Source organism: Cucurbita pepo, chromosome 13, assembly GCF_057944985.1.
Source record: "Cucurbita pepo subsp. pepo isolate OVF chromosome 13, ASM5794498v1, whole genome shotgun sequence".
Lineage (NCBI taxonomy): Eukaryota > Viridiplantae > Streptophyta > Magnoliopsida > Cucurbitales > Cucurbitaceae > Cucurbita > Cucurbita pepo.
Genome location: NC_141810.1, coordinates 9,888,851 through 9,960,939, shown reverse-complemented (window position 1 = coordinate 9,960,939; position 72,089 = coordinate 9,888,851). Strand labels below are relative to the sequence as shown.

General features: G+C 34.9%; 1 protein-coding gene and 3 pseudogenes across 2 annotated transcripts; 3 read left to right on the top strand and 1 right to left on the bottom strand.

Annotated features, from left to right (window-relative positions):
- The first annotated feature begins 16,191 nt into the window (after positions 1-16,191).
- Positions 16,192-18,560, top strand: LOC147789710 (putative polygalacturonase; annotated as a pseudogene).
- A 9,247-nt stretch (positions 18,561-27,807) lies between these two features.
- Positions 27,808-29,482, top strand: LOC147789709 (putative polygalacturonase; annotated as a pseudogene).
- Positions 29,483-52,053: 22,571 nt separating this feature from the next.
- LOC147789708 (putative polygalacturonase pseudogene) lies at positions 52,054-53,373 on the top strand (annotated as a pseudogene). The gene is made up of 3 exons (XR_015411550.1): positions 52,054-52,133; positions 52,516-52,586; positions 52,669-53,373. The product of XR_015411550.1 is annotated as a putative polygalacturonase pseudogene (transcript).
- An 11,851-nt stretch (positions 53,374-65,224) lies between these two features.
- LOC111783864 (zinc finger protein CONSTANS-LIKE 16-like) lies at positions 65,225-66,645 on the bottom strand. Its single transcript, XM_023664697.2, has 2 exons — positions 65,731-66,645; positions 65,225-65,576 (listed from the first exon to the last, which is right to left on the bottom strand). The coding sequence occupies exons 1-2, from the start codon at positions 66,517-66,519 to the stop codon at positions 65,328-65,330; spliced, it is 1,038 nt and encodes a 345-aa protein (XP_023520465.2). The 5' UTR covers positions 66,520-66,645; the 3' UTR covers positions 65,225-65,327.
- Positions 66,646-72,089: the final 5,444 nt, after the last annotated feature.

The window sequence follows — 72,089 nt, the reverse complement described above, 5'->3', positions numbered from 1 at the left end:
ATGCAATGAGACGATGGGACCTATCTTTCATTCCGTTTTTCTATGGTGCTGTCCTAACGGGTAATTTTGGACGTGTACCATATACTCTACACACAGCCCATACGTGCGAGTATGGGCTCACCAGCTAGTTAGCACACCGCTAGACCACTTTTCTTATCCGGTGGGCATACTCTGGGAACCCCTTAGGCCAGACACCCGCTAGAACTAGTAACCGTCATGGCAGCGCTATGCAAAGCATAACGACCGTTGTCCTGCCATTAGATGTACACGTCCATACCCTCGTGATGGGATAGGGGTATCCTCCCAAATGCATGAGCACACATAATGCATAAGGTCCCAAAACTTTTCCATTTTCATTATCCTTTAATACAACCCCGCTAGCATTATGTACATATCACATCATTTTTCATATCGTTTCAGATATCGTTCATCATTCATATCATATCGTTTCTCATTCTTCAGTTCTCAAATCATCTCAAATCATACATAATTCTAACGGGGTTATATTTCATGCCATTTATCGTGATTTCATGTCATTCATATCATGCTGTATACACACAATTTAAGAGACCTAACATAACGTTCTATGCTTTTAACATAACATTTCATCCTATACACATCATATCATGACATATTGCATCACAATGTATCATATTATAAACAAGTCATAACGTAAACACTTCGTAGTCTTATCGTTCTCTAACTTATCATAGACTTAACGTTCTTATACCTATCATAGACATATCATTACGTGAACGTACCTTAGTCATATCATCACAAGAACGTATCCTAACGCTATCGTTCTATCAATCCTAACGCTATCGTTCTATCAATCTATCACAAACCTATCCCTTTCTACCCGTAACCTAACCGTATTCTTCCATCAATCTCTCTTATCCATATCACTATGGTATTTAACCTAACCTCAACGTTTCATGAACGTATTTTACTCCTATCGCTACATTTCGTTTTGTGCATCCTTCTCGTATCCTATCTCAAACATATCCTTGAACACATCATACTGTAATTATTATCATACATTTCACATATTATAACATATACATAACATATAAGAAGCATATCGATCCACAGACAATTCACACATATCAATATATATGACACGTGCAGAACCACGGGGCACGTGTCAACGTCAAATATAACCATGCCGATAGTAAGGTCACTTACCTGGCTAGCTTAAGTCATTGTCACGAATATATCCTTAATGAAAGTTCAATTTCGTCCTTTGAAATTCGAGTCAACCTATATGAGCTCATGATATTAGTTCCAGGTTTGAACTCTACAACATTATTTCTCTAATTTACATTGGTCCATTGTTAAAAGTCTTGAAATGTTATATATCAATAATTATATTTTTATTAAAAATCTTATATTTCATGGTTAATATTGTATAAGAAAGTAGATATAGCTATTTCAAGTTATTCTGGCCTTTACTCCTCTCTGTATTTACCTTCTGTATTTACCTTCTCTCTATGTTTAGTTTGTGGTTTTTAATTCCCTAATTTCTTTTTTGTGGCTTTTAATTCCCTAATTTTTTTTTATCTGTTTCCTTTTAATTCTAATTCTGCTATCATGTATTCCAAATTTCCAGTGGATCCTGTTTCCAAATCTTTCCTTTATCTCAATGTTTCCTATTCAAAAATTTTATTGCTCATTCTATTTTTTAATCTATTCATTTGGCTAGGGATAAAAATTTAATCTAATAACTAATCTGACCTGATTTACTAGAATAGTGTAAATTATTGACATTTAGTTTCTAACTCAAACCTTGACTATTGTAATAATTGAAGGAAAATCTAACTATAATTGGTTGTGATTTCTAAAAAAGATGGATAAAAGAAAATGAAGATTTAATATATACCTTATTGATTAGATATATCTTCAGATAAATCTACTGTGAATCTCATGGGTAAAAGCCATTATTTTTTTTTTCTCAAGTAATTCTAACCATTATTGTTTTTCAGTGTAATACTTTCTAGCCTAAGGATGGGTTGAGTAGATAATTGTGGGAAGGGAGAGAGGTTAGTGGAGTAGGGAAAAAGTTGTTTTTTTGTTTCTTTATTTATTTATTTTTTATTATTATTATTTTTTAACTATTTTTTTATAATTATTTTTATATTTTTATTTCATTATTTATTATTATTATTATTATTATTTTTAGGCTATTACCTTCTAACTATCTAAGGCTTGATATCTCGTATTGTAGCATATATCCTCTAATCCCTACAAATATTTCTCCTAACAAGATTATTTATGTTTCAATTTCATTAATGATTTCGAGATGGAAAATGCATGCAAAATTGGTCTAAAATAAAAAGCTCACCATTTCTTGAGGATCGTTGGAACTCCACCTTCCAGTTCTATTCAACTCCGGACCACTCCACGAAAGTTTTGCAAAATTCTTTCCAGAAGAACATACTCAAATTTCAGGATCTAATTCTACATCAATCTTTTGGATCTAGAGAAAAACCTCAACTAAAAACTCCAAACCTTTACCTCTCAATCTTTCTTTTTTATTTTATTTTTTTTTTTTACGGATTTGTACCGTACAATTTTCCAAACCTAACTTCTACAACATTCTTAGTAGGTTTCATGGAGCATCCACGAGAGTTTCTACGTGATACCTGGGAGGCTAAAATGACCAAAATGTCCCTCGAACGTTGACTTTATTTATTTATTATGAGTTTTTACTATTATCTTTTATATTTTTCTAAGCGTTTTTCTTTTTAAATAATTTTGTAATTCGGCAGGTAAGACTTTCAATAAAATCCTGTCATTTTAAACTTTAAAGGAAAAATTGGGTATCTAATTATTGTGAGACTCTCAGGTGTTACACACTCACTTAAATTTTTAAAAAACAATTAAACTAAAATAGTTCTATCAATTTTTAATTAAATAGTTAATTTTTTATCATAAATTTTCATTAAAATGGCATGGAAAGAAAATAATCAATATATCAACTTATTTAATTATCTCCAAATGAGATTCTAGAGTATGGAAACTTTTTAATTCATAATTTTGATATTGTCATATTAACATTATTCCTTTGTTTTTAAACTCCTTATTCGAATCACTCCAAAAGAGAGCTCGACCAAAACTGCTTGGAAAACTCTAGCATCCGAATCTCAATACAAGAAACGCAAAGGGACGACCTTATGCCTTAAAAAACAGAACATGCAACTTTCATTTTAATATAAAAAATCTTCCTACCAAAGCAAAAATATGCAATTATTTATAGCCTTGAAAAGGTTGTAACTCTCGTGCTCATAAATACGATAATAACTATAAATACGATAATGACTAGTAAGTAACGGTAGCTTAAAACCTTAAAAATAATAATCTAAAATTGAAAAGTACTTGTCGTCCACAATGAAGTTTTTGTAGCATGATTATCACACCTTGTTTCGTATCACTAAATGTGTAATTTTTTTTAGTACAACAATTATATGGTGTAGGATTTGAACCTTCTATCTCAAAAAAGAGTGTACAACAATTAATTTTTTTTTTTTGCAGGTCGAGACCTACACGCTACCAATCAGCATCACCATTCAAGAAATTAACAAGCTTTAGAGATGTGCCAGAGTGCTAATATTCTGGTGTTGTAGTGTAATTTCGATAAATAGTGTGTTGAGAAAGGCATCAATGATTTTCAAGCAATGAACGGGGCCTAAATATTTCTTTTGAATTTGTGAGCTTGCAAAATGTGAGCAAGTCTCTTGGGAAAATTAGGTGCATACTAAAAAGTTGCCCAATATTATATGAATGAGTACATGGCTGACTATAACTCTTTGAGAGTTTTGCTGCAAATTTTTCAGCTATGAAATCAGGCTAGATGAGATTCTAAGCATACTTAAGCAAGTAGTCAGGTTGAGTTCTCTTTAAGCGTTACAGGTGGGTATCTTATGATTTTCTTAGAATTTAAAATATAAATGTAACGCCCCACAATATTGTCCTCTTTGGGCTTTTCCTTTCGGGCTTCCCCTCAAGGCTTTAGCTTTAAAACGCGTCTAGAATTTAAAATATAAATGTAACGCCCCACAATATTGTCCTTTTGGGCTTTTCCTTTCGGGCTTCCCCTCAAGGCTTTAGCTTTAAAACGCGTCTGCTAGGGGAAGGTGAATGTTTTGTTCTCCTCCCCAGATCCTTGTAAATGGTGTTTTGTTCTCCTCCCCAACCAATGTGGGGCATCACAATCCACCCCCCTTCGGGGCCCAGCGTCCTTACTGGCACACCGTCTTGTGTTACCCCCTTCGGGGAATAGCGAGAAGGCAGGCACATTGTCCGATGTCTAGCTCTGATACCATTTGTAACGCCCCAGATTCACCACTAGTAGATATTTTTAGGGGGACGCAATCCTTATAAATGGTGTTTTGTTCTCCTCCCCAACCAATGTGGGGCATCACAATCCACCCCCCTTCGGGGCCCAGCGTCCTTACTGGCACACCGTCTTGTGTTACCCCCTTCGGGGAATAGCGAGAAGGCAGGCACATTGTCCGATGTCTAGCTCTGATACCATTTATAACGCCCCAGATTCACCACTAGTAGATATTTTTAGGGGGCCCAGCGTCCTTACTGGCACACCGTCTTGTGTTACCCCCTTCGGGGAATAGCGAGAAGGCAGGCACATTGTCCGATGTCTAGCTCTGATACCATTTGTAACGCCCCAGATTCACCACTAGTAGATATTTTTCTCTTTGGGCTTTCCCTTTCGAGTTTCCCCTAAAGGCTTTAAAAGGCGTTTGTTAGGGGGAGGTTTCCACACCCTTATAAATGGTGTTTTGTTCTCCTCCCCAACCAATGTGGGACATCACAATAAATGTTATGATAGAACGGAGTATGTTTGAAGACATAGATCATGAGACTAACTTGAGATGATTCTTTGACCATGTTAAGTTTAAATATACCCCAAACATTTTTGATATGCCATATAGGAGCCATTTCGTTCTTTGACCATGTTAAGTTTAAATATACCCCAAACATGTTTGATATGCCATATAGGAGCCATTTCACTACTTCAAAGCATGCAATCACCTTGTTTACTTCATGCTTCATGCTATAGTGAGAATAGGGCTTATATGTAAGGTTATAACTTATGTATCCTTGTTTCATTTACGTCTAGCATTGTTTTACGTTTGAGATTTATGTCCTGAAGTCGTAGTTAGTTATTTAATTTTTAATAATAATTTTGATTATTTTATTTACAATTTGATATTACTCATTGTATGAAAAATTCAAGAACGTGTAGTCTTAAACAATATATGATTGACTTACCGACGGATCTTAATAAATTAAAGAATATTTGTATATATGTATATGGATGTATAGTTGTAGATATATATAATGCATACTTATACATTTTTATAATTTTTATCCTCTTTTTGTTTTTAAGTATGAAAATTTTTACCATATGTTCCCTCCATATTTTTAAATTAAAAAATATATTTGCTATAGGTAATTTCTATATTAAACAATAGACTTAAAGTATGAAATATTAAGTGCTTTTTATAAGTATTTTGTTATAATATGGTTTGATCTTTTATTTTTCATCTTTTAAACCGATACACTTTCTTATTTTTTTTATTTTTTTTGAAAAATAAAACAAATTCACCCTAATTGAACCATAAAATATTTAAGTTAAATTGATTATAAAAATAAAAATGTTATTATAAAAACGTTTAATAATTTATTTTTAAATATAAAATTGATTGATTTGGTTTGATCCCGTTCCTAGAGTGAAACTATTTTAACATCCTAAACTTCTGAAACAATTTTAATAAAAACAAACAAATAACCAAAACATGATCCCTTTTCTATTTTTAATTCTTAAATTATCCTATAAAATCTTTTCTCCTCTTTGATCTAAAAACCATGAACTTTAAAAGAAAATCCATCATGATCATCCTCCAAAAGAGATGTTCCTTGTGGGCGGTACACCAGCCTCATCTTTGGAACTAATCTTACCGATGTGGTTATCACAGGTGATTATTTCTTTTTCTTTACCTTTTTAACATTTATTTTCTTAAAAAAAATGGTTAGCAAAATCATAAAGGAATAAAATTGGATTGTTGACATGGTATAGATAATAACGGCACGATCGACGGGCAGGGGTCTTATTGGTGGGATAAGTTTCACAAAGGGGAGCTCAACGTAACACGACCATACATGATCGAGATCATGTACTCTGATCAAATTCAAATCTCAGATCTCACTTTCATCAACTCTCCTTCTTGGTTCGTCCGTCCAATCTACATCAGATTAGGGTTTTCGTGAGGGTTCGGGCGAAGAAGACGCAGAGTCGGGTTGGGTTTTGGCTCATGAACCGTCCCACAGACGAACGCGGGCCCTATGTGCCTTGGTCTCGGCTCCACATGCGTGCTCTTGGCTCGGCTTACGTGTACGGCGGCTTGGCTCTGTTAAATCCCTCATCTCGGCTTGGCGGCTCGATATCACTATAATATATTATGTTCAAGGTTTTCAGTATGGTTCCTAACCGTCAAAGACAAATTGGGTCGAGAGTTTATTTTGATAAATAGCATGAGATTTAGCTAGGGTATGTTATGAAAGGTTCCTAAGTTTTTATGTGGTTATTATAGGACGTATTTAACCAATTGGATTAGCTTGTTGTGAGTGACTTCGGCCAAGGCCATCGAGGTAAGTGATCTTACTGTTGGAGTTAGCTTACTATGTGTTGTGTGATGGTGCGTGCCCTGTGACCCCTAAATAATGGTGTTAATATAACACATGCGGAAGCAATTTGGATCTTAGGCACTTTTAGAACGTTAATTATAGTAAATAACTAGCATGTTCATAAGTATTAAAACTTAATGAGTTTGAATACTAACCTTTTGTAGTTCAAACTTTTTTTTCCTCACGAGCCGGTTTCGAACCACCACTAGTGTCTTCTCCACTATCCTCCGGCCTTAGAACGGGATTGTTGAATCCGGTGAGTGACTAAACTTGGGAGGGATTTTGTATATATGAAGAGAGTGTTTGTGAGAGGTTTTTCTCAAGGTTTTTCACCAAGAAGAAGAAGACCTTCCATGTACCATGATCACTTTATTTAACGAGTCATATTTGCATGTTCATGCAAATTTGAGATCACCAAATTTTGACACTTAAAATTTCACTCAAATGTTTGGGATTATGTGGCATGTTTGAGTTAACCAAATTTTGACACTCAAAATTCTGACACCTCAAAATTTTAACCAAATTTCACTCAAACTTGTGGGGTTTATTTGGCAAGCATCCAAGTTTAGTTAAACAAAATTTTGACACCTCAAAATTCCACCAACATGCATTTTTCCATTAAATGAAAACATTTTGACTTTCTTCATTTTAATTTAACAATTAATTTGAATAATGAATTTCAAATTAAAGTAAAATTAAATGATTAATTAAACTATTTAATTAATATTTAATATTAATTCAAATGCAAATTCCAATCAATTCGGACACATAATTGATTAAGATATTTAAATCTTATTTAAATATCTCAGATTCTCTCCTTTTGCTTAATTCGTAAATAAAACAAAAATGCGGTTAAATATATCGTATATATGTAGCGCATATTCCCTAATTTGAATTCGAACACTTCGAACTCACTCGTCACACTGTTCTATTGTTTAGTCCGATATGAGCTAGCAGAGGGACCTAATGGACCTATAGATCATGGGCTCCAACGATCCAAGATTAACCGGCTAAAGTCATTAACCTTGTTAACCAACATTCGTTAACTACTAGGACACTCCACTATAGCCTAGTAGTTGCAATCCCCTCACTATAGATATATTTCTGTCCATTTGATATAACCATGATTAGTAAGTCGATCCTTCACAGGTTGTTCGTAACTAGAGCTGGGTCAATTTACCGTTTTACACCTAAAGTTACTTCTTGTTCCTTATGTCTCACTGATCCTCTAATGAAACATTGGTTTGTGGTCCAACTAGTAAACCGAATCCCTCTCAGGCCAATGAGAGGGTGGGGCTCCTTGTTCAAGACCTAGAGTCAGTGCTTAAGGGAACTACCTTTCTTCTATCCTTAAAAGTGGGTAGAAATGAATTCCATCTTGCACCCCACGTACCCAGCCATTCACCCAGTCTTACCCTGAAATGGGAGGCCTATTGAGTCGGCGAACTAGAGTCATTCTCACTCATGCAAATCTAAGGATAATTTCGAATAAACAGGAGTTCATGGTTAGCTCAGGATTAAAATCGGTTACCTAGGTTATCGAATGAAAAGAAAATCAGTCTCAACAGTAAACGACATTATAAAGTGAGAGTGGTTTTCTTCATGGTCCGATCTTATGCAATACTCATTGCATACGACGCCCCCACTCACATGTCTCCACATGTACAATTTAGTGATCACATTGTTTATATCATATACAAAAGTGGGCCGCATCCATAGTGTCCCCAGAATAAGGTACTCAGCCTTATCCTTATACTATAGATCATTTTGACTATATACTTGAACTTGATCCACTCTTATGTCTCTACATATAGTTCAAGTAATCATACTATAGCCAGAGTGTTCTTAGTTTATTGGATTTATATTAATGATCGTAAAGTTCATTTTATTCAATAACAATCTTTACTGAATAAACAACAATAATAACTTTATTGAAAATAGAATATGTTTTTTTTTTACAAACTATGAGTTTTAGGACATAAAACCCAACACTACATGCACCATATTTATGTGATATGACTATGTGATGTATAGATTGTGTTGACTCTCGATTGTTTATGTTATGTGATGTATGAATTATGTTGACTGTTGACTGTTTATGTTATGTGAAGTTATAAATGATATGTTAGTAATATATGCCATGAAAATGTTGATCGATGCCATGTATACACGTAGTATTCTCAGTCATGTCATGAAGTTCTTATGGAACTGGAATGTATTTTCATATTATGTAATATGTCATGTAATCTAGGTCATGTGATATGCCATATAATGTAAGAAATGCATATGTGAGGTCGGCAATGCTTATTTAATGTCATGTTAGATATATTAAGGAACCTCATGCATGTATGTATGTCACTTGTATCGGCATTCTTCCCTTTTATGATACGAAAGAAGGAATTACGATATTTATGTTCGCCATGATATCATGCGGGCCCTTTTCTGTTCTGTGGTGTTCGGCGATGTGTAACACGTGTGCCCGACCAAGTCAGGCCCAGGGGGTATGTATACGAGCCCTCCTGGTGGGTCCATGTACGCATACATGGGCCGTGTGTGAAGGAGTACCACACACCCAACCCTACACAGAATAGAAAAGCGCCCAAGGCTATGTAAAGTTTACGAAAAGTTAGGTCCCCCTCATATGTTGCATGTGTTTGCATTTCTAACCCCAACAGTGGGGTGACTTAATGAGTATTTCATATAATACTCGAGCCATGTGCTATCTACATTTTTAAGGTAAAGGCAAGACGCCAATATACGGTTAACGGCTGAGCTGAAGACACCATAGAAGTTGGATAGGGAATATTTTTAGGAGTTTACGTCTATTTCACTATTTTAGGTTATTGAATATTGTTTTATTTAGATTTATTGTGAATTCAGTTACGGAAGGTTTTATTTTGGGAGATAGGTTTGTTTTTGGATTTGTGAATCTATATGAAAGACTTTGTTGTGTTTTTCGAAGGTTATTTATGATAAGCTTCCGCTTAATGAATTATGTATGCATGGTGACATCAGCCTTGAAAATAGGTCCAAGAGTAACATGTGGTCGATTGAAATGTTGTAACTCTCATCCCCACCAATACTAGGCCAATATCTAATTGCAACTTAAAACCTTAAAATAATAATCGAAAATTAAAAAATTAAGCTTCCTAAATCTAAACATATATATCCCCTCAAGTTTGTTAACGTCCACCAATCTAACTACAAAGCCGCATGTTTCATGCTCACTAAACATGTTTGATATATCACCCACGAGCCATTTCACTACTTCAAAGTATGTAAAAACGTGTTTGACTTCCTACTTTAATTTTGTATGATTCATGATTATAAAAAAAGTCTGTCTAAGCATGATTAGAAGGGCTATATTGAGAATAGACATTATATGTAAAGTTATGAATTTATATATCCTTGTTTCATCCATGTCTAGCCTGGTTTTACTATTAAAATTTGTCATATGTCTAAAATTTCATGAGCAAAAGAATTGAGGTGGTAGGTTTGTGGCTCGTGTGCTTCACCTTAAAATACTTAACTTTAACTTCATCTTTCTCACTTTGTTCAAGACTTGCTTCCTTCCATCAACTAGATCAATATTTAATTCATTTCTTGCATTACATTGTCCTCTGAGTAATAATAATTTGTTTTTATATCAATACTTTAATTTCATATTTACATATTTCATAGTGGCGCAATTTTCTTTCGACACTACCACTTTTAATATCTGTAGCAGACTATATGATATTGTCGTCCATCAAGCTTCCTTGGTCATTTTCATTTTAAACTATTTACTCGTTAATATACATTGGCACATTACTTTCCATCTCTATCATCATAATATTGCGTATTTTAACTATGTTCAAGACGTCTAACTGAAACATCTAACCTTCCATGTCAAAATCATTTTCATGCATATACTAGCATTTAGTAGCTTACTAAACTACAGCTTCTCATTCACAGTACCAACCTTGCTAAATCTAAACATCAACAATACTTCAATTTACATTCACATTCCATGCAAGGTAAATCATAACATATTCTACATTATAATAAACATAGAATTAAGGCAACAATAATTCAGTTAACTATAATACAGTCAATGGTGTCAAAATTCAATTATGAGTCATAGTTTATAATGACTATGCAGTAACAACATATGCAATCAATAATATTTCCTTTTCTTATCTTAAGCATGACATACCTGACGGTGATGGGACATCAGCAGTGGGACCATGGTTCATGCAAAGCCCTACATCGTAAGCTAGTCTACAAAATCTATAACCTAGAGCTCTGATACCAATTGTAACGGCCCTAAATTTTCTACTTAGTCTAAGGTCGCTACTATATACATATCATGAACATAGAATGCATAAATACTTTACAAACTTTTTCATAAAACATAACTTTCATCTTAAAACATTGTCATGGACTTACGTGTTGGAAAACATGTTTAAAATGACACAACGAAATACTAAATGAAATAAATAAACATTAAAATTAAAAACACCCTATTCTAACCTAAGTCTAAGAAAATAAGTACAACTACCTTCTACATGTTTCATGGGCATATACTATATCATAACTTATCATATCTTTGCACGTGTCAATTCACATATCATAACATATCATATATCATAACAGTTACATAACATAACCCGAACATGCCTTCAACATATCACACCATAACATATCGCATCACAATATATCATATCATAAACATATCAATTTAACACATATAGCATAACATTCACGTAACATCTCATTTCATAACAATTTACATATACAAGCATAAGACATGTGAAGCCATGCGAAGCCATGGGCATGTGTCATCAATCAGCACACAATTATGACCAAAAATAGTGGGGCCACATACTTAGTTGGGCTAGGCCAAAGTTACTTCGAATTCTTGATGCTTGATGCTAGAGCTACTTAACGCTGCTCTCAGAAATTTAATTCGGTCTAAAGAGTCCAAAATCATAAATTACAACTACTATAGGGATTCACTCACCTAATTTTGCATAAAATAATTTTAAACTTATTTCTAATTATTTAATTTAGCTAAGCCTAGTTATACCTACAAACTTACCCTAATAATTTAAACTAACTAAACCTAATTTTACATAAATAATTTGAACTCGATGCCAAAAATTTAGGTAGCCAAAAGGTAGTCATACTAACTTTAAATGCTTCCAAAGAATTGAAACTAGGAGGAAAGGGTTCGAGCATATGAGACCCAAGTTAGATCAACCAAAATACTGGCTTTGAGTGATGTGGGACGACTTTTTTTTTTTATTTTCTTTTTTCTAATTTTGTGTTAGTACAAATAATACAATCTTGAACCATATGTACTTCATTTAATGGAGGATCAAGTTCTGAGTAATAATCTAAAGAGTTTGTAGTAAAAGAATAAGGTTGAGTTTATTATATTCGTATCACTATTGATTCGCCGCATTTGTAATCGTTACAAATGATTTGATCCAAATTATTCTTGTGGAGGCATGCGAGTGTGGTTATCTATATGGAGGATCAAGTTCTGAGTAATAATGTAGTAAAAGAATAAGGTTGAGTTTATTATATTTGTATCACTATTGATTCGCCGCATTTTGTAATCGTTACAAATGATTTGATCCAAATTATTCTTGTGGAGGCATGCGAGTGTGGTTATCTATACAATGAATTTGTATAAGACTGGACCACAAAATTTAATTTCTCTTTGTAACTCAATTAATTGAGAAAATTAATATTTTGCATGATGATCATATGTGACTCGATCTTAATCCTCACTTAATTATGAATTCCTATATGTTATGTGTTGTTCATTTCTTTGTATGGGTGAGAATGACTTTTGTATCCAATTCAATATCTTTACCATTTTGAGGACTTGGTCAAATAGGTAGCTCGAAACATAATTTCATGAAATGGAATTCACGTTTTCTCATATAAGGTAAGTAGATGAATAATGTTCTTATGTGCTGATTTCAAGACTTGAAGAATGGATCCCACCTTCTCAACGTCCCAAGAGGGGCTTAATTTATAATTAGATTATAAACAAATTATTCATAAGAGAATTGATGATATTAAGGCAAAAAATATAATTACATGGATAAAATGAACTTTTGATCCCGTTGTAATTATGAACAACTCATGAAGAATTGACTAGCTTGTAATTGTGAATGTTTGCTGAAACCACCGCACTAAATGGTGGTGAGAGTTCTCTTATTTATAATCATTTACCGAACAAAGAAATATAGTAAATTACAAATAATATGAAAAGAACAAGAACAAAAGGAAAAAATAATAAATGAATACAGTATATTTGCCCTTAATAAACGGGCAATACTAGATATTTGCCTTATAATGAATGGTCAACTATCCTTAACACCCCTGCAAGCTAGCGTCTTTGTATCCAATTCAACTATCATTTAAATGTAAGGCAAATAAAAGGGCAAATATTTAATACAAAACACCCTTTTAGAGCCCACGATGTTGGTGTTGGCAGGGCGAGGAACCAAAGTCCAAGTATCATTTTGTTGTAACGCTCGAATTTCTTCATCCATGGCAACAACCCAAGCAGGATTCTTAGCCGCAGATTTGAATACTTTAGGTTCAATGGATGCAAGAAGAGCAGAAAGAAATTCAAATGAGCCAAAAATACCAAGATTTGTTAGATGACGAGTCTTGAATATACTAGCTTTGACTTGTGTGATCGTAGGATGAGTGCCCAAAGAAGAGGAATCAATAGAAGTATCAAGACTCATCCACAAGGTGAGAACAAATATCACACGATGATGAACTGGATTGAGAAATGTGCGATGATGAAGTGGTAGGAGAGATGAATCAATATGATAAAAATGTAGTTCCAAGAAATTTGAAATAGGAAAAAAGGAAAGAGGTTGGGCCTAGGAGCTAGGTATAGCAGAAAAGTGAGTTTCATCAAATTGAGCATGGCGGGTGATATATAGCTTAGTGGTGGCGGGATCAAGACAGCGGAACCCTTTATGAGCAGGACTATAACTAAAAAAAATACAACGAATGCTGCAGGGAGAAAACTTGTTAGGCATATAATCACGCAAGTAAGGATAAACACGACAACCAAAGGGATCATAATGTGGACTGTAGCCATAGAAGAGTTCAAAGGGTGACTTACCTCCAAGAAGTGGAGTAGACAACCGGTTGATAATATAAGCTGCAGTGCTGAAGGCGTCAACCCAAAAACGAGGAGAAAGATGAGAGTGAAAGAGAAGGGCCAAGCTAGTCTCAGTCACATGACGATGTCTTCTCTCAACATGACTATTTTGAGCAGGTGTATATGGACAAGAGAGTTGATGGTGGATGCCAAAATTACGTAAATGAGTTTTGAAACAAGTGCTAATAAATTCGGTACCTCCATCGCTTTGAAATACCTTAATACGAGAAGAATATTGATTTTCCACAAATTTTTGAAATTGAAGAAAAATATCAAAGAAATCATATTTAAATTTTAAAGGGTAAAGCCAAGTGAATCAAGAATAATCATCAATAAAAATAACATAGTAAAGAAAACCCGAATTTGATTTGACGGGGGAAGGACCCCAAAGATCACAATGAATAAGATCTAACACATGAGATGACCTACGTTCATTGCAAGAATAAAGCAATCAATGACTTTTCGCAAGCTGACAAGTATTACATAATGACGGAGAAGGCAATAAAGACTTAAGAGAAAGAGATGACATTTTCTATTTAAAAAAGAAATAACAGAATGATTCACATGACTCAGGCGAGTATGCCATAAAGCATATGAAGCACGTAAAGATTTGTTTCTAAGGACTGAAATAAAAGCAGAGTTGCAGCACTTCAGCACATATAGCCCTCCATCTCTTTTACTGGTGGCCACCACCCTTCCTATTTGACGATTCTGGATAGTAATAAGATTATTAATAAATGTAACGGAGAGAGAAAAATCAGACGTTAATTTACGGATGGAAAGAAGATTTTTAGTGAGATGAGGGACAACCAAGACATCTAATAAGTGAATATTTTGAACAGGAGAAAGAGTACCGGTGTGGGTAATGGGTAGGGATGCACCGTTTCCTACGACCACAGAGTCCTTACCCGTGTAATTTTTAGACTGATCCAAAATAGATGGATCGACAATCATATGGGCCGAAGCCCTAGTGTCCAGAAACCAATCAGCAGCATCGGATCCAGCAATAAAACATGACGTGTTAAAGGCTTCAGCCAGGTGAGCATGAGAAGAATCAGGTCGAACATACCGTTGGTTGCAGCGGTCAGCATAATGGCCCTCTTTGCGGCATATTTGGCAGTGAGGTAGTCGACGACCCTAACCTGAGTGGGTTCATCCTCAATTGGAAGAGTTGTATTTGTGGGAATAAGAACGACCTCGCTGGTTGTTAGAGGAACCAAGGTAGCTTCCATGGGTGTGACCACGATTAGTGGATGTAAATGCTATAGGAGTTGAGTCGGAGGTTTTCTATGTTATGTATTTGTATATAGCACATACCTATACATTTTTTTAATTTTCATTCTTTTTGTTTTTAAATGTAAAAAATTTACCATATATTCATTATATATCTTTTGATATATCTTTTTATTAAGAAGGATTTGCATTAAAATTTCAAATACCTACTTAATAATAATTATTTATTGATAAAAAAAATTAGCTAATTTCTATATTAGATAATGACTCTCTATTAAATAGTTTCTTAATAAATAAAAAAAATATAAAAGAATAGTTTCTTAATAAATAAAAAAAATATAAAAGAAAATTTTAACAAAAATATCAAAAGAATAAATGGAGATTAATATTGAGTTATACTTACCATATTTGAAGAGATTTCCGCCCCGTATTCCAGTCATGTGAATAAATAACTGATTTAATTAGAGGTTAATCAAATCAATATAGAAATATCATTTAAAACTAAACAAACAATTATTTTGAATGGAACATGTTTTAGACCTAATTTAATTTTTTGGATAGTAAACTTTTTCAATCCAATAAATCCTTATCGAATAATAAATTCGCCTAATCAAACCATAAAATATTCGGTTGATTGGAGTTGTTCGAGTAATTTACTAAAAAATTTTTAATAAAAATAAATTACTAATATAGAAAACCTTTGTTAATTTACTTTTTAAATACTGATTTAGTTTACTTGGTTTGATCGTGTTCTTGGAGTAACTATTTTAACACTCTAATACATATAAAATAATTAAAAAAAACAAACAAACAAACAACAAAAACAAGATGCCAAATTTAAAACGATCTCACTTATTATGTTTCTTTACACTTATATTTTTCTAAACAGTTTGTTAAGCTAATATTTTTAATCAATCCAACCATTTCATTTACCACCCAAATTTTCACCCTTAAAAAAAAAGTAATAATAGTAATAGTAATAAATCCCTTTCTTATTTTTTATTCCTAAATTATCCTATAAAATCATTTTTCCCCTTAATCTAAAAATCATAAACTCACCAAGAAAATTAATCATGGAACTTCCTCCAAAACCCACAAATATCAATGTAATTTTTCTTCATCTTTCTCTTTGAATTTCACTTTTTTTTTTCTTTGTTTCATTCTATTGATGGTGTGAGCTTGACTTGTTATTCTACTTTTCATTGGTTTTTCTTTCCGATTACTTAAAATGATTATGAGTTTTTGTTCAAAATCAGGATTGGTTGATTGAAAAACTTTGTTTCTTTCATGTAACCAACACAAAGATGAACTAATAAACCTAACTGCCGTTTTCAACATTATTTTGTCGAGAAACAAAAAGAGATTGAATCATCTGTGATTTTGTTCGGCAGGTTACCGCGGTGAGAATCTCAGCCGTGATTGTATTGGCATTGGTGAGCTTAGCCATAGTGGACGCTATGAATCCACGTCTAAGTTCGAACTCTCTGAAATTTCAGGCCATCAATTGCCGAAAACACTCGGCGTTGCTGACGGAGTTTGGCGGCGTCAGTGACGGAGTAACTTCAAATACTCACGCGTTCCGAAAAGCGATTGAACATCTCAGCACACTCGCGGCAGATGGTGGTGCTCAATTGATCGTGCCACCGGGGAAATGGCTGACTGGAAGTTTTAATCTGACTAGCCATTTCACACTTTTTATCGATAAAGAAGCAAAAATTCTTGCATCCCAGGTTCGACCTATTGAGTATTTTATTTTTATAAAGCTAACTTTGGGAGTGGTGATTTGAGTACTAATCTATAAGTACTTCAATCCAAAATAAATGAGTCAAATTTGTTCCTTTTAAGTGCAGAATGAATCAGAATGGCCACTTGTGGAAGTTCTCCCATCTTATGGAAGAGGAAGAGATGCTCTCGGTGGACGGTATAGCAGCCTCATCTTTGGAACTAATCTCACCGATGTGGTTATCACAGGTGATTATTTTTCTATTACTTTTTCACATTCTATTTTTTTTTTTTAAAATGGTTTGCAAAATTATAATCATTATAGGCTTCTGTGCTATTAGAATTAAATAAAAAAAAATTAAAGTAAATGAAAACATAACAAAAACATTTATATAGAAAATAAAGTTGGGTTGGTCACATGGTGTAGGTAACAACGGTACAATCGACGGGCAGGGATCTCCTTGGTGGGAAAAATTTAAGAAAGGGGAGCTCAAGGTAACACGACCATATGTGATCGAGATCATGTACTCTAATAAAATCCAGATCTCAGATCTCACTTTGATCAACTCACGTTTGTCCATCCGATTTACAGCACATTTCACTATTTCACTTCAATCCCATTATACTTATATTTTAGGATTATGCTTGAAAGAAGAAAAAAAAAAAAGAAAAAAAGAAAAAAAGAAAAAAAAAAGTTAAAACTTTGTAATAATATACCATTCAAATCATTCCAACTAAAATTTTTTATATATATAATATTATTATGATTTATTTTTAATCTAGTTGGGTTTGGTTGGGTGAAAATGCATAAATGTGATTATCGAAGGGCTTACTATCTTGGCTCCCGTTACCGTACCCAACACCGACGGAATCAATCCAGGTTCCCTTCTTCTTCACCTTTAAAACCTTAGGGTTCATTTCTTTGTCAATCCCTCTCCCTAATTCTCTATTCGATTTATCAGATTCTTGTTCCAACACTCGAATCGAAGACTGCTACATTGTCTCCGGTGACGATTGCATTGCCATCAAGAGCGGATGGGACCAATATGGTATCAAGTTCGGAATGCCGACCGAGGACCTTGTCATTCGCCACCTCACTTGCATATCACCAGATTCTGCAGGTATCGCCCTTGGCAGCGAAATGTCTGGCGGAATTCGCAACGTCAGGATCGAAAACGTCACTGCAATCAATACACAGTCTGCTGTCAGAATCAAAACCGCTCGCGGACGAGGTGGTTTCGTCAAGGACATTTTCGTCCGAAGAATGTTTCTATCCACGATGAAATACGTCTTCTGGATGACTGGAGACTACAAATCGCATGCAGATGACAAGTTTGATCCCTCAGCATTGTCGGTGATTAAGAACATTAATTACAGAGACGTGGTGGCTAAGAATGTTAATATGTCGGCGAATTTGGCAGGGATATCGGGAGATCCATTCACGGATATTTGTATTTCGAATGTGAAGATTGGATTGTCGAAGAAGCCTAAAAAGTTGCAGTGGAACTGTACAGAAGTTGAGGGATTTAGTAGTGATGTGGATCCGCCGCCATGTTCTCCACTGGCTAAGGCAGCAAAAAGTGGTGGATGTGACTTTCCTGAAGATAAGCTGCCAATTGAGAATGTTCAGTTGAAGTCGTGCTCTGTTGAAATTCCTGCCTTCTAGTAGAGACTTTGTTTTTTTAAAAATTCTATGGAATAAATGGTAATGAAAAATTTAATGAAGATATAGATCAAATGTCTTTTCCTTTAAAATTTATAAAACAAATAATAATAATAATAATAATTTTGAAAATAAGTTATTTCAACTAGATTTGTAATATTTAGTAACACTCAAACTCAAAATCATCAAGATAATACTCTAAATTTGAAAAAATAAAATGAAACCTCTTAAATCCAAATATGTATGAATCTACCATGAAGTTTTTATGGTATTAGTACGACATTGTATCAAATTCTGTATAATCTTTTTTATGTTTTTAGTACAACAATTATATGGGGTAGGAATTGAATCTTCTATCTTAAAGAAGAGAGTGCATATCAATTACTGTAAAGTAATACCTAAGTTTGAAAGAATTTAGAGAATAAAAGAACACCAAAGTTTGAAAAAATTTAGAGAATAAAAGATAAGAATGAAGAGAAAGGAACCTAAAAAGGAAATTAAGTGATGTTTAAAGAGAAAAAAAAAGAAGAAAATATTTTAGAATCATCAATGAAGAATTAGAAGATTTTATTTTAGTTGTTTTTAGGAAGTGTGGGTCCATATTTTCTCCCATGGGTATTATAGTAAATAAACATCTAATGACCCGCTTAGGATAGTCACCTAAGAGAATACAACTTTTAAATGATAGGTCTCATTCATGATTGCATGTACGAGTATTTGTTAAAATACTCAAGCCACATGCTACTTGCTACTTTTATTTTCTACATTTGCAAAGCATCAATGCACAGTTGACGGCGACATGGCCATTTCATAAACCATGACACATGTATAGAATAGTTGTATTTAATTTCATAGACTATAGGTTAGTATAGGGTATTTATGTTTTATTTTTACGGATGTCTATTTTAATTTTATGTTGTTTTGTTTTAAAGACTTTTTAATAAACATTAAATACATGGCAATGTTTTATGAATACGTCTCAAATGATTATTTCCGCATAAAATGGTTATATTATGTATATGATAACGATCTTAAGTTAGTACTTGAAAGCCCGTAAAACGGTGAAATTCCAACAAGTTTACAAGGAGTTTGAATGGAAGATGTGATGTGATCAAGCCTGATTTGGTTTTCCTTCTTGGCTTGATGTGCTCTCAGTCCTTGAATATCGAGACCTACACACTACCAACACCATTCAAGAAATGAACAAGCTCTAGAGATGTGTCAAAGTACTAATAATTTTATGTTGTAGTGTAGTTTTGATATGTAGTGTGTTGAAGCAATGAACCGGGCTTCGACATTTCTTTGGAATTCATGACCTTGCAAAATGTGAGCTCTCATGGGAAATTAGGTGCTCTACTAAAAAGTTCTCATATGGTATATGAGTGAGTGTAACGACCCTATATTTCTACTAACCTAAAGTCGTTACCTTCATCATAACATACTTTCTTGTGCAGAAATAAACATTTAAAACTTCATCATAAAACATTTTCATGGACTTACATACTCGAAAACATCTTTAAAATAACATAATGAAATATAAAATAAAAAAATAAACATTAAAAGTAAAAACACCCTACATTAAATCAATTAATTGAGCAAATTAATATTTCACATGATGATCCGATCCTATTCCTCGTTGAGTTATGAATTTCGACTCTAAAGGGTTGTCTTTTGAATTGCATGGGTGATAATTACTTTTGTAGCCAATTCAAGATGGACTTTGGGGACCTATGCCTTTCCATTTTGGAGACCTGGCTAAATATGGAATGGAAAGCATAATTTCACGAAATGGAGTTCACTTTTTTCCAATATAAGGTAAGTAGTTGAATAGTTCCCTTGATGTTGATTTCGGAACTTGAAAAATGGGATCCCATTTCTCAATGTTTCGAGAGGGGCGTAGTTTCTAATTAGATAATAAATAAGTTATTTATAAGAGAATCGATGGTACTTCAGGCAAAAAATGTAATTACATGGGTAAAATAAACTTTAACCCAATTATAATTATGAACAACTCACAAAGAATTGACTAGCCTTGATAATTATATTAATGGAAACAAAGAGTTTAATTTCTAATAATAATTTTGGTTATTTGATTTATACCTTAATATTACCTATTGTATGAAAAATTCAAGATTATTAGTATAATCTTGAACAATATGTACTTCACTTATTGGAGTATCACGTTCAAGTAATAATCTAAACAGTTTATAGTAAATAGATAATGTTGAGTGTCTTATCCTCGTAATACTAATGATACCCTCACATTGTAATTATTAAAAATGATTTGATCCAAATTATTCACGTGGGGACATGCGAGTGGGGTATCCTATACAATGAGTTTGTATAAGACTCAACCACATATATTTAATTTCTCTTTTTAAATCAATTAATTGAAAAAATTAATATTTCGCATGATGATCCAACGCGACTCGATCTTAATCCTCACTGAGTTATGAATTTATGCCTGTTAAGGGTTGTCTTTTGATTTTGTATGTGGTGATAATGGTGTTTTGTATCCAATACAATGTGCCTACAATTTTGGGGTCCTAACCAAATAGGGAGGTGGAAATATAATCACAAAATGGATCCCATATAAAGTAAGTTGATGAATAGTTCCCTTAAGTGTTGATTTTGAAACTTCTCAATGTCTCAAGAGGGCCTTATTTTGTAATTGCATGGATAAAATAAACTTTTGATCTAGTTGTAATGATAAACAACTCAGGAAAAATTCACTAGTTTGTAATGATGATATTAATGGACACAACTTGTCATATATAGTACATAAAAGTGTAACTCTAGATTTATAATAGGGTATCCTATGGTTAATGAATGAAAATTAATTAATTAAAGATTTTAATTAATCAACTTTTATCTTGCCAACTCATAAGACTTAATTTGAAGTGCTTAAATTAATATTTAGTTATAGGGCTCCTACTAGACTCAATTAAAACACATTGACATGATAGAGTTGAGGTTGTCAAATTCGATACCATGTACCCTATAAGCACCGGCCATCATAGATGAGGCACATTCTTATGCCAAAGAGATAGATTCAGATTAGTCTCACTACGATTAAACCTTACTTAGAACTCAATCTGTTTCGAGTATATGGTATCATGTGTGAAAATAAAGTAGAGGCTCTTATCAAGATTTCTGTTTCATAAACCAACTTTAAATGGATTAGGGACAACATGAATACACTATGAAATAGCATACTTGAGGATCCCTCCCTCCCAAATTATGACATGATATTACGATCCGACTTTAGTCATCACCTATTCCATAGTATGTATGCATCCGGTCACAATTATAGAACCATAATATCCCTAGACCATATATCATGTGCGAAAATGATTTTGTGCTTCAACAAGACCTTTGTTTTGAAACTAGTCCTTGGGTGGACCAGATACCATATGGATATATTATGAGATGGGAGAAACGAGTGTATGGCATGATGTTATGGTCCTACTTTAGAATTGTAACGCCCCCTTAGGTTTAATAAAGAAATGGTTTAATATATATATATTAAAATATAAATAACAAAACAAAAAAAAAACTGACCACCTCTCCTTTAATCTCTCAGTCCCTCCCTAAAATACCTCCCTCATTCAGTAAACAAAACAGAAACTGGAAGAAAATATTTTCTGGAGGAAAAAAAAATGCATACAATGGAGAGGTCGTTAGGCAATAATGATAATAATGATGGAGATGGTTAGACAATAATGGAGAGATCTAGGAGAAGACCGATAATGAGATCGTAGACAAATAAAGGAAGAGAGATGTCATTTGAAAAGGTTAGTAGTCAGATTTACTTTCTACGAATAATATTAGCGATTATTTAGATTTAGGTTAGAAATTTAGAAATTATCTGTTTCAATGATCTGTATTAGAAATTATCTATCCTATCAAGAGTCCATTAAAATTTGTCAGAAAAAAAAAAAGACAAATAGATAAGAAAGAGAGGAAGATAGGGAAAAGGAAGATGGGAAAACAATTTCAAATAAAAAAAAACTAAGATTTGGAAAACAAGATGAAAAGAGGGAAAAAAAATGAAAGAAAGGCTGAGAAAGAGAGAAAATAATAAAAAAAAAAACAATACATGGAGAGAAAGGAAGATTAGATTTGGAAATAAGCCAAAAAAAATCTGGGAATAGAATTAAACCGATGAATGAACAGAATTAAACGATTTAAAGAATTAAACAATTTAAAGAATTAAACAATTTAGATATGAGAGTAGAATTAAACGGCTGTGAAGAAACTGCTTTAAACAATTATAGAATTAAACTCCCCAGAGAAACTGATTAAAAGAATTGCATTTAAATTGCTTAAAATAATTAGATATGAAAGAAGAATTGAACTGCTTAAAAGAAAGGAAAAAAAAAACGGGAAGGAAAATGGAATGTTCAGACGACAAGTACGGTAAACAAAATTAAAATATACAGAGAAGAGAAATAAAGTGAGGGAAGGAAAATGGAAGATATAAGAAATTGTTATATTTGTATCTATAGGATATAATATTAAAGGTTAATTATTCAAGTCGCTTAAAATATTAATAATATTGAGATATCTTTAATTTAAGTTTTAAGTTTTATTATCCTATATAATTGAAAAACAATGAAAACATAGAATTCGATTTTAAATTGAGGTGGTTTAGAGCTGTATTTCACAATGTTAGTTGGATTATTAATTAAAATGTGAAATACTAATAAAAGGTGACGAACGATGTGATAGGAAGCAAACCTTGGCAACATTTGGTGTAGTTCTCGAGGAACGGGAGCTTACGTTAAAAAAATTAGAGAATACTTCGGCTAAGGCCAACCAGGTAAGTGGCTCACCCGTCGTAGGTTACACGTTATTTGCTGTATGTTGGCACGTGCCCGTGGATATGCACGTGTCATTAAATTGTATGCTAGTTTAAGGTGCTTAAGTACGAAATCATGTATGTTATGTATGCTGCTTAGTTGACGTGATATGTTATGCATGTGATGATGTGTGGCTCTTGAACGATTATGGCTTGTTTGTATGAATATTTGAATGTAACTGCATGAATTGTATGACACGAAATACGGTAGATTGCATGAAACATAACCCCGCTAAGAATATGTATGATATGTAAAGAAATGAGAATGAGATTGACATGTAAGCATGAAAACGTGACAGGGGGTTATGTTAATTAATGATAACTGTAGGACTAGTGGGACCTCATGCATATTGTGTGTTCATGCATTTGGGGGGATACCTCTATCCCATCACGAGGGTACGAACGCGTACATCCAATGGCAGGACAACGATCGTTATGCTTTGCATAGCGCTGCCGTGATGGTTCTAGTTTTAACGGGTCCCGGTATAAGGGGCTCCCTGAGTATGCCCACCGGCTAGGGACAGTGGCCCAGCGGTGTGCGAACTAGCTGGTGAGCCCATACTCGCACGTATGGGCTACGTGTAGAGTATATGGTACACGTCCACGATTACCTGTTAGGATTACACCGTAGGGAAAACGAAACGAAACGAAACGAACGAAAGATAGGTCCCATCATTTCATTGCATGTGATTTTTGCATAACCTCGATAGGGGGTCACTTACTGAGTATTCTAGAAATACTCAAGTCTCGTGCTACTTTACTTTTTCAGGTTAAGGCGAGGCACTCCTATACGGCTGACGATGACATCGCAACTCGAGACTATGGCGCATGCATAGGGTAGTGGTATTTATTTTCTTAGTCTTAGGCTAGAATAGGATGTTTTTTAAACTTAAACTCTTATTCATTTTATTTAGTCTTTTGTTGTGTCGTTTTAAAGATGTTTTCGAAACACGTAAGTCCATGCCTGTGTTTTAAGATAAAGGTTATGTTTTATGGAATTTAAATGAAGTCTTCCGCATTTAATGTTTATGGTATGTATACATTAGCGACCTTAAATCAAGTAAAAAATTTTGGGTCGTTACAAGAATTGTCATTTATTAGTTAGGATGTATGCACACAGATATTATCAAAATCATAATGTCCACAAGCCATTAGTGCCACTCAAACAGAGGTCGTGCATCACCATGACATGCATGGATCACTATATGGTCGTGCCTCACCATGGCATGCATGGATCACTATATAGTCTGCCTCACCCTGTGCATATATATGTATGTATCACACAGCACACGCGCGCATTTATAATAGATACATATCTACATGCATAAATACATACATACATATACATATATACACATCACACATATATAACATGTATGTACTTATATATTTTTATAATTTTCATCTTTTTTTTATAATTTTAATATATTTTGTTTTAAATGTGCAAAATGTTACCATATATTTCCTCTATATTCTTTTTATTAAAAAAATATTTTTCAAATAATTGTAAAATTTGGAAGATTTCTATATTAGATAATAATTAATAGTCTAATTATTATAAATACTTTATTATAATTTTATTGGATAACAAATGATATACTTTTTTTTATTTTTTCTTTTTGAAAAATAAAATTATAGGTCATAATCAATTCGGTTTAAACATAATTTAAGAAAATTTCTTAAAAAAGAAAAAAATATAAAAGAAAACTTTTAACAAAAATATCAATGGGAATTAATTTTGAGTTATTCTCTTCCGTATTCAACTCATTAAATTTTAATCAAATCAATATAGAAATATCACAAAACTAAACAAATAAAATATTTTTGGTTGAATATGTTCCTAATTTAATTATTTGGATGGTAAAATTTTTCAATCAAATAATGAATTCGGCTTAAACTAATCATAAAATATCCATGTTAGGTTGATTCGAGTTATTGGAATAATTTATTAAAAAAAATTAATATAAATAAAATGTTAATATGGAAATGATTTTATAATTTGTTTTTAAATACGAATTTAGTTGACTTGGTTGATCCTGTTCTTTGAATAACTATTTTAACACCCTAATACTCATAAAACAATGTTTAAAAAACAAACAAAAATAAGATGACAAATTTAAAACGCTCTCACTCTTTTATAATAAGATGACAAATTTAAAACGCTCTCACTCTTTTATGTTTTCTTACCTGTTATATTATTCTAAACATATCATGAGACTAATATTCTAGGTAAATCCCACCATTCCACCTTTTATGCAATAATGTAATAGCAATAATAAATTCATTTCCTAATTTTAAGCAATAATGTAATAATAGTAATTAATTTTTATTTGCAAGTCGAGACGTACACGCTACCAAATGAGCAACACCATTCAAGAAATTAACAAGCTCTAGAGATATGCCAGAGTGCTAATATTTTGGTGTTGTAGTGTAGTTTCAATAAGTAGTGTGTTGAGTAAGACAACAATGATTCTTAAGCAATGAACAAGTTCTCGACATTTGATAAGATAAGGAATCAACTACAAGGGGAATAAGATTTGGATTACCTTGTTGATCGAATATCTCAAGACAAGAACATTGTTTGAGATTCGAATCACTCCACAAGCAAGATCGATCATGTCTAGCTTGAATGACTCTTGTTGATCAAATATCTCAAACACTTGTTTGAGATTCGAATCACTCCACAAGCAAGATTGATCATGTCGAGCTTGAATGATTCTACATGCAATCTAAACTACATAGAATTGCAAAGAAACTTAGTCATTGGCTAAAGAAAAGCACAAATGCTTCTTTCTATATTTTCCAAGTCTGCTTACAAATACAACATGGCTTTATATAGCCTCAAAATAAAACTATTAAAGGCATACCAAAAGTTGTAACATTCATACTTAATGACCATAATTAGCCATTATGCAAATGTAACCTAAATTAAATAAAAAGTCTTAAAATACAATAACTCTAAATTATTCTAAATTGTAACCCACCCAAAATTTGCAACAATCAAACTTCATTTCTTCTTCAATGTAGCATGAATTGAAACATCTTTTGATAATTTTGACAACCTTTTCTTCACATCTTCATTGAAGTATATTGTATGATTGATGTCTCTTGGTTCATATCAACATTTCTTTTGGATACATGGCCTTGCAAAATGTGAGCAAGACTCAAACGAAAATTAGGTGTCATGCTAAAAAGTTGCCATGTAGTCAATGGCTAGAACTCCGTGAGAGTTTTGATGCAAATTGGAGCTATGAAATGATGCTAGATGAGGTTCTAAGTATGCTTAAACAAGTAGCCATGTTGAGTTCTCTTTAAACATTACTTGTGGGTATCGTCATGGTTTGCTTAGAATTTAAATATACATGTTATGATAGAACTAAGCATGTTTTTAATAATAATTTTGATTATTTTATTTACAATTTGGTATTATTCATTGTATGAAAAATTTAAGAACGTGTAGTCTTGAACAATATGTGGTTGACTTATTGAATGATCTTGATAAACTAAAGAATCTATAGTATATATGTTTATATGTATGTATACGTGTAGTCTTGAACAATAGTGTATATGTATGTATGTACATGTGTAGATATATACAACGCCTACTTGTACATTTATACATTAAATGAAAAATAATTCATCTAATTAAATGTAAATCAAATCTGTAAAGAAATGGGATTGTAAACTTTTTGAATCCAATGAAGTCTTGTCAAATAACAAATTTAGCCTAATCTAATGCGAAAATATTTAAGTTAAATTGATTCAAGTGGTTCGATTAATTTATTCAAAAATTTTGTTTTTCAAATAAATAAAATGTTAATATTGAAAACGTTTAATAATTTATTTTTAAATATAAATTTAATTGACTTGGTTTGTTGTCCGAGTAACTATTTTAACATCCTAATGAAACAATTTTAAAAAAATTAATAAAGAACCAAAATAAGATGCCAAATTTAAAAACCTTTCGCTCTTTGTATTGTCTCTCTTTACACGTTGTATTGTCCTTAATTTGACTATTATTCACTATTCCATTTACCCCCAAATTTGCCTCTAAATAATAATAACGAATAATAATAATAAAGAATAAAATAAATTATTTTCCTATTTTTAAGTCTTAAATTATCCTATAAAATACTTTGTAGTCTTGATCTAAATGTTGGATGATGGAAGTCCCACATCGGCGCACTTTGTTCGAGGGGAGGTGTTGGATGATGGAAGTCCCACATCGACTAATTTAGAGAATGATCATGAGTTTATAAGTGAGGAATACTAACTTCATTGTTATGACGCCTTTTAGGGAAGCCCAAAGCAAAACCATAAAAGCTTATACTCAAATTGGACAATATCATACCATTGTGGAGAGTCGTGTTCGTCTAACACTAAAAACCATAAATTCAAGAAGAAATTTCGTTTGAATTTCCGGTTGATGCCCTAAATCCGCGTATGAGTTCAAACTCTTTAAAATTTCAAACGATCAATTGCCGAAAACACTCGACGTTGTTGACAGAGTTTGGCGGCATCGGCGATGGAGTAACTTCAAATACTCAATTGATTGTGCCGCCGGGAAAATGACTGACAGGAAGTTTTAATCTGACCCGTCATTTCACACTTTTTATTAATAAAGAAGCTAAAATTCTTGCATAAGAGGTTCGACCTATAAGTATATTATTTTTATAAAGCGAACAACTTTGGGAGTGATGATTTGAATTTCAATCTTTAAATCGAAGTTAAATTAGTTACATTTATTTCTCATAATCTAACCGTGCAGAATGAATTGGAATGGCCACTTGTGAAAGTTCTCCCATCTTATGGGAGGGGAAGAGATGCTCGTGGTGGACCGTAGCAGCTACATCTTTGGAACTAATCTTGCCGATATGGTTATCACAGGTGATTATTTGTTTTTCTTTACCTTTTAACATTTCTTTTCTTAAAAAAATGGTTAGCAAAATCATAGAGGAATAAAATTGGATTGTTGACATGGTATAGGTAACACGGCACCATTGGCGGGCAAGGGTCTTATTGGTGGGATAAGTTTCACAAAGGGGAGCTCAACGTAACACGACCATACATGATCGAGATCATGTACTCTAATCAAATTCAAATCTCATATCTCACTTTGATCAACTCTCCTTCTTGGTTCGTCCATCCAATCTATAGCAGGTTTGACTCTTTCACTTTCTCACACCATTGTTAAAACTTGAATAGTATTTGATTCAAATGTTTACTCTATATTTTAAATTATAATATATATATATTTTAATTTGTTTCGGTAAAAAGCAGGAATGTGATTATCCAAGGGCTCACCATCTTGGCTCCAGTCACCGTACTCAACACCGATGGAATCGATCCAGGTTCCCTACTTCTTCACCTTCAAAATCTTAGAGCTTCTTTTTGTTTTCATCATCCCTCTACCTAATTCTCCATTCAATTTCACAGATTCATGTTCCAACACTCAAATCGAAGACTGTTACATCGTTTCCGGTGACGATTGCAATGCCATCAAGAGTGGATGGGACGAATACGGTATCAAATTCAGAATGCCGACCGAGGACCTCGTCATTCACCGCCTCACTTGCATCTCACCAAATTCCACAAGTATCGCCCTTAGTAGTGAAATGTCCGGCGGAATCTGCAACGTTAGGATTGCAAACGTCACTGCAATCAACACAGAGTCTGCCGTTAGAATCAAAACTACTCGCGGATGAGGCGGCTTCATCAAGGACATTTTCGTCCGAAGAATGTTTCTATCCACGATAAAATACATCTTCTGGATTGCTGGAGACTACAAAGATCATGCAGATGATAAGTTCGATCCCTCGACATTGCCAGCGATTAAGAACATTAATTACAGAGATGTGGTGGTCGAGAATGTTACAATGTCGGTAAATTTGGCAGGGATTTCGGGAGATTCGTTCACGGATATATGTGTTTCGAATGTGAGGATTAGATTGTCGAATAAGCCTAAAAAGTTGTAGTGGAACTACACAGAAATTGAGGGATGTAGTAGTGACGTGGATCCACACCCATGTGCTTGCTGACTAAGGCTCCAAAAAGCAGTGGATGTAACTTTCCTCAGGATCATCTACCAATTCAGACCGTTCAAATGAAGTCATGCTAAGTTGAAATTCCTACTTTCTAGTAAAGTTTTTTTTTTTCTTTAATTGTATGGAATAAATGGTAATGAAAATTTTAATGAAAATATGGATAAAATTTCTATCCCTTAAAATTTTATAAGACAAAAAAAAAAAAAAAAAAAAAAAAAAAAAGAAGAGTAAATTTTGAAAGTAGGTTATTTCAATAAGATTTGTAATATTTAGCAAGTATGAAAAAATGAGTACAAAAATATAATTAAAATACTCTTACATCGTCCCTCTCAAATCTATCGACCTTTACTTCCATCATAGTTGACGGGGACAAGCACTACTCATCATTGGCCACGGCTGATGGTCGACGTGCAATGATCACCGAGGAGGTAAAATGAATGAATTATTCACTCGCGCATCAGAAACATTTGATTTTATTAAGAATTAAAAAAAAACATGTAAATTAAATACTAACCATACCTTTGTAGAAATCGTGGAAGACAATTCTCTTGAATGTGTTGTGACGATATCGAACTTCCTCCTCAAGACCTTCACACCAAAGCAACAACGTGGATGACTATTTATAGCCTTGAAAATAGGCCCAAGAGTAACCTGTGGTTAATTGAAATGTTGTAACTCTCATCCTAGCAAACTAGGTCAATATCTAATTGCAACTTAAAACCTTAAAAATAATACTCTAAAATTAAAAAATGAAACTTCCTAAATCTAAACATATACGGATCACTTGAAGTGAAGTTTTTATGATATGATTAAAACACCTTATTTTGTATCACTAAATATTTAATTTTTATTTTATTAGTACAACAATATGAAGTAGGATTTGAACTCTTATTTGAAATAAGAGAATGTATATAAATTACTGGAAAATTATAGTCATGTGAGTGGCATTTTTAAATTAAAACACCTAAATTAGAAATAATTACTGTGAAACTAGGAGATTGCAAGTTCTTGCAACCTCAAGTTTGTCAACCTCCACCAATCTAACTACAAACCCGCATGTTTCATGATCACCCTAAACATGTTTGATATATCACCTACCAGCCATTTCACTACTTGAAAGTGGGTAAAAACCTGTTTGACTTCCTACTTTAATTTGGTATGATTCATGATTATTAAAAAAGTCTGTCTAAACATGATTAGAACGACTATATTGAGAATAGGCGTTTTATGTAAAATTATGAATTTATATATCCTTGTTTCATCCATGTCTAGCATGGTTTTATTGTTGAAATTTATGTCATATGTCTAAAATTTCATGAACAAAAGAATTCATGTAATAGGTTTGTGGCTCAGTTGCTTCACCTTAAAAAACTTAACTCAACCTTCATTTCAACTTTCTCTTAAAGACTTGCTTCCTTCCATCAACTAGATCAATATTTAATCAATTTCTTACATTACATGGTCCACATAGTAATAATAATTTGTTTTTATACCAATACTTTAATTTCATATTTACATACTTCATAGTCACGCAATTTTCTTTCAACACTACCACTTTTAATATCTATAGCAGGCTATATGATATTGTCGTCCATCAAGCTTCTTTGGTCATTTTCATTTGAAACTACTTACTCGTTAATATACATTGGTATATTACTTTCCATCTCTATTGTCATAATATTGTGTATTTAACTATGTTCGAGACGTCTAACTGAAACATCTAACCTTCCATAGCAAAATCATTTTCATGCATATACTAGCATTTAGTACCTTACTAAACAATAGCTTCCCATTTACCGTACCAACTTTGCTAAACCTAAACATCATCTATACTTCAATTTACATTCACATTCCATGTAAATCATAACATAAGGTAACAATAATTCAGTTAACTATAATACAGTAAATGGTGTCAAAATTCAATTATGAGTCATATGTTATAATGACTAAGCAGTAACAACATACGCAATCAATAATGTTTCCTTTTCTTATCTTAAGCATGACATACCTGACGGTGATGGGACATCAGCAGTGGGACCATGGAACATGCAAAGCCCTACATCATAAACTAGTATACAAAATCTGTAACCTAGAGCTCTGATACCAATTGTAACAACCCTAAATTTTCTACTTAATCTAAGGTCGCTACTATATACATATCATGAACATAGAATGCAGAAATACTTTATAAACTTTTTCATAAAACATAACTTTCATCTTAAAACACTGTCATGGACTTACGTGTTCGAGAACATGTTTAAAATGACACAACAAAATACTAAATGAAATAAATAAACATTAAAATTAAAAATACCCTATTCTAACCTAAGTCTAAGAAAATAAGTACAACTACCTTATACATACATGTGTCATGGTCATACACTCTTCCATAACTTATCATATCTTTTTATGTAATAGCCCAATATATATATATATATATATATATATATATATATATATATATATATATATATATATATATATAATATAAACAAATAAAAAATTATTAAAAATATATATATATACACATGTCAAAATAATAGTTATAATAATAATTCATAAATAAATAACTAAAAAAAGGATTACATAAAAAATAAAAATAAAAATAAGATAAAATAAAACTTACCCACCTCTCTCCACTATCCTCTCATCCCAATTTCATCCTCTCTCCTCAATCCACTACACAATATCAAAGTTTGTCAAAAAAGAATATATATATATATATATATATCTTGGAGAAAAAAATAAAATGACTTTCACCAGAAGCAGATTGCAGATTTAGAGATTTTGGTCTGTTATTACAGTAAAATCCTATCTCATATTTAGTTTTCCTTTATATTTATGGTTATAAGAAATTAATTTAGGATAGATCTTCTTTTCCACTATTAGATATTTTTCCAGATCCTGTAATAATCAAATCTCATTTTCACGTATCCAATTAATTAGATTTTTGTTGGCAATTCTATAAATCTGTAAGATTAGACAAACAATCGATTAAAATTGGCCAATAATATCTCTATAGAAAATAAATACCCGAGGAATGTCGGTTTAGAGAATAAAAATCTATTTATACAATTAGAAGTGAGGAAGGAAGATTGAGGAAAGATTTGGTGAACATAATTTAAAAATAGAAGGGAAATGACAAGAAACTCCATTAAATTTTATCTGGTAACAGTATATTCCCTACAACAGAAATAATAAAAATTAAGACAGTGAAAATAGCATTGTCAAAACTTTTAACAATGGACCAAGGTAGATCAGAGATAATGTTATAGAGTTCAAACTTGAAACCGATGTCATGGGCTCACATAGGTTGACTCAGATTTCAAAGGACAGAATCAAACTTTCATTAAAGATATATTCGTGACAACGACTTAAGCTAATCAGGTAAGTGGCCTTACTATCGGCATGGTTATATTTGATGTTGACACATGACTGTGGTTCTGCACGTGTCATATATACTGATATGTGTGAATTATCTATGAATCGGTATGTTTATATTATGTTTATGTTATGTTATAATATGTGGATTGTATGATAATAATTATGGTACGATGTGTTCAAGGATATGTTTGAGATAGGATACGAGAAGGATGCACAAAATGAAATGTAACGATACGAGTAAGATATATTCATGAAACATTAAGGTTAGGTTACATATCGGAGTGCTATGGATAGGGGAGATTGATGAAAGAATATGGTTAGGATATGGGTAGAAAGAGATCGATTTGTGATAGATTGATAGAACGATAGCGTTAGGATACGTTTCTGTGATGATATGACTAGACTGTGATAGGTATAAGAACGTTAAGGCTATGATAAGTTAGGGAATGATATGACCACGAAGTGTTTACGATATAACATGTTTATGATACGACATATTGTGATGTGATATGTTATTTTTAGATTGTTTTGTGTGATCATTAAGGTAATTGTTGTATGAATTGCACGTTATGAAACGACATGTTAAAAGCATGGAGCGTTATGTTATGTTTTCTAAATTATATGTATACAGCATGTTATGAATGATATGATATCATTGTAACGACCCGGGAAAGAAAGAAAAAAAATATATATGTATACATAATAATAAATAAATAAATAAAGGAAAACGAGAAAACGAAAAAAAAAAAAAAAAAAAACTCAGTCGCCGGAAAACCCGCGAATTTTCCGGCGACCGCCGAGTTTCGCGGAACCCACGCGAAACGACGGTCACAGCACGCCCACCCTCAGCCCACAACACCCAGCATCTTCAGAACACCTGCAAAGGGAGAAAAGAGAGAAAATTTCGAGAGAGAGAGAGAGATTTCGGACAAACGTCGGCGAGTGTCCAATTTCTCCGACAAGCCCTCAAACCACCCTCAAACCGACACCAAACGACCTGTTACCACCATAAGAGGGATCCCTAACGAAAGCACAATAACTCAGGGTGCGTTTTGTGTTATTTCATAAGCGTCGTCGTCAGTAACCGAGGTCGAAAAATTAAGTTTCTTAATCGATTCTTAGATCTGTGGCTTTTAGGAGCTTTTAGGCCGCAAAACTCCCAAAAAGGAAAGAAGGACGACGAAAAAAGAGGAAAAGGGAAAGAAGAGGACTGAATCGGCAACGAAAACGCCGTGGGAAGGAGAGAGAAAGCTCGCCGGAAAATCGGCCGAAGTCGGGTAAGGAAGACGAGATCCACAGATCCGGGTCAACCCGAACCCAGAACCCGGGAGAGCCAGCCCGTTCCTCCCTTGGCCTTTGCCTTCGGCCCAGCCCAACTACAGCGGCCCAAACCTCAAACCGGCCCAGAAGCTACGGTTCAGTTGAACCAACCCAGACTAGACCCACAGTCCAATTGAGGCGGCCTGCAAACCGAACACTTGCGGCCCAACCCAGTAAGCCGAGGCCCAACGATTAGTCTTGGCCCAGTAGCCTTCCACAGCCCGCGACCCGAACCACGACCCAAACTGGACTGCGACCCACGCTTCGACCTGACACTACCGCTCGACGTGGCTCTCTCTGCTGCCGCCACGTGTCACACAGCGGCGTAGGCAGTCCCTCGGCTCGGCTCGGCGCAAACGGCTCGGCTCCCTCCGGTGACGCTCCGGCGGCTCCTCCGGCGGCTGTTCGGCTCAGCTCTCCTGTTTTCAGCCCGGTTTCCACTGTTTCGACCCTCTCGGATCTGTTTTCGGCCTCGATTAAGGTATCCGAGGCCGTTTTAGAGCTGTATTTCACATTTATTAAATTATATGTAAATTAATTGTGAAATACTAACGGAAAGTGGTGAACGGTGTGAAAGGAAACAAACCCCGGTGACGTAGGAAGCAGCTCTCACGAAACGGGAGCTTACGTTTAGCTATTTAGGGAGTACTTCGGCCAAGGCCAACCAAGTAAGTGGCCTTACTATAGGATAGGCTAAATAATTGTATGAGTTATGATGATGTGTGGATTATGATGCTTGATGATATGTGCAGTATATACATATTTTGTTGAGTGACGCTTGATATGTTTGACGCACGTTGTGGCATTATGATGAGCATGATGATTGCATGATTTTTACCTTAATATGATGATGTTTTCCATATTGAGCATGCTAGATGATGATGAGTGCCATATTGCATCATGTCGTTAGATCGACGTAGGACACAACCCTAAGAGCATGAAAATGATATTAATATAAATATCCACGAGTATGCGTTACCTAGAGTAACAAAGAGATGAGACTAGAGGGTTGTGTCAGAAGAGACATTACGATGGATTTAGAGGGACCTCATGCATTTTGTATGTTCATAAGCATAGGGCTACTTCCCCTAGAGATGATGAGTGCGGACGCGCACCTTATGATGAGCGCGAATGCGCACAGGTGCGAAAGCACACAGATGAGGGTGTTCATGAGGCGCATGACACTATGGGGTTCCGCTGACTTCCGGACGTCGCTACAGATTAGCTTGACCAGAGTGTCTAGGGGGTGTGCGAGCGCCCTGGGGACTCACACTCGCACGTGTGAGTCGTGTGTAGGGAAGTACTACACATCCAATTTGTCCGAGACTAGAGGCCACCCCTAAGATGATTAGAGATAGGTCCCTAAATCATGATTGCATGTGTTTGCATTTGCATGGCCCCTATAGCGGGGCCACTTACTGAGTATTCTTTGAAATACTCAGGCCGTGTGCCACATCATTTTTCAGGTAAAGGCAAGGCGCACTTGTACGAAGGACGGCGACATCGCGAGCAGAGACTGTGGCACGTGCATAGGGTAGATTCATATTTAAATTTCTAGTCTTAAGTTAGAATATGTTGTTTTGCATTTCATTGTTTTAAATTATTTTGTATTTGTTTTTTTGTTTTCTCTAAATTTCAGTATTTCATATTTAAACACGTAAGACCATGGCTGTGTTTTCCAGAGAAGAAGTTGTTTTAAACGTTTTTTTTGAAGTTTACCTTATCAACTATGTTCATGTAAGAGTTATATTTCCACATTATAGATGAGCATGAGACGTTAGTAGCGACTCTGAGTATGTGGAAATTTAGGGTCGTTACAGTTGGTATCAGAGCTCTAGGTTTTAGATTCTGTAGACTAGCCTACAATGTAGGCTTGGCACGTTCCATGGTCCCAACATCGATGCCTCGTCACTGTCAGGTACGCCTTGCACAAGATAAGAAAAGAGAAACGTTTTCAAACTGAAATTGTTAATGTTACTGAATTTTTATGTTAATGTTACTGAAATTATTGTGATATTTCACGTATTTATTTAAGAGCATGATGTGATGTGTTGCATGCTGAGTGATTTTGTTTGCAATATGATGTGAACTTAGTAGATGTGATGCATAGCATAATTTCATAGGTAATGAGCCTTAGACTTAAGAGATGCTATCTTGGTTTCTAGAACCATGCTGCCTAGACCATGCGAAAGAGTAAGACGAGGAAGGGGACGACCTCCTATTAGAGATAGAGGACGAGGTGAGGCTGAAGAGAGCCCACCTCGAGAGGGATCAAAGACAGGGTTTGAATTAGAACCCTTATTGTATGTATGGTCGGAAAGCAGCCCCTGAGAGGGTAGATGTAGTAACTAAGGATAGAGTAAAGAATGATCAAACTCTAAGCGTAGTCCTAATAGTAGTAAAGATGACCGACTTCAACGTAGAACTAGACATGAATTGACTAGTTGCAAACCATGCTATTATAGAATGTCGCAAAAAAAAAAAAAAAAAAAAAAAGGTGATATTCTGACCATCGGTGAGACCTAGCTTTAAATTTAAAGGCACAAATACCGGGGCTACCCCCAAAGGTAGTCTCGATGATGAAAGCAAAGAGATTAGTCCAACAAGGCGGTTGGACTATATTAGCATGTGCCGTAGATGTAAGAGGAAAAGAAAAAACCCTAGAAAACGTGTCAATCGTAAACGAGTTTTCAGATGTGTATTCGGATGACCTACCTGGAATACCCCCTTCCCGAGCGGTCGACTTCATCATCAAACTCGAGCTGGGAACTGGGCCTATTTCTAAAGCACCCTATTCATGGTGCTAGCAGAGTTGAAGGAAGTCAAGGCGCAATTACAAGACTTATGGGATAAATGGTTCATTCGACCTAGCATAATCCCCTAGGTTGCGCCAGTGTTTGTTCAGAAGAAAGATGGATCGATGCGTTTGTGCATCGATTACAGAGAGTTAAATAAGAGAACCATAAAGAACAAATACCCTCTACCTAGAATAGAAGACTTATTCGATCAACTAAGAGAAGCAACAATATTTTCTAAGATAGACCTGCGGTCAGGTTATCATTAAATAAAGAGTAAAGAAAAAGACGCACCAAAGACAGCATTTAGGACAAGGTATGATCGCTATAAGTTCGTGGTATGTCATTTAGTCTCACCAATGCTTCAGCTGTGCTAATGGAGTTAATGAACCGAGTGTTCAAGGACTGTCTAGACACTTTTGTGATCGTGCTCACTGATGACATCCTAGTGTACTAAAAAAACAGACTTGGAATACCAGGAACACCTCTAAAAAGTCCTAGCCACCCTAAGAGAGAACAAATTGTATGTCAAGTTCTCAAAGTGTGAATTTTGGTTACGATAAGTCTCTTTCTTAGGATACGTGGCGACAAAGGGTGGAGTATCCGTAGATCCTACTAAGGTCAAAGCGGTCACGAAGTAGGAACGCCCAACTTCGGTAACATCAGTACAGAGTTTCTTGGGACTAGCGAGATATAATCGAAGTTTCGTGTAGGACTTCGCTAGAATAGCCTCGCCTTTGACACAGCTAACGAGAAAAGGGGTACCATTTATATGAAATGATGCTTGTGAGGCAAGCTTCCAAAACCTAAAATAGAGATTGGAAACCGTCTCGGTATTCACGGTTCCCAAGATCTCAGAAGAGTACGTAATCTATAGTGATGCCTTCAAAGAACGGACTAGGATGTTAATGCAACACGTTAAAGTTGTTGCATACGTGTCCCGTCAACTAAAAGAATACGAAGATAATTACCCTACCCACGATCTGGAGTTGGCCGCTGTAGTGTTCGCGCTGAAAATTTGGTGACACTATCTGTATGGAGAGAAAATTCAAAGTTTAACCGACCACAAGATTTTAAATATTTCTTCACCCAGAAAGAGTTAAATATGAGACAGAGAAGGTGGTTAGAATTGGTGAAGGACTACGATGTAGATATCCAGTACCACCCTGGAAAAGCAAATGTGGTCGCAGACGCTTTGAGTAGAAATGTGGCCCACTCTTCGGCCTTCATTACGAGGGAAGTAAGGGTACAAAGAAAATTTGATGGAGCCATCATAGTTGCAGCGACCGAGAGAGTCATGGCACAACTGGCCCGACTTACAGTGCAACCTACACTTAGGCAAAGAATGGTTACCTCCCAACGAGAGGATCCAAACCTACAGAAAGTCTTATATCAGCTAGCTGAGAGTCTTGTAATGGATTCTCAAAGACCTCAGATGAAGGGCTATTGTATCAGGGATGCCTATATGTCTCGACAATAGAGGAGCTAAGGAAAGAAATACTAACGAAGGTCACAACTCGCCATTTGTCATGCACCTTGGAGATACAAAGATGAATTTAAAGCAACACTTTCGATGGAAGAGCATGAAGAGGGATGTGGCTGAGTTTGTGAGCAAGTGCTTAGTTTGTCAACAAGTGAAAGCTCCTAGACAAAAGGCAGCGGGGTTGTTGCAGCCCCTAAGCATACTAGAGTGGAAGTGGGAAAACATAGCAATGGACTTCATAGTAGGATTACCCAAAACGCTTAAAGGCTATACAATAATCGGGTAGTTGTCGATAGGTTGACCAAGTCAGCACACTTCCTACGTGGGAAAGCTACATATACAGTTGACAATTGGTCAAAGCTGTATGTGAAAGAAAGAGTAAGACTACATGGAGTCCCAGTATCTATAGTGTCGGATCGGGACCCACGCTTTATGTCAGCGTTCTAGCTCAGACTTTAAAAAGTGCTGGGTACCCGCCTCGACTTTAGTACTGCCTTTAACCCCCAAACAGATGGACAAATGGAGCGTTTAAACCAAATTCTAGAGGACATGCTACGCGCTTGCATACTAGATTTTAAGGAAAGTTGGGATTCCAAACTCCACTTAATGGAATTCTCGTATAACAACAGTTTCCAAGCAACTATTGGAATGGCACCGTTTGAGGCCCTGTACGGGAAACGGTGTAGGTCCCCACTATGTTGGGACGAGGTATGAGAAGAGAATTAGTAGGACCCGAGTTGGTTCGACTCACCAATGAGGCTGTCCAGAAAATTCGAGCGAGGATGCGTACCGCTCAAAGTAGACAGAAAAGCTACGCCGATGTAAGGCGTAAAAGCCTGGAGTTTGAGGTGGGGGACCCAGTATTCCTCAAGGTGGCACCTATGAAAGGTGTGTTAAGATTCGGACATAAGGGCAAGTTAAGTCCTAAATTCATTGGACCATTCGAGGTCCTAGAGCAAGTTGGTCCGGTAGCGTATAAGTTAGCCTTACCTCCAGCCCTCTCAGGAGTACATGATGTATTTTATGTGTCGATGCCGAGGAAGTACATTACGGATCCTATCCACGTAATAGACTACGAACCACTCCAACTCAATGAAGATCTGGGCTACGAGGAAAAACCAGTAAAAATCTTAGCTAGAGAAGTAAAAACCTTACGCAACAGGAGTATTGCGTTCGTTAAGGTACTGTGATGGAATCACCACAGTGAGGAAGCCACGTGGGAGCGTGAGGACGAGATAAGAGAGAAATACCCCGAGTTGGTACAAGAGTTTGAGACTTTCGAGGACGAAAGTTCTTTTTAGGGGTAGATAATGTAACGACCCAGGAAAGAAAGAAAAAAAATATATATGTATACATAATAATAAATAAATAAATAAAGGAAAACGAGAAAACGAAAAAAAAAAAAAAAAAAAAAAAACTCAGTCGCCGGAAAACCCGCGAGTTTTTCGGCGACCGCCGAGTTTCGCGGAACCCACGTGAAACGACGGTCACAGCATGCCCACCCTCAGCCCACGACACCCAGCATCTTTAGAACACCTGCAAAGGGAGAAAAGAGAGAAAATTTCGAGAGAGAGAGATTTCGGACAAACGTCAGCGAGTGTCCAGTTTCTCCGACGAGCCCTCAAACCGACACCGAACGACCTGTTACCACCATAAGAGGGATCCCTAACGAAAGCACAATAACTCAGGGTGCGTTTTGTGTTATTTCGTAAGCGTCGTCGTCGGTAACCGAGGTCGAAAAATTAAGTTTCTTAATCGATTCTTAGATCTGTGGCTTTTAGGAGCTTTTAGGCCGCAAAACTCCGAGAAAGGAAAGAAGGACGACGAACAAAGAGGAAAAGGGAAGGAAGAGGACCGAAATCAGCAACGGAAATGCCGCGGGAAGGAGAGAGAAAGCTCACCAAAAAATCGACCGAAGTCGGGTAAGGAAGACGAGATCCACGGATCCGGGTCAACCCGAACCCAGAACCCAGGAGAGCCAGCCCGTTCCTCCCTTGGCCTTTGCCTTCGGCCCAGCCCAACTACAGCAGCCCAAACCTCAAACCGGCCCAGAAGCTACGGTTCAGTTGAACCAACCTAGACTAGACCCAAGAAATTCGTTCATAAGATAGATAAGATAAGAGTAGGATGATTTTTCTCTGAATTGTTCAATTGATATTCAAGAGAGAGCTATCGGCCGATCGATGCCCTCTTTACATTGATGAAGTCCCTTTATAGACTTCGAGTTTAATCGTAAATTTGAAAAACGTCAACTAAGAGATAAGATCGAATCTAAGAGGACAGGACCCCTGCAAGATCTGTTTTCCTATAAGACATAAAGTAAACTAATAATTTAAAAGACTAATAATTTACCGACATTAGTAATTGGCATGTGAGCTTTTACTGTGTGGCTGACAAGTTGTCAATCTTTGTTTTGTCTCTGGTAAAGTTGTCAGGTTGTGGATAAGATTTTCTTCAGAATTTTTCATATGACTAAGCACCCAAGCTTGCCAACGGACTTACTGCGCTTCCCGCGTCTTACCACCTGGAACACAAGGGCTATTCGCTCAGCTATCACATACTCCAAATTCTTCTGAATTTTCATATCTTCCTCCTGGTTTCTGTGTCATCGCTCCTAAAGATCGAGTAACTCCTCTTCCCTCACGAATAGATGGCTCTGATACCATTTACAAATGCTCTACCGATGAAGAAGAAAGTTCAAATGAACATCGAAGGGGAGAAAATCTCACAATCTCAAATACTGTCAATCAAGAATACCAGATTGCTAGAATCGAAGATCAACTCAAAAATTGGACTATTCCAAAGGTAGATCCTAAAACTATCTACCAAATTTCAACCTTCAATTTTACTCAAAGATCATGCATCAAATTCTCAGAGAAGAACATCCCAATTCATAGCAATAGGGAATCTCTAAATCTTTTTTCAAGATCTCTTATACTCCAACATCGTGAAGAGTTTAACTATCTCCATGTCGGTCTTGTCCAAGTCGCGGTAAAACCATTGTTCAAACTTGGATTAGATATCTCAATCCTTATCTCCTTACGAGATAAGAGACATGAAGATTTCTCAAATTCTTTATTGGGAATGGTTCGATCCAATTTAGAGAATGGACCAGTCTATTTCAATTGTTATCCAAACTTTACTCTGTCTCTCCACGACCCACACATATTATCAGCTCTCATGCTAGATTTACAGTCAAAAAATTTAAACATCAAGGCTGAAACCCATTCTTCAGTCGTTATATTCAGGGTTTATTATAAGCTCATGAATACAAACATTTCTCCAAGAGCATTAAGATCCTCACCAAAAGGATCGACTATGCTCATAGAAGCAAATATTGGAAAATCATCAGTGACTGTCCCAAAAACACTCTCTTGGGATCAAATAACCAGAAGCACTCTCTGGAAAATAGAAGATGCAAATCTTCCAAAGAGGAAAGAATCTCAGAACCCAGTCCAAATTATCGAACATGACGATGGAAGCGTTGAAATAAAATTCAGCGAAGAACCTTCGTCAGAGTCAAAAGTAAAAGAATTCCTGAGTTCTAGACCAAGTACTTCAGGAATATCAAGATCAATGTATGACCCCTTAAAGGTAAAGAGGTCAGTTATGATCAAAAAAGGGCGTCAATCCACTATGAAGATGGCTCAAGGTCTCCAACCCATACGGATATGGATACTCAATCCGTCTACGAAAGCCAGCTAAATGTCATTACAACTGATTTCCAGATAGACAAAGAATTTTTGAAAGCAGATTTTATGTCAACTACCAACTCTTCAAAAAGAAATGCCTTCTTCCAAACCTACAAAGAGGCTGAGCGAAATGAATTAAGAGCTCAGTGGTATTCTCATATGGAAGCCATCAAAGAAAATATACCATTCTTAGAATGGTTTGAAGAAAATATTCTGCAGGTATGCACCTTGACCCAGAGGAGTTGGAAGACTACCAAAAGAGGCGAGGTATATTCGAAACATCCTCCGTTAGAAGAAGTCGAATTCGACAACTACTACGGAGAAAAGGTCAAAGCTAGCCCTTTCAAACATATTCCGGAAGGACTAGAAAAGGGTAATCCGACCCTAAAGGATATCAAGAATATCCAGCATCAAAACAATTATTCAAATAAGATTTTATCCACGATCGCTACTCAACTTGAAAGTATCGAGGGAAAAATCTCAAAGAAATCAGGTACTCAGCAAGAACAGGCAAGCAGCTCTATACCAAAGGTTGATGAGTCAATACCAATACTCAGACCGGCAAATCTCGAAATATTTACAAAAAGGATTTCAAAAGAAGAGGCTGCAATGGCCAAGATAGAGGAAAAGTTAGACAGGATATTAAATCCCGCCATGACGCCTCAAGATTCATCTGTCAATGTCGTTAACAATGACGACGAGAACCAAGAATTCGAAGACAAGATTGCAAACGAGAGAGAAGAACCTTTCTACAATCGAATTGAAAGGATCTCTAGAAGAAGTCAAAATAATGCCAGTAATCAGAAAAACTGGTATCTTCAACCGTCTTTTCCGGATATCCAGTTCGAAGAAAAGACACTACAAACTCAAGCTCATTACGATGGTTTAGCAATCTATGAATGGAATATCGATGGATTGTCTGACTATCTGATAATGAATGTTGTAAATGAAATGATGATGGCCGCAGGCGCGTATAAATTACAAGGCCATAAATCCGACCATCAGATAGCTCAAGTTTTGGTAACCGGATTTACCGGGCAACTCAAGGATTGGTGGGACAAATATCTCGACGAAACAACCCGCCAACAGATATTAAACCACTATGTCATTAGACCAACTACTCAAATTATCAAAGAAGAAGGTCCATCAACTAGGACCGAGGTACAACATGAAAGGGTAGAGGATGCTGTCAACACCCTCATATATACCCTCGTAGAATTCTTCGTCGGTGACCCTCTAAAATACCAGGAGAGATCCGCCGAGATACTCATGAATCTGAAATGCCCTACCTTAGGTGATTTCAGGTGGTACAAAGACATGTACTTCAGCAAAGTTCTTATTAGAACAGATAGTTCGTTGGAATTCTGGAAAGAGAATTTCGTTAATGGACTACCAAAATACTTCTCAAGGAGGATCAAAGATGGTCTTAAGACAAAGTACAATGGAACAATTCCATGACAAACTTTGTCATACGGATCCATAGCATCCTTCATCATAGAAGAAGGACTCAGACTTTGTAATGAGTCAAAGATTCAAAACAAGCTCAATTCTTCGATATCAAATAGAAAAGAGCTTGGTAGATTTTGCAATCAATATGGATGCAAGGGAATAGAAGCTCCCTCAACCTCCAGACGAAAGAAGGTTAAGACGCATCCAAAACCTTATCATTCATACAGGCCTAGAGAAACATATCGGAGTAAACCAGTGCAGTCTCAGAAGCCAACATACTCAAGAAGGAAGTATATTCCTACAAAAACCCATAGAGGAAAGAAAAAGCAAACTTGCTTCAAATGTCGTGAAGAAGGACACTATGCTAACAAGTGTCCAATCAGAGGAAAGATCAATGAGTTGGATATAGATCAAGAGCTGAAAAATCAGCTATTACGACTGACCCTAACCGACTCAGAGCAATCAAGCGAGGGAGAAATCCTCGAACTCCAAGAAGAATCTGATTCATATTCTAGCACAGAATACGAATCAAAACAAGAAGGAAAAAGGACGTGCGAAGGATGCATAAATGTCCTTACCAAGGATCAAGAAATTCTACTCGAAGTAGTAGAAAAAGTTCAAGACCCAGAAATTCAACAGAAGATTGCTCAACGACTTAGGGATGCCATGACAACCTCTAAGCCAACTGAAAGGGAAGAAAGAAATCCCTACAGACTCCAATCTATTCTCCAAAGGTTTGAAAAACCGAGGGAACTCACTACTCAAGATTTACAAAGAGAGATTAATAATCTCAAACAAGAGGTACAGGCGTTAAGATCTGAAACCAGGTCAGAATCTTATACGCTTCGTCAAGAAATTCTCAATCTTCAGGAAAGGCTGCCAGTACAAAAGGAAACGGCGCAACCGAACCTGGATGAAGAAGATTTTCAAAGTTCCTTCGTTGGAGCCATCACCACTTCTCAATTTCAAAAATGGTACGCTCTCGTTACCTTAAAAATTTATGATTTCAAAATCACACTAAAGGCTCTCATAGATACTGGAGCCGATCAAAATTGCATTCAAGAAGGCCTAATACCTACAAAGTATTTTGAAAAAACTACTGAGGGCCTTAGAGGTGCTAACAACAACAAACTCAAAATTAATTACAAACTATCAAAAGTTCATGTTTGCAATGATGGAATTTGCTTCGTAAATTCCTTCCTTCTAGTAAAAGACTTAGGACAAGAACTAATCCTAGGTACTCCTTTCATTACTCAATTATATCCTTTTAGAATAACTGAAAAAGGGTTAGAACCAAAAGCCTTAGGAAAGAAGATAAAATTTAACTTTCTTCATTACTCAATTATATCCTTTTATAATAACTGAAAAACGGCTAGAATCAAAAGCCTTAGGAAAGAAGATAAAATTTAACTTTCTTTCCCCAGGATTAGCGAAATAAATAACCTTCAAAAGAATACAATTATTCAATCAATAAATGTATTAAATTATAAAGAAAAACAAATTTCTTTTTTGAAAAAGAAATTTCATTCAAAAGGATAGAAGAACAAATTCAAAACAAAACTGTCCAGTTTAAAATCAAAACTTTACAAACTCAATTAGAAAAAGAAGTTTGTTCAAATATCCCAAATGCCTTTTGGAATAGGAAACAACATATAGTTGATCTTCCTTATATCAAAGCTTTCGAGGAGAAAAATATTCCTACGAAAGCCCGACCTATTCAAATGAATAAAGAATTACTAACATTCTGCAAAGCAGAAGTTAATGATCTTTTGCAGAAAGGCCTTATTAGACCATCAAAGACCCCCTGGTCATGTGCGGCTTTTTACGTCAACAACCAAGCAGAAAAGGAACGTGGAGTCCCGCGACTGGTAATTAACTACAAACCCTTAAATAAGGTTTTGGAATGGATTAGATATCCAATTCCAAATAAATCAGATTTATTGCAAAGAATTTCAAATGCAAAAATATTTTCAAAATTTGACATGAAATCAGGATTTTGGCAAATCCAGATTTCAGAAAAAGACAAGTACAAAACGGCTTTTAATGTCCCTTTTGGACAATACGAATGGAACGTTATGCCATTTGGGCTAAAAAACGCTCCATTCGAATTTCAAAAGATTATGAATGATATTTTCAATCCTTTTCAAGACTTTTCAATTGTTTATATTGACGATGTTCTAATTTTTTCTCAACACATCGATCAACACTTTAAGCATCTTCAAACATTTTTTACGACAGTCAAAAGAAACGGTTTAGTTGTGTCTAAACCCAAAATTAAACTTTTTCAAACAAAAATCCGTTTTCTCGGATTTGAAATTCATTTGGGTCTAATAAAACCCATTCAAAGGTCCATTGAGTTTGCCTCAAACTTTCCAGATCAAATTACAGATAAGACCCAACTACAAAGATTTTTGGGATGTCTCAATTATGTGTCTGATTTCCTTCAAAATATCAAACCTATCTGCAAGCCGCTTTTTGAGAGACTCAAAAAGAATCCAAAGCCCTGGACTGAAGAACATACAAAAACAGTCCAAAAAATAAAATCTCTTGTCAAGTCAATTCCGTGTTTATCGCTGATAAACCCAAGGGCTAGTTTAATAGTGGAGACCGACGCATCCGATATTAGATATGGAGGAATCCTAAAACAGTCCCTTGACAAGAAAGAATCCATTGTCCGTTTCCATTCGGGAATATAGAATTCTACTCAAAAAAATTATTCAACAGTAAAGAAAGAAATACTTTCAATAGTACTTTGTGTACAAAAATTTCAAAGTGATTTGATTAACAAAAGTTTTGTTATCAAAACCGACTCAAGGGCATCTAAATTTGTTTTAGAAAAAGATGTCAAGAATCTTGTGTCTAAACAAATTTTTGCTAGATTGCAAGCCATTTTATCTTGCTTCGACTTTTAGATTTTGCCAATAAAAGGGATCGAAAACCCCTTGGCAGTCATCAACCTTTGGTACAGAGCTGCTTGCCTGTTCTTGCTGAGTACCTGATTTCTTTGAGATTTTTCCCTCGATACTTTCAAGATGAGTAGCGATCGTAGATAAAATCTTATTTGAATAATTGTTTTGATGCTGGATATTCTTGATATCCTTTAGGGTCGGATTACCCTTTTCACGTCCAAATTACTCGTTAGGACAGTACCGTAGGGAAATAGATTGAAAGGATAGGTTCTGTCATTGCATTTCACATATTCTTGCATTTAACCCCAAATAGTGGGATCACTTGCTGAGTATTTCTTTAAATACTCAAGCCATGTGCTACTACATTTTTCAGGATAAGCAAGACATTCCTGTACGACTGACGACGACATCACAACTCGAGACCATGGCACATGCATAGGATAGTAGTATTTATCTTTTTAGACTTAGGCTAGAATAAGATTTTTAACTTAAACACTTATTTTTTTTATTTCGGGTCTTTTGTTGTGTCGTTTTATAGATGTTTTCAAAACACGTAAGTCCATGGCTGTGTTTTAAGATAAAGGATATGTTTTATGGAATTTAAATAAAGTCTTCTGCATCCAATATTTAGGATATGTAGACAGTAGCGACCTTAAATTAAGTAGAAAATATCAGGTCGTTACATGCACGTGTCAATTCACATGTCATAACATATCATGTGTCATAACAGTCACATAACATAAACTAGCACGCCTTCAACATATCACACCATAACATATCGCATCACAATATATTATATCATAAACAAATCAATTTAACACACAGACATTCGCGTAACATCTCATTTCATAAATATTTACATATACAAGCATAAGACATGGGAAGCCATGGCCATGTGTCATCAATCAGCACACAATTATAACGAAACAACAATGGGGCCACTTACTTAGTTGGCCTAGGCCAAACCTACTACGAATCTTTGATGCTTGATGCTAGAGCTACTTAACACGGCTCTCACAAATTTAATTCTGCCTAAAGAGTCCAAAATCATAAATTAGAACTGCTAGAGGGATTCACTCACCTAATTTGGCATAAAATAATTTTAAACTTATTTCTAATTATTTAATTTAGCTAAGCCTATTATACATAAAAACTTACCCCTAATAATTTAAACTAACTAAACCTAATTATGCATAAATAATTTGAACTCGATTCCAAAAATTTAGGTAGCCAAAAGGTAGTCATACTAACCTTAAACGCTTCCAAAGAATTGATACTAAGAAGAAAGGGTTCGAGCGTATGAGACCCAAGTTAGATCAGCCAAAATACTGGCCTTGAGGGAAAGTGTATTCTTCGAATGGATTCGAACCGTTCAAACGAGATGCTAAAATGAAGTGAGGGATCTCCCTTTTATAGTGTTAAATCAGCCAAAATACTGGCCTTGAGCGAAAGTGTATTCTTTGAATGGATTCGAACCGTTAAAACGAGATGTTAAAATGAAGTGAGGGACCTTCCTTTGATAGTAGAAGCAAACCCTTCATTTCTAAGTTTTAAGCGATGTGGGACGACTTTTTTTTTTCTTTTTCTTTTTCTAATTTTTGGTTAGTACAATTAATACATTCTTGAACAATATGTACTTCATTTACTGGAGGATCACGTTCGAGTAATAATCTAAAGAGTTTGTATAAAAGAATAAGGTTGAGTTTATTATGTGTTACACTATTGATTCGCGGCATTTTGTAATCGTTACAAATGATTTGATCTAAATTATTCATGTGGAGGCATGCGAATATGGTTATCCTATACAATGAGTTTGTATAAGACTGGACCACAAAATATTTAATTTCTCTTTGTAAAACAATTAATTGAGAAAATTAATATTTTGCATGATGATCATATGTGACTCGATCTTAATCCTCACTCAATTATGAATTCCTACCTGTTATGTGTTGTTCTCTGATTTGTATGGGTGAGAAGGACTTTTGTATCCAATTCAATATGTCTATCATTTTGGAGACTTGGTCAAATAGGTAGCTCTAAACATAATTTCATGAAATGGAATTCACACTTCCCATATAAGGTAATATAAGGTAAGTAGATGTAATGTCCTTAAGTGCTGATTTCAAGACTTGAAGACTGGGATCCCACCTTCTCAATGTTCCAAGAAGGGCTTAGTTTATAATTAGATTATAAACAAATTATTCACTAGAGAAGGGACGATACCTAAGAATGTAACTCTAAGTCTATAATATAGTGTCCTAGAGTTAATGAATGAAAATTAATTAAAGAGTTTAATTAATTTTTATTAATTAATTTTTGTATATTATTAGAGTTAGTTGTCCCCTTACTAACTCATAAGATTTAATATAGAGCTTATTTAACATATTAAATATATTAAAATAATTATATATATATATATATATATATATATATATATTTAATTTAAAATATTCAAATTACTATTCAATCATATAATAAATATAAAGGAAGAATAATATTTAATTTAAAATATTCAAATTAACCTTTAATATATAAAATATATTAAAACTACAAAAGAAAAGAATATTGTATTTGATATATTAAATATTAAAATAATTAACGTATCTCGTATACATTAAATTAAATAATTATATATATGTATATATATATATATATATATATATATATATTCTCGTTCTTGGTGCAACAATTTTATATAAAACTCTTATTCTCTCATCTCTCAATTTTCTTGAGTAGAGGTTCCATAGGCCTTGTGTTCAAGTCATAGTTCCCAAGAAACTTCAACCTTGTTGAACTACAAAAGGCAGAGGTTTTACTTTCATATTAAATGTTTTCTTTAGCTTTTAATAAAATTAAATTGATTTCCAATGCTTCCGCTACCGGGATGAAAAAATGCATTCCCTTTATTTCTAGATAGCATCTAATTTTAGGTGACTAAATTTGATACCACGTACCCTGTAATCACTAGTGATCATAGACGAGGTATATTCTTAGACCAATGAAGTAGATTCATATCCAATATTTGTCATCACCTATTCCTTAGTAGGTATGCATCTAGTTGAAATTATAGAACCAAAATATCCCTAGACCATATATGGTATCATGTGCGGAAATGATTCAGTGTTTTAACAAGACCTTTGTTTCATAAACTAGTCTTTGGAATACAATATGAGATGAGAGAAAGGAGTATGACATGATGTTATGGTCCTACTTTAGAATTGTCTATCTATTCTTTGGTATATATGCACCCATATAGGATCAAAATCATAGCGTCTACAGGCCATCAATGTCACTCAAACGTGGGTCGTGCCTCACCATGACATGCATGGATCACAATATCGTTGTGCCTCACCATGTGCACATATATGTATGTATCACACAACACACACATATACATGCATAAACATGCATAAATACATACATATACATACATATATATACATATACAGATACTAGCATGCATTTTTTTAATTTTCATCATTTTTGTTTTTAAATGTGAAAAAATTTACCATATATTCCTTCTATATTCTTTTATTAAAAAAGATTTGTCCTCCACTTAATAATATTTATTTATTGATAAAAAGAATAGCTAATTTCTATATTAGATAATAGACTCCCTATCAAATAGTTTCTTAATAAAGAAAAAAATATAAATAAATAATTTAACAAAAATATCCAAACAATAAATGGGGATTAATATTGAATTATCTTTACCATATTTGAAGAGATTTCCGCCCACATTCAACTAAGGTAAGTTGAAAAAATAACTGATTTAATTAAAGGTTAATCAAATCAATATAGGAATATGATTTAATATTAAACAAACAATTATTTTGGATAGGTCTGATTTAATATTAAACAAACAATTATTTTGGACATGTTTTAGACCTAATTTAATTTTTTAGACAGTAAACTTTTTCAATCCAATAAATCTTTATCAAATAATGAATTCGCCTAATCTAACCATAAAATAGTTACGTTAGGTTGATTCGAGTAATTTACTAAAAAAGATTTAATAAAAATAAATTGCTAATATAGAAAACCTTATTTAATAAAAATAAATTGCTAATATAGAAAACATTTGTTAATTTGTTTTTAAATACTCATTTAGTTTACTTGGTTTGATCATGTTCTTGGAGTAACTATTTTAACACTCTAATAAACATAAAAATAATTAGAAAGAAACAAAAAAAAAAAAAACAAGTTGCCAAATTTAAAACGATCTCACTCTTTATGTTTCTTTACCGTTATATTTTCCTAAATAGTCTGGTTGAGGTAATATTTTAAGTAAATCCAACCATTTCATTTACTACCAAAATTTTCCCCCTTAAAAAAAAAGTAATAATAGTAATAGTAATAAATCCCTTTCCTATTTTTTATTCTTAAATTATCTTATAAATTCATTTTTTCCCCTAATCTAAAAATCATAAACTCACCAAAGAAAATTAATCATGGAACTTTCTCTCAAACCCACAAAAATCAATGTAATTTTTCTTCTTCTCTCTTGGAATTTCATTTTTTTTTCTTTGTTTCATTCTATTGATGGTGTGGGCTTGACTTGTTATTCTACTTTTCATTGGTTTTTCTTTCCGATTACTTAAAATGATTATGAGTTTTTGTTCAAAATCGGGATTGGTTGATTGAAAAACTTTGTTTCTTTCATGTAACCAACACAAAGATGAACTAATAAACCTAACTGTCGTTTTCAACATTATTTTATCGAGAAACAAAAAGAGATTGAATCATCTGTGATTTTGTTCGGCAGGTTACCGCGGTGAGAATCTCAGCCGTGATTGTACTGGCATTGGTGAGCTTAGCCACAGTGGACGCTATGAATCCACGTCTAAGTTCGAACTCTCTAAAATTTCAGGCCATCAATTGTCGAAAACACTCGGCGTTGTTGACGGAGTTTGGCGGCGTCGGCGACGGAGTAACTTCAAATACTCATGCGTTCCGAAAAGCGATTGAACATCTCAGCACACTCGCAGCGGATGGTGGTGCTCAATTGATCGTGCCGCCAGGGAAATGGCTGACCGGAAGTTTTAATCTAACTAGCCATTTCACACTTTTTATCGATAAAGAAGCAAAAATTCTTGCATCCCAGGTTCGACCCATCGAGTATTTTATTTTTATAAAGCTAACAACTTTTGGGAGTGGTGATTTGAATTAATCTTTAATCGAAAATAAATGAGCTGAATTTGTTCTTCATAATTTAATGGTGCAGAATGAATCAGAATGGCCACTTGTGGAAGTTCTCCCATCTTATGGGAGGGGAAGAGATGCTCCGGGTGGACGGTACAGCAGCCTCATCTTTGGAACTAATCTCACGGATGTGGTTATCACAGGTGATTATTTTTCTATTGCCTTTTAACATTCTAATTTTTTTAAATGGTTTAGAAAATTGTAATCTTTGTAAGCTTCGGTGCTATCAGAATTAAATAAAAAAAAATTAAGGTAAATGGAAACATAAAAAAAAAACATTTATAGAAAATAAAGTTGGGTTGGTGACATGGTGTAGGTAACAACGGTACAATCGACGGGCAGGGATCTTCTTGGTGGGAAAAATTTAAGAAAGGGGAGCTCAAGGTAACACGACCATATGTGATCGAGATCATGTACTCTGATCAAATCCAGATCTCAGATCTCACTTTGATCAACTCACCTTCTTGGTTTGTCCATCCCATTTATAGCAGGTTTCACTATTTCACCTCAATCCCATTATACTTGTATTCTAGGATTATGCTACCCTTCAAATCATTCCCGACTTAAAACAAATTTGATTTATATATATATATACATATGTGTGTGTGTGTATATATATATATATATATATATATGTATATATATGTATGTATGTGTATATATATATATATATGTATGTGTATATATATATATATGTGTATGTATGTGTATATATATATATTTGTATGTGTATATATATATATTTGTATGTATGTATATATATATATATATATATATATATATATGTATGTATATATGTATGTGTGTATATATATATATATATTATGATTTTTTTTTTTTTAATTAGTTTGGTTTGGTTGGGTGAAAATGCAGAAATGTGATTATCCAAGGGCTTACTATCTTGGCTCCCGTTACCGTACCCAACACCGACGGAATTAATCCAGGTTCCCTTCTTCTTCACCTTTAAAACCTTAGGGTTCTTTTCTTTGTCAATCCCTCTCTCTAATTCTCTATTCGATTTATCAGATTCTTGTTCCAACACTCGAATCGAAGACTGCTACATTGTCTCCGGTGACGATTGCATTGCCATCAAGAGCGGATGGGACCAATATGGTATCAAGTTCGGAATGCCGACCGAGGACCTTGTCATTCGTCGCCTCACTTGCATCTCACCAGATTCTGCAGGTATTGCCCTTGGCAGCGAAATGTCTGGCGGAATTCGCAACGTCAGGATCGAAAACGTCATTGCAATCAATACACAATCTGCTGTCAGAATCAAAACCGCTCGCGGACGAGGTGGTTTCGTCAAGGACATTTTTGTCCGAAGAATGTTTCTATCCACGATGAAATATGTCTTCTGGATGACTGGAGACTACAAATCGCATGCAGATGACAAGTTTGATCCCTCAGCGTTGCCGGTGATTAAGAACATTAATTACAGAGATGTGGTGGCTGAGAATGTTAATATGTCGGCGAATTTGGCAGGGATATCGGGAGATCCATTCACGGATATTTGTATTTCGAATGTGAAGATTGGATTGTCGAAGAAGCCTAAAAAGTTGCAGTGGAACTGTACGGAAGTTGAGGGATTTAGTAGCGATGTGGATCCGCCACCATGTGCTCCATTGGCTAAGGCATCGAAAAGTGGTGGATGTGACTTTCCTGAAGATAAGCTGCTAATTGAGAATGTTCAGTTGAAGTCGTGCTCGGTTGAAATTCGTGCCTTCTAGTAGAGACTTTGTTTTTTTTAAATTCTATGGAATAAAAGTTTTTAATTTTGAAAATGAGTTCTTTCAACTAGATTTGTAATATTTAGTGTTCTTTAGTAACGCTAAAACTCAAAATCATCAAAATAATACTCTAAAATTGAAAGAATAAAATGTAACCTCTTAAATCTAAATATGTATAAATCCACCCTGAAGTTTTTATGGTACTATTAATACACCTTATTTTGTATCAAATTTTGTGTAATCTTTTTTAGGTTTTTAGTACAATAACTATATGGTGTAGGAATTGAATCTTATGTCTTAAAGAAGTGAGTGCATATCAATTATCGTGAAACTTTGGTCATTGGTGGCTAAAGGTAAGACCTGAGTTAGAAAGAATTTGGAGAGAATAAAAGATAAGAATGAAGAAAAAGGAACCTAAAAAGGAAATTAAGTGATGTTTAAAGAGAAAAAAAAGAGGATGGAAATTTTTTAAATTATGGATGAAGAATTAGGAGCTTTTACTTTAGTTGTTTTTAGGAAGTGTGGGTCCATATTTGCTCGTATGGGCCATGTGTAGAATAGTAAATAAACATTCAATGACCCGCTTAGTGTTAGGATCGCACAACAACGCACACATTCGATCTAGATGAGCACAAAGAATAGGATATAGAAAATGCAAGGAGAACTCTGGCTAAAGGATTTATATTGATGACTCCAAGTATGTACAGCAGGAGAATATAGAGAATACAGAAAATACCTCTTCAAAGGTTCGCCCGAGGGATATATATATGGTTTAGCTTACTATATCTAGCTTTACTAGATATAACCATCTACTATATATAACTATTTACCATATATAGCTTTACCCGATATAGTTTTACCCGATATAGCTTTTTACTATACATAGCTATTTACTATTTATGACAATTTACTTTATATGTCATTTACCAAATATAGCTTTACTATGCATAACTGTTGACTCAGCTATAAATAAGCAGCAGGCTCCATAACCTAACAATTCTCCCACGTGGAGACTGATCTAGTCAACCAAGAATTTCATTCTCAAACGATCATGAATATCTTCACTACACCATACCAATTGAGGTTTTGCACAACCTCAATATTCCAACATCAACACATTTTGTCAACATGTTTGCTAGATTCTTTGCACCCTCTATCTTCTCAAAACACATCACCATCTTCCACTAACCTGCAAGTGAAATGGTATCGCCTTCCGTGTTTTATCTTTAAATGATAGGCCGGGTTCTTCATCAACTGTATGACACTCTAACTATCTCTATAAAGAATCTTTTTGTGCTGCTTCTTGCCCAATTCTTCCAGATCGTCAATCATCCATATCGTCTTCTTTCCAACTTCAGCTATTGCCACTTACTCAGCCTCAGTACAACGCATTTTTGAAGCCTAGACGTCCCATAATCCATGGCTTGCTCCCACTTGGTTGTATCCTCCAACTGTAGGGCCTCCTCAAAGGGTTGTGGTTTCCTTTCATGAGCAACAGATAGTGTAATGAAGGTACATACATATCTGGTACACTGATAATACTGGATGATCTTCTTAACACCAGCTCAGGTGTCACTTGCTCCACTGTTGATTCCTCTGCAGTAGTCTTAGGAGTTTCATGAGTATCTGCTACAACATCACTAGGTGAGTTTTCTTGCAACTCAAGCTTAACTCCCACTTGCTTCATGGTCTTGGAACCTTGCTCCACATCTGGTTCCTCAGCAGTAGTCTCAGGAGTTTCATGAGTATCTGCTACAACATCATTAGGTGAGTTTTCTTGCAACTCAAGCTCAACTCCCACTTGCTTCGTGGTTTTGGAACCTTGCTCCACATCTGGTTCCTCAGCAGTAGTCTCAGGAGTTTCATGAGTATCTGCTACAACATCACTAGGTGAGTTTTCCTGCAAGTCAAGCTCAACTCCCACTTGCTTCGTCGAACCTTGCTCCACATATGGTTCCATTTCCAACCGCACTTTCTTCAATTCTCTGGCGGTCCTTGTGAAGCTAACTCGTTTCTGCTTGCTCATAACGTAGTTCTCACAACGACCCACCTCAAAAGATTTCAGACCTTCTAGAACTTCTTTCGCGACCAGCGTCTTCATTCCTTTCACGCTCATATGTCCAAGTCTATTGTACCATAGACTTGAATTTGAAGCACTCTCAGTAACAGCAGCTATGTTCATACACCCTGTAGTGGTGTATAAGGTTCCAGATTTGGAGTCACGTGCTACCACCGTAGCACCCTTCATAATCTTCCATGAACTCTTCCCTAACTTTGTTGCATAATCTGTGCTGTCCAACTGACCCATAGAGATCAGGTTCTTTTTTAGACCAGGAATATACCTGACATTCTTTAATGTCCACTAATTTCCTCTCGGAGTTTTTATGCAGACATCTTCTTTTCCTTTAATCTCCAAATCTTTGTTGTCGGCAAGATACACCTTCTCGAAATTTCCAGACTTGAAATTTCGGAACAACTCTTTATTTAGAGATGAATGAAAAGACGCACCTGAATCTAAAATCCAAGATTCAATTGAACTGTCCACACTGAGAATTAGAGCATCTCCAATGTCTTCTGCTGAATTTATAGAATCATCATCATCTCTAGATTTGTGATTCTGCTTCCTCTTTGGTTTTGTACAACCTGTCCGAAAGTGACCTTTTTCTCCACAATTGAAACACGTTACGTTTGGTCTATTTGGAGATTTTTCTCGGTTCTTTGATTTTGATCGCCCTTTGTTTGGGCCCTTCGGTTTACTTCTTCCCTGTTGGTCAACACTGAGAGCACTACCAGAGGAATTTCCAATTTCTCGTTTGCGAGTACTTTTGCTGAGAACTACATCTCGAATTTTATCAAACTCAGTTTATCAAATCCTCGGGAACTGTTGATTGCAGCAACAACAGTATCCCACGACTTGGGTAAAGATGACATCAAAATCAATGCTTTAATTTCATCTTCGAAATTAATTTCCACCGAACTCAGTTGACTTATGATAACTCTCTAAAAGGTAGAGTTATATCAAGTCTTTTTGTAGTTAATATTGCACTCTTATTCACCATTTTCTCATTTATTACCCCATTTATTCTACTTAGTGAGCATGAAATCGTTTATTACGGTCTAACATGAAAAAAAAAATATGATTTGGCATAAAAAGATCTTAATTGAGTTATATGTAAAATTTCAGACATCTTAATTGAGTTATATGTAAAATTTCAGACATTTATGCTAAATCATGCCGAAGTAGCAAATTTGGAAACAGATGGGGGATGACATGGAAATTCTAAACCCACATCATCAGTCCAGTGGGTCATTGACTACCCAATGAGGAACATCCTATGTGAACTACTTATTCATTTTCAACCCTAAAGGGGAACCCAGACTCAATATAAAAGGAAAAGGAAGACCAAGAGGAGAGGAGCCACATTTTGGGGAGAAAATCGAATTACACAACAGCAGCCTCTGCTGCAGTGAACTGCTGTGAAACCAGAGAAGAAGAAGAAAATCCTGATCCAGCAGCTGTTGACAGCAGAAGGAAAAGGAGATCAACAAGGATTGATTAGGGTAAAGAGGTGGACGTGAAAGCTCAAGAGAAGGGAACTTCCATTGATGAACGGCAACAAACCGGGATAACTCTCTATTTCTTTATTCTCTTTCCTTATTCCATCAATTTTACATGATGAAGATGCGGATTTCTCTGTTTAATTCAGTTTGTATGGAGAGCTAAACTTAATAGGGGAGGCGAGAGAGTTTTATATAGTTTAAGTATGTTGACAGTATGATTTTAGTTTATTAAAGAGTTGTTGTTAATGATTTACATGTATGTTTATTTAGCTACTTTATATACATAGTTGTTCTCTTATTCGGGAGAAGAGAGGGAGCAATGAAATCCACTTTAATACTCTAGTTCTATAGCAAGGAGACTTGAAGGGTAATAGAAAGGTTAAGAATAATTCTTCTCCTAGAGCCTTGTTAATAGAAATTACAACGATTATGGAAATAATCACCATTCATGACCCTCGGAAGTGGGCTTGAGAATCTATTAAAAGAAACTTAAATCTATCACAAAACTCAACAACTTATCTATTTAATCTCTCTTAGCCGAACCTTCCTCATTATAGTTGATTTTCTCATCATTTTCTGTTTTTCGACAGCAGTGGCACTCTGTTTTAGTTTTGTTTAAATAGTTAAAATCTTCAACACGCATTTGAATGTTACCCAAAAACTCACTTAATTTCCAGCGATAAAATTAACCAAAAAGATAGGTTCCCTGTGGAATCGATAATTTACTTATTACTTGCTACTTGCAATAGTGTATACTTGCACTTATTCTTGTGAATTTTACATCATTTTATTATATACATCCACAAGCGATCAACTTACGATCATATTGAATTCATTTATATGATCCACAACAGATCCACCTTAAGACATCTGTAGTTTGAACAATCTCCGCATCAAATACACCTTGTTCCTAGCCAATGGTTTTTCGTACATATTCGGTAGCGCCTTCATCAAATCTGACGTTGTCTTCTCCTTGATGATGTTAAACGCCACGTTTCTTGATAGCGTCAACCGGATCATCCCTAAGGCTTTTCGATCCTTGAGCTTCCACTGCTCCGTGGTCATGGTATCCGGCATCACTCCCAACAGGGGTTCGTGAAGATTTTTCTAGTACAGATAATCTTCAATCTGCATCTTCCAAAAACTGAAATCGGATCCATCGAACTTCTCAATTCCAATCTTTGAACTTTCCATCTTCACAGATCGTGGTGACTTCCGCCTAGCTCTGATACTAGTTGTTAAGATCGCACAACAACGCACACACTCGATCTAGATGAACACAAAGAACAGGATAGAGAAAATGCAAGGAGAACTCTAGCTAAAGGATTTATATTGATGACTCCAAGTATGTACCGTAAGAGAGAATACAAAGAATACAGAAAGTAGTTTTCAAACGTCTGCCTGATGGGATATATATATGGTTTAACTTACTATATTTAGCTTTACCAGATATAACCATCTACTATATATAACTATTTACCATACATAGTTTTACCCGATATAGCTTTTTACTATACATAGCTATTTACTATTTATGACAATTTACTTTATATCATTTACCAAATATAGCTTTACTATGTATAACCGTTGACTCAGCTATAAATAAGCATCAGTCTCCATAACCTAATACTTAGTATAGTCACCTAAGAGAATACAACTTTTAAATGATAAGTCTCATTCATGATTGCATGTACTGAGTATTTGTTAAAATATTCAAGCCACATGTTACTTTTATTTTCTACATTTGCAAAGCATCATTGCACAGTTGACGGTGACATCGTAACTTTATAAACCATGACACATGAATAGAATAGTTGTATTTAATTTCATAGACTATAGGTTAGTATAGGGTATTTATGTTTTAGTTTTACTAATGTCTATTTTAATTTTAAGTTGTTTTGTTTTAAAGACTTTTTATTAAACATTAAATCCATGGCAATGTTTTACGAATACGTCTCAAATGATTATTTCCGCATAAAATTGTTACATTATGTATATGATAACGATTTTAAGTTAGTACTTGAAAGCCCGTAAAACGGTGAAATTCCAACAAGTTTACAAGGAGTTTGAATGGAAGATGTGAGTGATCAAGCCTGATTTGGTTTTCCTTCTTGGCTTGATGTACTGCCAGTCCTTGAATGTCGAGACCTACACACTACCAACACCATTCGAGAAATGAACAAGCTCTAGAGATGTACCAAAGTGCTAATATTTTTGTGTTGTAGTGTAGTTTCGATAAGTAGTATGTTGAGTAAGGCATCAATCATTTTTAAGCAATGAACAAGGCCTCGATATTTCTTTAGAATTCATGACCTTGCAAAATGTGAGTTCTCGTGGGAAAGTTAGGTGCCCTACTAAAAAGTTTTCCTATGGTATATGAGTGAGTGTAACGACCCTATATTTCTAGTAACCTAAAGTCGTTACCTTCATCATAACATACTCTCTTCTGCGGAAATAAACATTTAAAACTTCATCATAAAACATTTTCATGGACTTACATGCTCAAGTAATAATCTAAACAGTTTATAGTAAATAGATAATGTTGAGTGTCTTATCCTCGTAATATTATTGATACCCCCACATCGTAATTATTAAAAATGATTTGATCCAAATTATTCACGTGGGAATATGCGAGTGGGTTATCCTATACAATGAGTTTGTATAAGACTCACCACATATATTTAATTTTTCTTTTTAAATTAATTAATTGAAAATACTAATATTTCGCATGATGATCCAACCTGACTTGATCTTAATCCTCATTGATTTATGAATTTATGCATGTGAAGGGTTGTCTTTTGATTTTGCATGGGTTATAATGGCTTTTTGTATCCAATACAATGTGCCTACAATTTTGGGGTCGTGGCCAAATAGGGAGCCATAAACATAATTTCACAAAATGGATCCCATATAAAGTAAGTTGATGAATAATTCCCTTAAGTGCTGATTTCGGAACTTGAAAAAAATGGGATCTCACCTCTCAATTTCTCATGAGGGGCTTATTTTGTAATGGCATAGATAAAATAAACTTTTGACTTCGTTGTAATTATGAACAACTCAAGAAAAATTAACTAGTTTGTAACGATGTTATTAATGGACACAACTTGTCATATAATACATAAAAGTGTAACCCTAGACCTATAATAGGGTATCCTATGGTTAATGAACGAAAATTAATTAATTAAAGAGTTTAATTAATTTTTAATTAATCAACTTTTATATTATTGGAGCTACGCGTCCCCTTACCAACTCATAAGACTTAATTTAAAGTGTTTAAATTAATATTTAATTATAGGGCCCCTAAGCACTGGCCATCTATGATGAGGCACATTCTTATGCTGAGGTAGATTGAGATTAGTCTCACTATGATTAAACCTTACCGTGATAACAAAAAAAATATAAATAATAATAATAATAATAATAAATAAATAAATAAGTAACAAACTTTCCAGACTTTTGTCCACTAACCTCTCATTCCTTCCCACAATTATCTCTCCTCAACAGAAAGTAACACTTACTAAAAGCAGAAAAACAATAATGGTTAGATTTACTTGAGAAGGAAGAGAGAATGACTTTTACCTAGTTAGATTCACTAGAGATTGGTCAGATTTACTTGAGAAAGAAGAGAGAATGACTTTTACCTAGTTAGATTCACTAGAGATTTAGGTGAAAATAGAACTGATCAATAACGTATATATTAAATTTCATTTTCTTTTATCCCGTCTCGTTTTAGAAATCATACCCAATATAGTGAGATCTTCATTCAATTATTACAATGGTTTAGTTTTGACTTACAAACTAAATGTCAATCATTTGTACTAATTCTAGTAAATCACCTCAGATTAAATTTATATCAGTAACCAAATGAATAGATTAAAAATAGAATGGTGAACAAAATTTGAATAGATTAAAAATAGAATGGTGAACAAAATTTGTGACCAGTAAACCTGAAATAAGGAAAGATTTAGAGACAGGGATCTATTCGATTAAATTTATATCAGTAGCCAAATGCTTCAGTTAGACATTTCGAATATAGATAAATTACTTAGTGTGATGACCACAGATATGGAAAGGAATGCACCAATGTATACTAACGTGTAAGTAATTTAAAATAAAATGAAAATGACCAGGGAGCTTGATAAATGACAATATCTTATAGTATGCCATAGATGATAAATGACAATATCTTATAGTATGCCATAGATATTAAGGGTGGTAGTGTTTGAAATAAAATTTTATAACTTTGAAGTAGGTAAAAATGAAATTAAAGTATCAGTAAGGAAAAAAAATTAAGTTAAAAGACCATAAAAGTTTAAAACATGTATACTTAAATTGATGGGGGAATGACATAAGTGTCTTTAATGGAAGCTGAGCTTTGTAAGTATTGAGATGTAGAAAACTTTCCTACCTTAATACGAGTTAAAAATTAAAAAAATAATAATAATAATACAACCACAATTATGGAAGTTGTGAGGTGATTTAAAAGTATCGAGCAACAGTTTGGATGAGGCATTACGATCATGGTCAAAATTTTAAAGGTATATGGGAAGGGACTACGATATGAAATTGTCAATATACCTTAAATTTAAGAAACTATGATTTAAGATGAACTTGGGTGGGGGATACACGAGGATTATAGTGGGACATTGTCTCTAAATCAACTAGAAGTTTTGTGGTTATCCTCCTTGGGGTACACGAATGCACTCAGGAAGCTCAACATAAACAAATTGTTGTAGAAAATTACCGATCAATTTTTCCTAGCAATGTCAACTTGGTTAGAAGGTATTACCATAGTTAAAGTTTCAAGACATTTTAAGTATGATTTTCAAGTATCCCAAGTTTTATGGCATCTGAGGATATCTCCATGTTATATAATACCAATTTTTAGAAGAAAAATTTATTAAGCTCATTCTTGATATTACAAATGTGTTGAAAGGGTTGTGATGCCTTTCGGTTATAGTCATAGGAACATTATTTTTGGGCTATACTAGATAAGGTATACCAAGAGAAAAACCTATTTGACAGTGTTTCCAATGAAAGTTACCAAATTCTCAAATTCTAGCTTGACCACAAATCAAATACGGTAAGTCGTTCGTAGATCCATGTGATTTACCAGTGCATTCAATTTGCATTGGATTAGGGTGGAGTTTTTAACCGGTTTCATGTCATGATTTTGACTTCAAAAATTTACTAGAATTGGGGTAGGTAGCCGAAAGAGAAGAAGTATTACAAATTTATTGATTTTGTATGGAAAAATAAGCAAATTTGTATATGGAATTCATCTACAAAGATGAGACATTAATGATGAACCAAATCAAGTGGACACTTACAAACAATACAAATACAAACAATAATGAGGAAAGGAAAACAATTCTTTTTTTCTTTTTAATTATTAAAAATATAGAGAACGAACAATTTTAATTGGAAACATTAATCTAATGAATTTCCTGGGAACTTCTATAGTAAATGGACTATACAGAATTGTGATCAGTCAAATATTGCAAAGCCCCGGTATCTATTACCGGTCAGAATTGGACTATAACGAAATTTCGGTCTATACTAGCACTGTAATATCTTATTGGGGAGGAAGATTAGAATTAGAGATTAATCGAGAAGCAAAGATATGAGCGTGGTAAATCATAACATATTCTACATTATAATAAACATAGAATTAAGGCAACAATAATTTAGTTAACTATAATACAGTTAATGGTGTCAAAATTCAATTATGAGTCATAGTTTATAATAACCAAATGGTAACAACATACGCAATCAATAATGTTTCCTTTTCTTATCTTACGCATGACATACCTGACAGTGATGGGACATCAGCGGTGGGATCATGGAACATGCAAAGCCTACATCGTAAGCTAGTTTACATGATCCATAACCTAGAGCTCTGATACCAATTGTAACGACCTTTAATTTTTTACTTAATCTAAGGTCGCTACTATAAACATATCATGAACATAGAATGCAGAAATACTTCATATAAACTTCTTCATAAAACATAACCTTCATCTTAAAACACTGTCATGGACTTACGTGTTCAAAAACATGTTTAAAACGACACAACGAATGAATAATTTTTCTCTTAGAGCCTTATAATAGAAATTACAAGACGATTATAAAAGTAATCACTATGCATGACCCTCGAGATAGGGCTTGAGAATTTGTTAAAAGCACCTAAACTTTACAAAAAAGTTAGAGTTAGAACAAGTGTCACACAATTGTTGTCCCGTTGCCACAAGAGTGCAATTGTGACACCCTACACCATGTTTCATGAACAAGATGTCATGATGAGCCTCATGTTTTCTTCACCTAGTTGAGATGGCCTATGTAATGTATTATTAATAGAATGTCATGATCATGCTTTACAACAATCATGTGAAAATGTCGGTCTTTTATGGGGAGTGATCTAAGGGCCACTTTAGGGGTAGCTTTTGGGTCGATCACATGTTACGAACCAAGTTAAGCTATATGTATTAGGTCCCTGGATACTCAAAAAGTTATAGTACCCTAGCTTAAAGACATAAGTATGAGTTTACAAGTAGGTTACTTACCGAATCTTCATACTCACTCCATATTTCTCAAATTTTTTAGATAATTAAGAACGGGTTGGGAATGGGAGCATACTTTAGAGTGAGAGACAACTCAACCATGCAGCTTCCAACTTTACTTTCTTTTAGAATATTTTTTAGTCTTCTCTTTATTTTGTGTTTAAAATCTGTTTGTATGAACTATACTTTAATGTAATATAAATATATATAAGTACTTACGTTTGAACGTCTTATTTTTCTTTTGTGAAAAAATTGACCATATTTTTACGAATCATTATTCGTGCTTTGGAGGCCTCGAAAATTGAGTCGTGACAACATGGGACTTGACAAATGATATCAAAGTGATACCTTTTTCAGTAAGATATTGGTCCGTGGACAAACATAGATAGAATCTAGTGGGGATGTGACACCCAAGTAAAGGAGGAGTACAAGAATGAACGAAGACCACATTCGAACTAGAGCAATCTTGAGGAAAGGATGACTAAGAAAAGTTTTTAAAAAAATAAAAATTACTACATATACCAATAATGTATATCTTCCTTTTCGATTACTTAATTATAAGAACTCCGAAGTTAAGTGTTTTTGCTTCGAGAAATCCAAGGTGATCTCTAGCAAGTATGTGAGTGAGAGGACAAAATATGCTGAAAAAACTCGTATTAATCTAGTTTCACTCTTAGAAATAAGTAACATAACCAAGTTGCAGTGAATACAAAGGAATGTTGAGACCATCGACTTGTATTTATCTGTGAGGATAGTCCCATCATCTCGTATTGGTTGGTAAGGATAGTCTTCACTCTTAAAAGCAATAACCATGTTGCAATGAATATAAAGAAATGTTGAGACCATCAATTCGTATTAGTCTGTGATGATAGTCTTCACTTTTAGAAACAAGAAGTAAGTAACATAACCATGTTGCAGTGAATCCAAAGCAATGTTGAGACCATCAATTATTGAATATAAATTTTCAATCCTAAGCATGGGATGTGCCCGATCATGAGGTTGACCCCTAAGAGGGAGACCAATATGAGAGAGACAACGAGGGTTCGAGAGAGATAGAGAGTTCGACATGTGCAAGGTGAAGGAAGTTGATTGAGAGGCACTGGGAGCTAAGAGCGAGCAACCGAGAAAGAAGCTAGGTGACCTCGAGCTAGGTGTGGCTTAAATAGGCAACAAATTAAAGGCCTAAACTTACTTACACAAGAGAAAGAATAGGAAAATAGATAATGGAGATTATACAAACTTCAAATTTTAATTAAATTATATTTAGTAGTTCTAGAATATTTTAGAAAAAGAAATCTCTAAGTTAACTATAGAAAATAAGTCTCTATTATCGATTACAATCCAAGTTAAACACTCATGCTTTGGAAAAAAGGCATTTTGCTTTGCATAATTCTAGTGCTTACTCATGAATTCATCTACAATAATAATGCACATCAATTCATCCAAACGTGTCATATATTAAAAGAGTTTGGTTTTAAACGTCTACACCTCAAGTCAATACAGTTTATCCTTATCATCTCTAACTTTTAAAGAGTTTATCCTTATCATTTGACATTTCAAATTTGTTTTGCTTGATTTTTTCGGCTTGGGAGGAATGAATGAATGGATGAAGCATCTATTTAAATCAATTTTAAGAATGGTTCTTATACGAAACTCGGATTCGAAATTTAGATTTGTATACTCTCTTAATCTCTAAATACAACATATAACCTCGAAATTAAGAAAAAAATATTAATTATAATAAGAAAACTAATTCTTATAACCTTTTTTATTATAAGATAATAATAACAATAATGTACATGAAGTTTGAAGATTTGGATTTTGTTTTTGGTATTTACTTGATACTCACAATGGGAAGAACTGGGTGTGTAAAAGCTGTTCTCTTCACGAACCTCCCTTTCATTCTGGGTCTCTTCTCCGCATTCAATTTCCTAACTTCGTACCTTATTTTCTTCGAAAACAACCTCGTCCGCCGCTTTTCCCTGTACCGCGAAACACGCGCCTCCCTCCGGCCGTCCCCCATCGCCGCCGTGGTCATCCCATATTCCCCACACCCCTGCCCGTTCCTCACTTCACAAAACGCCTGCAACATCATTCTTAACATTAACAACATTAATTGATTAATGGGTACAATTTAGAAGGCCACATTTGATTTGATGTGATTTGATTTTTTTTTCCGTATTTGCAAATGTTCTTTAGACTTTGCGAGTTTTGAGTGAGAGAGAGTTGAAGACAACCATGAAGTGAGGCCAGGGTTGGTCGGGGTCTAAATCGGGGCGTTCTCCGGTAGTCCATGGAGACTTGTCGTCACCCCAGGCGGCAATTACTGCCTCACAATCCAATTGCAATGTCACTCTTCTTTTCCTCTGCGTTTTCGATTCATCCTCTGTTTCCTCTGCACAATCCTCTCGTCTTTCTTTCTTGACATCCACCACTGGTATCAACTCAAAGGGCTCTCGCATCAGATCCATCTGAGCCTCGAATTGATGTTGAGCCCTATTATAATCAGCTTCTTGTTGTTCGTGAAGATCCTCCACCTTAACCAACCCGAGCCCCTCCATGTCAAAGCACTGCCTCTCCAAATCGGCAGCAAAATCCGCAAGATCCAGATCATCGGAGGGGAGGAAGGGGTCGAAAGTGGGGACTCTATACAAGAGGTGATCCTCTTCATTGTCTTCGTGGGAGGTAGCGTCGTCGGCCTCGGGGACGAGGGAGAAGGAGGGGTTAGAGAGGAGGTCGTCGGATTTTGGGCGGGGAGGGGGCCGAGGGGTGCGGGGCTTGCGGGTGAAGCCGGACACCCACGAGGGAGAAGGGGGTTTGGAATTGGAGGAGGTGGGTGAGTTAAGGCGGAGGCGTTGGTGGCGACGGGCCAGGGGGTTGGCTGAATGGACGGCGGAGTCGCAGGATTGGCAGAGAAAGGCGTCGTCGGCAGCGCAGTACCATCGGGCTCGCTTTCGGAAGCAGCTGTCGCAGGCTCTGGCTGTCTTTCCGCCCACTGCGTTGGCTATGCTGCTTTTGGTTGACATAATTTCATCCACTTTCTGCGTATCCAACTTCCACTTGTGATTCTATGAGAGAGCAAAAAAACAACGAAAAGGTGAAGCAGAGTAGTGTCAGACCACTGTGCTTGCGAAAAAATGTTGGCGTTGCGGCCTTACTTAGAGGCCGAACGTGTCAGAATCATGGCCCACGCCCACCCTATAGTCTTTTCAAAAACAAAATTCAAAAATTGGAAAGCAATAACATTTATCTACAATTTCCTTTACTAGAATTTACTCACCTACTGATTTCATTTCTGAATTATACACATTGTCCTCTTCTACCTTTCAACTCCATCCTCTAATTTTTTTTTTCATTGTTCTTTCACTCTCATTCAGCTATACAGCTATAGTATTATTATAAATATATTTAATTGACCTAGTTTAATTTTTACCCTAGTAGGGTAAAAATTGACCTAATAAAATTTGTTGAACGTCGAGAGAAGATTAGGAGGAAAATGCTCGAATTGAGTGTAGACTGAAATATATCCAATAAAAAAAATTTCAACATCAATAGAAGATTAAGAAGAAAAGGCTTGAATCAAGTGTAGACCTAAATGCACCTACAACTGGCCCGTTCTCAGATCCAACGATTTGCTCAATATCCTCCATAAACAGAGTCCATGAGCTCAGGAAGAGAAGTGGAGCCCTCGGTCAACCAAGAGAGGTCCGGTCGTTCCTGATCATTCATCATTCAATTCGTTGCGTTCTTCTTTCGAGCGGATCCGTCAGCTTCCAGCCAACCAACCAATCTTGTTGATCCTGACCTACAGAAAGAAGGGAACGAGGTAATCTCATAAGAAAATGAAAGAGGAAATAGAAAAAGAAAGAATCAAATTTTCAAAGAAAAAACATCATTCCAAACCAACCAAACCTAACGATGATTACAAGTGAAAAAAACTAGATCATGATTGAAAGTTTCCCAAGTATATGCCTAGGTCTCGTACCCAACAAACTTCTCTCGATCCAATAGAAATCCTGGGTTAGGTTATTCCACACAGGACTACCTTTATTTATTTATTTTGGTTTTGATGGGATGATGCAATTCACTTTGGTCAACTTTGTGCATCAACCATGATTATAATTGAATAGTGGTTGTGCAATTGTGTTAGAGATAGAGAAAACGTATAAATTAGTGATTGAATGAAGTGGAAAAGGAGAAGAAAAGAAGAAGATGGTTGGGGAAGAGAGAGTTTTGTTGTTGTCTCTTAAACGCTATGTCCCACAACTTTCTGTTTTAAGGGTCTATGGAACATCCATCTGTACGTTTTTCAACGTTGCACTTTGACGGTCATCTCATCATCCATGGAGGAGAGAGAAAGAGAAAGAGAAAGAGAAAGGTGTATTGTTGGACCACAGGTCTTATCCCTTTTCCCATTGGGCGAGGCCCTGAATATAATCCCAATCCCCTCATTCTGATTGGCCACCTCTCTGATCGCAGGGATTTCATGGTGGGGTACTCTCACAATATAATCCCAACTAAAATCCGACACATAAACAAACAAAACGCCCATCTGTCCCTTTCTTTTCATTTTTCACTCTGCCCCTCACTCAAATGCTGTACTAGTTTTGATTTCCTGGGAGAATGTTTTTCAGTATCTCCCTGTTTTTTTTTGGTAACATATTCAATGCTAAGTCCCTTCTAATTGCTTTTTCCTTTAACATCTGACAATCTTGCTTATTGTTTTCCCCAACAGTATTAAACGGCAAAAACTGTATTTACAAAAATATTCGTCATTAACTCATCATTGAAACTGGCCAAGTAGCGATCAAGAACTGGACAAAAGCTGATTCGATAATAGGAGCAAAAAAGAGACAAAAAAAAACTTAGTAGAGAATGAAGACAGATTAGAGAACAAACTAGGTCTAAAATCAATTTTGGATTCAGACCTCAAGCTTCAAAACTAAACCTGACTCTCAACCATTCAAATCACAGGCTCGGACCCACGTCTTCAACCAACTCGACTACCAATTCACACACCAACTAGATGCGGCTCGCCATCCACTCGGGCTCGGCCGATTCCCTCTAGTGCACAGCTCCCCCTTGGCTTGGCTCGGCTAAATAGCTCGAATTGGAGTTTTAGACACTGTTTAACTATATTGGACCATGTAAAGGCTATTTGAGATCAGTAGGACTATTTTTTAGTCAATTTAAAAGTTTTTAGAGTTAAATAGGATTAGTTAGGTGATTTAATTTCTTATAACGGGATCCAACAAACTTCGACGTACGAAATTAGTTACTTCAACTTAGGCCTACATGTAAGTAAACTTATTGTTGGAACACTATTGGGCTAGGTTAGATGAATTGTATGTTATATGAATAAAGTGTATGACTTGATCTATCTATGTTTTATTACTTCTATGATGTGATGTTGATGACATGTATGTGATGCATGTACTTCTAGTATGTCATTACATGTATGCTATAATACCATGTTTATGTTATGTATATGAGACACTTGATGAGTCATGCATAATAAGAAAGAATGATATATTATGTAAATATATGTATGTATGTCTCATAGGAAAGTTATGTCATGAAAAACATGGAAGGATGTTATGCATCTTAACCATATATTATGATTTGAAAATGTGGATCTCGTACATGTTGTATGTCACAAGCACAAGATACTTTTTCAATATATTTTGTATGAAAGCTATAGAATGACATGATCTGGGCTCTTTTCTTTTTTTGGTTTTTGATAGCCTGAGTGTGCACTAGGTCGTAGTCAAGGGTAAGGTGTAAAAGGGTGAAAGTCTCAATTTAGAGACTATAAATTGTTGGGTTTTATGTCCTAAAACTCATAGTTTGTAAACAAAAACATATTCTATTTTCAATAAAGTTATTACTGTTATTTATTCAGTAAAGATTGTTATTGAATAAAGTGAACTTTACGATCATTAATCTAAATCCAATAAACTAAGAACACTGGCTATAGTATGATTACTTGAACTATATGTAGAGACATAAGAGTGGATCAAGTTCAAGTATATAGTCAAAATGATGTATAGTATAAGGATAAGGCTGAGTACCTTATTCTGGGGACACTATGGATGCTGCCCACTTTTGTATATGATATAAACAATGTGATCACTAAATTGTACATGTGGAGACATGTGAGTGGGGGCGTCGTATGCAATGAGTATTGCATAAGATCGGACCATGAAGAAAACCACTCTCACTTTATAATGTCGTTTACTGTTGAGACTGATTTTCTTTTCATTCAATAACCTAGGTAACTCGGTTTTAATCCTGAGCTAACCATGAACTCCTGTTTATTCGGGTTATCCTTAGATTTGCATGGGTGAGAGTGGCTCTAGTTCGCCGACTCAATAGGCCTCCCATTTCAGGGGTAAGACTGGGTGAATGGCTGGGGACGTGGGGTGCAAGATGGAATTCACTTCTACCCACTTTTAGGGATAGAAGAGAGGTAGTTCCCTTAAGCATTGACTCCAGATCTTGAACAAGGGGCCCCACCCTCTCATTGGCCTGAGAGGGATTCGGTTTACTAGTTGGACCACAAACCAATTGTTATTAGAGGATCAGTGAGATATAAGGAACAAAAAGTAACTTTAGGGGTAAAACGGTAAATTGACCCAGCTCTAGTTACGAACAACCTGTGAAGGATCGACTTACTAATCATGGTTATATCAAATGGACAGAAATATATCTATAGTGAGGGGAGTGCAACTACTAGGCTATAGTGGAGTGTCCTAGTAGTTAACGAATGTTGGTTAACCAGGTTAATGAGTTTAACCGGTTAATCTTGGATCGTTGGAGCCCATTATCTATAGGTCCATTAGGTCCCTCTGCTAGCTCATATCGGACTAAACCATAGAACAGTGTGACGAGTGAGTTCGATGTGTTCGAATTCAAATTAGGGAATATGCGCTACATATATACGATATATTTAACCGCATTTTTGTTTTATTTACGAATTAAACAAAAAGAGAGAATCTGAGATATTTAAATAAGATTTAAATATCTTAATCAATTATGTGTCGGAATTGATTGAGATTGCATTTGAATTAATATTAAATATTAATTAAATAATTTAATTAATCATTTAATGTTACTTTAATTTGAAATTAATTATTCAAATTAATTGTTGAATTAAAATGAAGAAAGTCAACATGTTGACTTCATTTAATGGAAAAATACATGTTAGTGGAATTTTGAGGTGTCAAAATTTGGTTTAACCAAACTTGCATACTTGCCAAATAAACCCCACAAGTTTGAGTGGAATTTTAAGTGTCAAAAATTTGGTTAATCAAACATGCATGCTTGTCATATAATCCCAAACATTTGAGTGGAATTTTGAGTGTCAAAATTTGGTGAACTCAAATTTGCATGAACATGCAAACATGACTCTTTAAATAGAGTGATCATGGTACATGGAAGGTCTTCTTCTTCTTGGTGAAAAACCTTGAGAAAAAACCTCTCACAAACACTCTCTTCATATATACAAAATTCCTCCCAAGTTTAGTCACTCACCGGATTCCATAATCCCGTTCTAAGGTCGGAGGATAGTGGAGAAGACACTAGTGGTGGTTCGAAACCGGTTCGTGAGGAAAAAGGAGTTTGAACTACAAAAGGTTAGTATCTAAACTCATTAAGTTTTAATACTTTCAAACATGATAGTTATTTACTATAATTGATGTTCTAAAAGTGCCTAAGATCCAAATTGCTTCCGCATGTGTTATATACACCATCAATTGGTATCAGAGCCAGGTTTTAGGTATTTTATTTACATTAATTTGATCATGGTGGGTACTATTACATGAATGAAATTTGTGGTTGCTAAAGTGGATGGTTTTGGTTTTGGCATTTTTTTTATGCTTCCATTTGATACAATTATTGTAATAAGCCTAATGTGTATGAGCTTTAATGAGTGAAGAAAGGTCTGTAATTTTTATGGAGTCATGAGAGTCCATTTTAGGTTGTAAGATCGAAAATGGAAGAGATAGCAAGCTGAACCGAAGAAGATGGAAGAGGCGGTTCGGGTGTTTTTTTTCTGCCGTTGGGGTCTGATTCAACGTTTTTAAGGGTTGGTTCACCCAGTTCGTGATCCTCGGGAGTGGTCAAGTTATTTTTAATTATTAATGTAATAATTTAGTTGATTGCTTGCTTTAAAATGCCAAAATCAACCCACTTTAGTGTGTTTAATTAATTATGCATTATGAATGTATGTTTTAATTAAATAGAAAATTTATATGCATAAAGTATGTCATATAGATTTAAAATCCCACCATAGGCTATGCATGTTTCATGCATTCCAAGTATGTTATAAGTGTTATAATGTATAGTATGCATGTTTAGGGTTCCATGAGGGATAGATATAAATTGTTATATTATTGCATGGAATGGTTGATTATATAATTGTTATATAAAGCATGTTAGATACATGTTATAGGTTATTTTCAACGTCATAAAACGAGATAGACGTTAAAATCTATAATAAAGATAAGTGCATGCTCACTTGGGTTGAGAACCGAGCACGATCAATTTTAATAGTTAAAATAGGTCGATGTCTTACAAAATTGCGGTTACGAGAAAG

What these genes read in the sequence shown, in the direction of transcription:
- LOC111783864 (XM_023664697.2), bottom strand. Translation starts at nt 66,519, where the DNA reads ATGTCAACCAAAAGCAGCATAGCCAACGCAGTGGGCGGAAAGACAGCC. An exon ending in AACCCTGGCCTCACTTCATG is followed by an intron (nt 65,577 to 65,730) that starts GTTGTCTTCAAC and finishes ATGATGTTGCAG; the next exon opens with GCGTTTTGTGAAGTGAGGAA.